Source organism: Anticarsia gemmatalis, chromosome 6 (assembly GCF_050436995.1).
Source record: "Anticarsia gemmatalis isolate Benzon Research Colony breed Stoneville strain chromosome 6, ilAntGemm2 primary, whole genome shotgun sequence".
NCBI lineage: Eukaryota > Metazoa > Arthropoda > Insecta > Lepidoptera > Erebidae > Anticarsia > Anticarsia gemmatalis.
The window spans coordinates 8,712,822-8,783,430 of NC_134750.1; the positions used below are offsets into that span (position 1 = coordinate 8,712,822).

The 70,609-nt window shown below is 34.8% G+C and overlaps 10 protein-coding genes across 10 annotated transcripts; 5 read left to right on the plus strand and 5 right to left on the minus strand.

Annotated features, from left to right (window-relative positions):
- Positions 1–951: 951 nt before the first annotated feature.
- Positions 952–2,753, minus strand: LOC142973895 (uncharacterized). Its single transcript, XM_076115925.1, has 2 exons — positions 1,627–2,753; positions 952–1,380 (listed from the first exon to the last, which is right to left on the minus strand). The coding sequence occupies exon 1, from the start codon at positions 2,489–2,491 to the stop codon at positions 1,676–1,678; it is 816 nt and encodes a 271-aa protein (XP_075972040.1). The 5' UTR covers positions 2,492–2,753; the 3' UTR covers positions 952–1,380; positions 1,627–1,675.
- A 665-nt stretch (positions 2,754–3,418) lies between these two features.
- LOC142973693 (dnaJ homolog subfamily C member 9) lies at positions 3,419–4,898 on the plus strand. Its single transcript, XM_076115652.1, has 5 exons — positions 3,419–3,631; positions 3,808–4,080; positions 4,196–4,323; positions 4,409–4,550; positions 4,683–4,898. Exons 1-5 carry the CDS (start codon positions 3,541–3,543, stop codon positions 4,853–4,855), a joined length of 807 nt encoding a protein of 268 aa, XP_075971767.1. The 5' UTR covers positions 3,419–3,540; the 3' UTR covers positions 4,856–4,898.
- On the minus strand, positions 4,853–7,879 carry LOC142973692 (26S proteasome non-ATPase regulatory subunit 5). The gene is made up of 7 exons (XM_076115651.1): positions 7,549–7,879; positions 7,323–7,467; positions 6,537–6,758; positions 6,120–6,372; positions 5,807–5,995; positions 5,350–5,670; positions 4,853–5,176 (listed from the first exon to the last, which is right to left on the minus strand). The coding sequence occupies exons 1-7, from the start codon at positions 7,731–7,733 to the stop codon at positions 4,977–4,979; spliced, it is 1,515 nt and encodes a 504-aa protein (XP_075971766.1). The 5' UTR covers positions 7,734–7,879; the 3' UTR covers positions 4,853–4,976.
- A 509-nt stretch (positions 7,880–8,388) lies between these two features.
- On the minus strand, positions 8,389–13,134 carry LOC142973695 (zinc finger protein 830). Its single transcript, XM_076115654.1, has 4 exons — positions 12,412–13,134; positions 10,392–10,495; positions 8,643–8,812; positions 8,389–8,573 (listed from the first exon to the last, which is right to left on the minus strand). Exons 1-4 carry the CDS (start codon positions 12,869–12,871, stop codon positions 8,426–8,428), a joined length of 882 nt encoding a protein of 293 aa, XP_075971769.1. The 5' UTR covers positions 12,872–13,134; the 3' UTR covers positions 8,389–8,425.
- Naxd (NAD(P)HX dehydratase) lies at positions 9,057–10,362 on the plus strand. The gene is made up of 2 exons (XM_076115653.1): positions 9,057–9,337; positions 9,416–10,362. The coding sequence occupies exons 1-2, from the start codon at positions 9,107–9,109 to the stop codon at positions 10,160–10,162; spliced, it is 978 nt and encodes a 325-aa protein (XP_075971768.1). The 5' UTR covers positions 9,057–9,106; the 3' UTR covers positions 10,163–10,362.
- Positions 13,135–13,937: 803 nt separating the features above from the next.
- LOC142973697 (uncharacterized) lies at positions 13,938–21,952 on the plus strand. Its single transcript, XM_076115655.1, has 15 exons — positions 13,938–14,069; positions 14,176–14,321; positions 14,564–14,768; positions 15,031–15,227; positions 15,565–15,820; positions 16,656–16,830; positions 16,918–17,057; positions 17,155–17,710; positions 17,802–18,001; positions 18,077–18,375; positions 18,461–20,453; positions 20,529–20,776; positions 20,887–20,983; positions 21,091–21,260; positions 21,365–21,952. The coding sequence occupies exons 2-15, from the start codon at positions 14,194–14,196 to the stop codon at positions 21,537–21,539; spliced, it is 4,839 nt and encodes a 1,612-aa protein (XP_075971770.1). The 5' UTR covers positions 13,938–14,069; positions 14,176–14,193; the 3' UTR covers positions 21,540–21,952.
- Positions 21,953–22,664: 712 nt separating this feature from the next.
- wuho (tRNA (guanine-N(7)-)-methyltransferase non-catalytic subunit wuho) lies at positions 22,665–23,987 on the minus strand. The gene has a single exon (XM_076115656.1). The coding sequence runs from the start codon at positions 23,819–23,821 to the stop codon at positions 22,691–22,693; it is 1,131 nt and encodes a 376-aa protein (XP_075971771.1). The 5' UTR covers positions 23,822–23,987; the 3' UTR covers positions 22,665–22,690.
- Positions 23,988–24,229: 242 nt separating this feature from the next.
- On the plus strand, positions 24,230–25,886 carry Srp19 (signal recognition particle 19). The gene is made up of 4 exons (XM_076115659.1): positions 24,230–24,442; positions 24,610–24,787; positions 25,359–25,498; positions 25,705–25,886. Exons 1-4 carry the CDS (start codon positions 24,387–24,389, stop codon positions 25,772–25,774), a joined length of 444 nt encoding a protein of 147 aa, XP_075971774.1. The 5' UTR covers positions 24,230–24,386; the 3' UTR covers positions 25,775–25,886.
- LOC142973699 (uncharacterized) lies at positions 25,785–28,120 on the minus strand. The gene is made up of 5 exons (XM_076115657.1): positions 28,002–28,120; positions 27,812–27,925; positions 27,380–27,472; positions 27,177–27,245; positions 25,785–27,080 (listed from the first exon to the last, which is right to left on the minus strand). Exons 1-5 carry the CDS (start codon positions 28,054–28,056, stop codon positions 25,876–25,878), a joined length of 1,536 nt encoding a protein of 511 aa, XP_075971772.1. The 5' UTR covers positions 28,057–28,120; the 3' UTR covers positions 25,785–25,875.
- A 20,190-nt stretch (positions 28,121–48,310) lies between these two features.
- LOC142973924 (uncharacterized) lies at positions 48,311–49,275 on the plus strand. The gene is made up of 2 exons (XM_076115962.1): positions 48,311–48,863; positions 49,025–49,275. The coding sequence occupies exons 1-2, from the start codon at positions 48,438–48,440 to the stop codon at positions 49,055–49,057; spliced, it is 459 nt and encodes a 152-aa protein (XP_075972077.1). The 5' UTR covers positions 48,311–48,437; the 3' UTR covers positions 49,058–49,275.
- The last annotated feature ends 21,334 nt before the right edge of the window (positions 49,276–70,609 follow it).

Sequence of the window (70,609 nt, forward strand, 5' to 3'; positions counted from 1 at the left end):
TTGCATACCTATGTTTATCGGCCGAGTAGCTACTAAATCCCAATCTTTAATATCGTTTAGATCTACTTACCTAGATGTTAATCATAATGGTAGTTTAGTGAAAACACATGTACACGTGACTATGTATATGTATATTAAATAAAATATTTCTTACAAATTTTTGGTTTACGTAAGGGCAAAATTTATTTAAGAAACACATGAATTTTCCTTTATTAGAGGTATTTTGTAAATTCTATAGAAAAAAATAGCAAGAGATAATTTATTGTAGGCGTGTATTATACTCATTCAGCACGCCCTACATATTTTATTGATAGTTTCCCGACGGGTTGATTAATCAGTCGTTTTAGGCCGCTGGGGACCTAATAACTGAAATTGCTTCCACTCATTGTTTCAAGCGTGTCCATCTATTGGAAACAAAGGGATACACAATTTAAGGATTGCAATTTTCCTTATCTACACAAAGCCTTTTGTATTAAGCCCATGCCCTCAGATTTCCTAATTAGAAGCTAATGTGGAAGAGAAAATTAAATTTCTGATGTAGCAAATCGCCTAAACGTTTCGTTTCTAGGTGTCTATCTATATTATAGACCTCTACCCACATTTACGTGATAGGTATTCAAAAGCACTTTTTAAATGAAACTCATAAAGATACGAGGTGTAAAGGAGTCAAACCTGTTTGGTTCATGCGATGCCCTCTAATTGACAAATTGGAATCTTATTAAAATAAAGTTCAAGTTCCTAACTGAACGGGCGCGGGCGCACGCAAACGTGTGTGATGTTAGTGCGGGAGCCTGCCGACCGGGTGCCGACGAGCGCCGAGTGAACACGATCGAGCCTCAAGCGGCGAAAATAAAAAGTCAAGCAGCATTCGAAGCGCGTGCCTGAATGTGTGTGGTCCACTACGGAGGTCCTCTTCGGCTTTTGATTTATTGAAATCTGATTTTCACACCCATTTTCGGTAATTGATTTGATTGGTAATGTGCGGATTTTGATATTTAGATTATTGTGATGTTTCATATTAGATTTGTTGCTTTTTATTTTGCAGAAAACAATTTTATGTAGGTGTATTTTAGATTTTGAGCCTTTGAGGCTCTTTTTGTATTTGAGGTAATTTGCATTTGGGTTCTAATATTTGGACTACATTTAAATATATATATGTATACATACTATAAATTTGATATGCTTACTGTGCGTGGCATTGCAGTCTCTGGGTGTACTAAAAATACATTCTGGTCTGATAGAGAAAGACGCACGAGCAAAGGATACGGGAGCCGATTGATTAAAGGAAAACTGCACCCCAACTTGGAGAACGGCAGACCGACGCAGAAGACTGCAGACTGCAGACGTCATCGACGACACCTGCTACAGCGGCACACGACACTAAAATACATTACATATTGTTTTTATGACTAATCCTCACAATAACTGCAACCGTTGCATGACGGGATGTTCATTTATATTAATTTTGGTATATGAATAAAAAACAAGCTGAAATTGCAAAATGTATTTAAACAATTTAACTGATAATCTACGTCCAAACCTGGAACAAATCCAAACAAGAAACAAATGTATAAAACACTTTAAATTTACTTCATACTTTTGCAAGGAAGGTAATCTAGTAAGTACCTTAGGCCCTGACTCGTTGCGATTTTTTGTAATGTAATTGTGGTCATCTTTAATCTGAGGAAACATAACAGTCCTTTGTAACGTCTCCATTTTCTATGGGAGATTTTATATCAAATTCATCCCCACAAATGTTCATGTCGCAATTAGAGTTTGCATTCAGTTCAGGGTATCTAGGGGTTAATTCAAAATTATTTACATCATACATGTTATCTGCACTGGATTTCCATTTATTTGCAATCATTTGTAACGGTTCCAAACATTGTAAACTTTGTTTAACTCTTAATAACTCAATATTGCACTGATTTTCTACTTCTAAAAGTTTCAATCTATAAGCTTTAGCTAACATTTGTTTTCGGATTGCATTCTTCTTTTCTATTTGTGCCATATTTAGAGTGTTTTGATATTTCTGCAGCTGCTTTTCGTATTCTATTAAATTTTCATCACAGTTGAGTTTACTGTCAACACAGTCAGTATAAATCCCTGTTGTGCCAAAAGAGAAATCCTCTAAAAACGTGTGTGATGTAGAAACATACTGACTGGTTGTGCATTTTGTAGGACATTCAACAGAAGGCTGGGGAGATTTAGTTTGTTTTTCTAATTTAGACTTTTCTTCGTTTAATTCAATTTTTAATGATTCAATAATGCTTCTACACTGAGCGATTCTCTCTTTCAATTTAGCTTCATTATCATCAATCATCTGGGGCGTGACTTCACTCTGCCCCATTTTGTTTGTTACATCTTCAACGTGTTGACTTTCATGGTTTCGGGAATCCTTTTCATTTTCTTCGTCATCTGATTTCATCTGATATTTCGCAGATTGTACGTGAACAAGATTATCACCTGAACCTAGTTTTACAGGATCCATATCACTATTAAATCGGTGTAGTGTTGATATAGAAGTTATTTGTAGTAAAGTAATACTATGTTTATATTATTAGGTATAATTCCAGGTAAAATTGCATAAACTTTGTCATAAAATTGAATTCAGAAACAAAAGAACTTGTTTGTCAATTTATTTCTACAGATTAAAACCTTTTATCTCTTATAATTTTTATGAAAATAGGTATCCACGTGTTAAAAAAATCCTTTTCACAGGTCAATAAAATAAAATACTACTAGATAGTAGATAGAGGCTTAGCCAAACATTACACGTGTAGTGATTCACACAGATACATTACGCGATGCGTTAGGCAATCGAAAGCTCCATGCGGGTAGTTTTACGTTCGACGTGTGCTTCTGACACGCGACTAGTATCCACCAATTAGTGCTTCCTACTTCTAAATACTTTGCAGCCAATATAGTAAAATAATCTATTATTCTAGCCTCATCAACACGTTAAAACCGTACGACACAAAGTGAAGATATGGACAGATATCGCCGCCACGTTATTTTCTGTTGTGTTTTCTGACTGTTCGGCTTCCCTTTCAGCGCTTTGGTATGTCACCTCTCAAGCGAACCTAATGTTACGCTTAAGATCAATTATTCAGCCGCTGAAAAATCGGCACCAAACTATTTTCAAAAATGTGCGCGATACGCTAAGGACGCGTTCTGTTTGATAAAGCCTAGTGCGATCTGCTTATTGCGTTGTAGCACCAAGCTAACTAAGTGTCTGATTTTGTGAATATCAATAAAAAGGAATAAGACTCCAATTTAGACGGTTATACATTGTACCTTTTTTTTCCAATGTATTAATTGAATCTCAAAAGCTCTAGGTTCAAAATACTTTCTCAACTACGACTAAATCATAGACAATAAAATAACATGTCATTATTGACAATTGACATTGACTTAATGTGCATTGACGTTTAGTTTGGCGCGCAGCAATTTGTCAAGTTTAGTTTAGTCTTGATCTTGCCGGTTTTATACCGTAGAGAATCGTTATAATATTTATTTGATATAAACAAATTTGGTAAGATGGGTCTCTTAGACCTGTGTGAAAAATATTTCGAAACTACAAACCTCTACGAAGTATTACAAATTACTGAAAAAGCCACCGACAAAGAAGGTAAGCACTAACACAAAATACTGAAATATATTAGACAGTATCTAATTGTATCCAGTCTATTATGTATTCTCTGTATTCTCGTTTTCAATTCGTACTATAGATCTGGTCTAAGTACACGTTAATACATAAGCAGCAGCACTGATTACCACCATGTCTTTGTTCTCTTTCACTTCTAGTTAAAAAGGCGTATCACAAACTATCTCTGAAAGTACATCCTGATAGAGTTGCAGAAGATGAGAAACTTGAAGCTACTGAGAAATTTAAAGTGCTAGGCAGCATTCATGCTATTCTAACTGATAAATCTAAGCGAGCCTTGTATGATGAAACCAAGAGTGTGGATGATGATGACTATAATGTGATTGTTGATCGCGACTGGAGTGTGTACTGGAGGTTGCTGTTTAAGAAAATCACAGATGAAGATATCAGGGCATATGAAAAAGAATATGTTGGTAAGTATAAAAACTTGTTGATGGTAAACTTATTGAAATACTTTACCTTTTATATATCAGTACCCAAAACTGGGGAATGTGGATTTAATACTGAATTTACCATTTAAATTAACAGGTTCTGATTTGGAGAGACAAGAGATTAAACAAGCCTATTTAACAGGCAAAGGGGATATGGACTACATTGTAGATCATGTACAATTTGCCAGATCTGATCAGGAGCCAAGGATCAAAGAAATTCTAAATGTAAGTATAATTTTCTAATGTTCTGCTAAAAATAAATAAAATTGTTGTATATGCAGGTATGTGTAACATTTAGCAATTTTTTCAGGAAATGATAAAAAGTGGTGAAATTCCGGCTTACAAAATATTCACTCATGAGCCAGCAAGAAAACGCCAAAGAAGACATGCCAAGGAAAATCGAGAGGCTCAAGAAGCAGAAGAAATGAAAAAGGATCTTGGAATGGGTTCAGGTACATATTATTAATCAAATTCCCATTGTTACTGACCTGATGAGCATAACAAACTTCACTGATGTGTGAATGTGTGGACATATCATCAATTACCTATGTTAACCTGATCATTTTAATTTCATTCATTTTCAGAGCCCAATAGCCTAGAACTCATGATAAGGCAAAAACAAGAAGACAGAGTTAAACAGCTGGATAACTTCATAGATAATTTGGCTGCTAAATATGGCGCTGGAAACAAGAAAACCACAAAACGGAAGGCAGCTCCTAAATCAGAAACTACTACCAAAAATAAAAGGCGAAAATGAATTGTAGTTAATTTATTACAAAATTCGAAAATATTATTTTGAAAACAAAAATAGATCTCACTATCAACATAAACAATTTGTAACCAACAGTTGATAAATGCGCCTTTTATTTCTTATCATTTTAATTTTCTCCCTCTTCCATTGCCACTTCCAGCACACTTTCAGAATAAAATGGACCCTGTTCAACATAAGTTTGAAGTCTTGCAGTAATATTAGTGTCATATGCAGGTGATCTTGCCAATCTTTTAATGATGTCATACTTTGCTTCACTGGTCTCCTTTGTGTACACAATAGAGCGGTCCAAAAGAAATTCAATAAAACCTGCAATAGCCACAAGACTGTTAGTACCTACCATTAAAGATTAAGAACACAATTTTTGCTTAGAAATAATACATTAGTGATGCAGTGGCAGTATAATGGAAAGTGTTGACTTGCATCATTAAACAAAATCCTTTACAAAGTCTTTATCAATCACCCATTTTATAAATACAAACCTGCAGTTCTAGCTACTAGCTCTTCGCCCCACTGGTGTTGACAAACAGCATCCAACAATATAAAAGCAGCTTGTCTTATGTCAGGAAATGGATTTTTACACATCTCAAGCAATGTTTCCATTGGTTTTGCATCCAAGGTTCTAAACCATTCTCTTGTCATCAATGTAACTCTATGGTCGATAGGACCCGATTTTGGAGCGGAAGGGTCTTTGTCAATGCTGATAAGCCCCGAAAAACAATTTAAGGCGCGAATTTTCGTATCGGAGTTACTATTTTTTATAATTTTTGCCACATTATCAACAGTCTGTATGTATTTACCACCTGAAATTGTGAGAAAAATTGCTGGTTATTAGAAAAAATTTCTAACCCAAGTCTCTAGCCAAAGAGCCTTGTCTCGAGCCTTAGCACAAGTCTCCACTCGAATCACTCATGTTGGTGAAAATATCAGTGTTCTTACCTAAAGCAGCTAGGCACAATTTGCCTTCAATTGTAGAACCAATGAATCCAAGTGTGTCAAGAGCAACTGGTAAAACAGTCTGATCGTGTGAATCAAAAGCTTCAAAAAGAGATTCAACCATAACTGTATGTTTCTCAAAAATCTCTTTGGGATAATTATGTGCCATGCTCCCAAAGAATTTCATATAGCCTGAAAAAAAAGTGTGTTTTTCACATTATTATTGCAACCAGACACAAAATGATTCTATTATAAAGGTCAAGACATAATTATGAAATAAATGTGATACCTACTGTATTTAAAATGTATAGTTTACCTGGAGTAATTAGTCCCTTCAGAGGATTATCCTTCAATGCTGTTACATACTCTGAAATTTTATTAAGTCCTCCACTTTTAACAAGATAATTGATACCTTGTGGTTTGGCAACTAATCTGGATAACAATTCCAAAATATTGACTTGATAAAGGATGTCATCTGTTTGTAGCTCTGCTATCATGAAGTCAATATAGTTATTATCCGCACATAATTTGAAATGTTCATTTGATTTGCATGAAACATTGACAATAACCTGCAAATGAAAAAACATAAGGTTAAACAGTGTGTTAGCATTTTACCTATATTTTGACTATGTGTACCCATAAATTTTCTGTCTCATAGGGACCTGTAGCTTCACCAAACTGCCTAAAATTTGCTGAATATAAATGAAGATAATCAGAAATATAATAATTATACCTCTAACACATTGCACTTGCTGCTGCTATTATACTCCAAGCATATTTTCATTTCATCAAGGACTTTAGGGTAAGCCTCATATGGTAGATTTGAAGTTATTGATATTGCTCTGTTAGCAACTCCTATGTCAGAGTCACTGACCATCTGTGCAGCTGCTACGAACACATCTATGTACTCAGGCACAGGCAGCAATGTAGGACTAGCACTTACAGCCTTGTGTACCTGAAGAAATTGTTACATAATTATTATAGGTATAATCATTTACGCATAGCTAAAAATGTATATGTTACTGTTAAAGCCTGAACTGTGGTAAATCCTAAGATTTTCCGGTACAACCTAAGATTTACCAACTCTCAATGGTAAAAGTCCGAACAAGCCAGAGTTTAAAAACTATGTTACGATATATAAAAAAATCCTCCTTCATAACTATGTTTATAACTATTTCACGGTATAATTATATACTGTGACATAGTTATAAAGGAGGAGTTTTGGACATAGCGACATGGGTAGGTTAGGTTAGAAGGCTAAGGTGGGAGTGAGCGAAGCGAAGCTCCCACCTTAGCCTTCGTGGTTTTTATTTTTTAACCACCAAGAAGGAGGAGCCCCGCGAAGCGGGGCTCCGGCGACATCTCGATATCATCAAGTGAATATAGGTAAAAGTTCGAAATAAAAGAATTGTTCGGACTTTTACCATTTCGAGTTGGTAAATCTTAGGTTATACCGGAAAATCTTAGGATTTACCACCGTTAGGGCTTTTACAGTAACATATATGTCTTTTATGCTCACCTCATCTATAGCAATTCTTCTGACACAACTTTTCTCATGGCGCAGCAAATACATGATGTGACTTGTGTAATTCTTCACAACATCTCCTGGTTCAAACTTATTGAAACAAACCTTCAGCACCTCACAAGTCAAGTCAACATGAGCTCTGGTAGTAAAAAGTATACATAAGTAATTATATAAAGAGTACCAACATAATCTAATATTTGATATCGTAAATTGAACGCACTTATCTGATACATTTAAGCATTGTACTATTTGTGAGATGCCGACGCCTCTTATAGTGGAAATAGCTTCATTAGCAGGCTTGAATGCAAGTAAATTTAGAATATCATTTAATGCAGCCGGTCGGTTTTCCTCTCTTTCGAGATTGTTAATAAACTCACGAAACTGATCTGAGTCACGGTTAGACATATCGCTGAATGAAAAACAAAACCTAAAACTGGTGAATGTGTAGTTTTTGTGTATATTATTCAGACTCAAATAATATGAAATATTTTCTAACAACAAACAACTATCAAAATTGTGTCCTATCACGTCTGTCACTGTCAATGTCAAATAAAAAAGAAATGAGCGATTAGTGGTGTACCCACAATACCCAAGTGTCATTAAAAATAAACATACTGTAGTCGATTTACTTTTAACCGTCTTGTCAACTTATTCAGTTGATATCTAGGCAAGAACTGGATTGGATACAATACGCCACCTCCACATACGTTTAGTAACATAACATTAACACCGATGAACACCTGAGAGTGTCTCCAGCTCTCCACAGCCCACGTCCACTTTCATCACTAGTTCAGTAGGTAGTAAAGACACGGAACCTAGCCTACTGATGAAAATAATCTATAGCTATATTTTTAAGAACGTTTTATGGTAAGGCCACGATTAAAAAAAATGGAGCGATGACCCTAATATCATTTCAAAACCGTGATAACCGCGGAGTTATGTTTTTTTTTATCGAATGTAAGAAATCCAGCAGGTAGGTACCAGCTGATTAATTGCGGCACATAGTATTTTACCTATGGAAGTTTTTACAGGCTTTGCAAGGAATGTAATACAAATAAAGTTATAAATTGTTTAAAAAATATAATATAGTGTAAATGTTAAGAGTATGACTTTTTCGCTCGCCAGTCTAAAAACTCATCAATATCATCTTCATTGTCTGACTCGCCTTCTTCGCCTTCACTCATTTGCTCAGTATCGTGCTTGGTCTTCTTTGTTTCTTCTTTTTTCAATTCAAAGTCGAGAACTCTGTAACCAAAACGAAATTATAAACAATACGTCAAGTTAAATTATACGATTACGCAAAAAAATACGAACTTGGACCAAATTCTTATTTGTTCGTCGATTTCATCAATCTGTCGTTCCGCAGTGGCTTCTTCTTGCTCACCAGCAATTATTTCAGCAGATGCAGTGGCCTCTTCTTTTATTTCTTTCTGGAACTTTTCCCATTCTTCTTCAACTGGGTCTTTATATTCAATGTTTCGTACCTGATAACAACACGTAAATAAAGAGGAATGGATATTACTGCTCCAGGCAGAACACACGGCATATCCTTATGCGCCTAAAGAAGTAAATGTAATTTATAGAAAACATAGGCATCATAAATTTTGTAGTTACTTATTTACACAGGTACATACCAAGTTTAAAAAAAACTCTCTGGACTGTTCTTTTTTTACTGGGGTTGCTATCACTAATTACTAAGCAATATTTGTCTTTGACACTTGATACTTTGAAAGTGACATTTGTAATCAATCACAATCAGAACTTTGACATTTATTCCGATGTTCTTGTTAACTTTACCGACATTATTAATTAAAAGTACTGCTAAAAATTGTTACAGATACGTTAGTTCATACAAAATGACAGGAAATCATATAATGAAAATCGTTAAAGACTGCATACCTCCTTTAGATAACAGTAGTCATAAAGGTCAAGCCGGCAGAATAGGTATTATTGGTGGATCATTAGAGTACACCGGCGCACCATACTTCTCGGGAATAAGTGCACTCAGAGTTAGTTATTAAATATAAAAACTTAGTAATATCCATTTACTTGATACGTATTTTATACTTGTTGTTTATACATTGCAGGTAGGAGCAGACTTAGTTCATATATTCTGTGCCAAAAGTGCAGCTACAGTTATAAAATCTTATAGTCCAGAGCTAATTGTTCACCCACTACTTGATTGGCCCAATGCCATTACAGAAATATCACAATGGTTTGAAAGACTCCATGCTATAGTCATAGGACCAGGACTGGGAAGACAAAAAGAAACATTTTCTGTGGTTACAGAATTAATTGAAATAATAAGGGAAAAGAGGATACCTCTAGTAATTGATGCTGATGGATTGTTTTTAATTACTGAAAAACCATATTTACTTAAGGATTTTATGTCTCCAGTAATATTGACCCCAAATAAAATGGAATTTGAAAGGCTGTTGAACAAAATAGGAACACCGCAAGGGAATATATCGGAATTGGGGAAATATATAACTATTCTTAAAAAGGGAGAAACTGATGAATTATTTAGCCCTGATGTTAATCTCAAGTGGGACTCCAATGCTTATGGTTCAGCTAGGAGGTGCGGTGGACAAGGAGATTTATTGGCAGGTTCCATTGCTACATTTATGCATTGGACATTAGCTAATCAAAATAGGATTGTACTTGACACAAATGGGGACAAATGTCTAGCAGCTGCATCAATATCCTGCTATGCAGCATGTCACTTGATAAGACTTTGTAATGAAAAAGCTTTCAAACAGAAAGGCAGAAGTATGCTGGCCTCTGATATGATTGAGCACATTCATGAATCTTTTGAAGAACTCTTTGGGCAGTAATGATGTTTTTTTTTTTTATATGGTATCCAAGTAGCTTTTAAGTTAATTTAATGGTGGTATTGTGTAATACATATGTCATAAAATGCATATTTTTTGGGGTTCCAGATAATTCAGTGACGTTAATAATACCTATTTATTACATATCCACAATATATTATGCTTATGCAGTAAGGTATATTGAAATAAACTGATCAACTTGCTTCCGTTTCATTTTTAAACCGTTACTTACCTTAGCGTCTAATATAGGATCATCAAAGAAACCCTCTGGTATGGGCTGTTCTGATGTTTGTGCCGCATTATCCCCCTCTGAAGTAGATGATGTAGGGAGAGTTTCTAAAAAAGATTTGATTTGATTAGGTTGTCTTTCTAATCTCATTCTTAAGTTATAATGTGTAATTGAAGTTTTCATTGGATTGGTTACAAGTACCAATATAATTTCAATTATAAATTTAATGTGAATGATGTGTCCCATTATTTGTCCATATCCAAGTATCATAAATTAAAGTGTTATTTAACACACAGATATTAAGAATTTGACTCAAACAACATAATATATTTGCATTTTGAGAAATATAATATTGCACAGAAACACACACAGTCATCCATTCATAACTCAGCAAAGCTAGTTCTATGGTAACTAATGTACAAGATTATATACATACAGGGTGTGGCGTAAATAATGGATAATCCTTTACCAGCGGATGGGCGACAACCCAACTGATCTAAATATCAAAATTTACCTCTGGCACAAGTATCATAGTTTTTGAGATTTTGGCCATTTTGTGTGTTTTTTAAAAAAGCGATTTACGCTCGTTCTTTTTGATGCTGTGATCACAATTTAAGGCTTTTTTTTAATCCGTTTTTTGCAAATAAATCCTGAATAGATGTGCTATTGAATCTACAATCTTGTTTTGTTATTACTACTTGTTTTTTATTTAAATTATGCATTCAAAGTAAAATTTTATAATCTTTTACAACTTTTGTGCAACTTTGAGCACTTGTGGTGAAAAAAAAATGTATGGTGGCTTTACTGCCCACGCCATAAATAATTTCTAAATTTTATTAGAATTCTAAATTGGTATAACATGCAGCAATAATACCGATTATTGTCAAAATATTACAAAGAACTTAAATTATTAACACTTTTGCCGGTCGACTAATTTTATTTTATCAGCGCGTTTAAGCTAAGTTTGCTTTCAAATATTCATGTTTATAGGGTTATTACACTATTAAAGATTATTTAGATGATAAAAAAGCTTGGAACTGTGCTGCTTCTACCAAGTCTATTTCAAAATAATGTATTACAATTTGATGAAAAATGATTTTTTTGTCAACAGAGTAGTTTTCTTTAGATTTCTAATTATCTTTATTATTTGAATAGTATTTATGTTTTGTATTTCTTTTTTTTTTTCAACACTGCACACAAGTGCTCAAAGTTGAACAAAAGTGTTGAGAAACTATAAAATTTAACTTTGAATGCATAGTTTAAATAAAAGACAAGTAGTAATAACAAAACAAGATATTAGGTTCAATAGCACATCAATTTAGGATTTAAATGCAAAAAATTTTGGCCATTATGTGTGTTTAAGAAAGCGATTTACGCTCGTACTTTTTGGTGCTGTGATCACAAATTAAGACTTTTTTTAAATCCGTGTTTTGCAATTAAATCCTAAATAGATGCGCTATTGAATCTAGAACGCGCTTAGCGTGAAAAAATTAAATTAGTCGACCGGCAAAAGTGTTAATAATTTAAGTTCTTTGTAATATTTTGACAATAATCGGTATTATTGCTGCATGTTATACCAATTTAGAATTCTAATAAAATTTAGAAATTATTTATGGAGTGGGCAGTAAAGCCACCATACATTTTTTTTTCACCACAAGTGCTCAAAGTTGCACAAATTTTGTGAAAGATTATAAAATTCAACTTTAAATGCATAATTTAAATAAAAAACAAGAAGTAATAACAAAACAAGATTGTAGATTCAATAGCACATCTATTCAGAATTTATTTGCAAAAAACGGATTTAAAAAAAGCCTTAAATTGTGATCACAGCATCAAAAAGAACGAGCTTAAATCGCTTTTTTAAAAAACACACAAAATGGCCAAAATCTCAAAAACTATGATACTTGTGCCAGAGGTAAATTTTGATATTTAGATCAGTTGGGTTGTCGCCCATCCGCTGGTAAAGGATTATCCATTATTTACGCCACACCCTGTATATGGATAAATTCTATAAATTACTTACCTTCTTTTCTAACAACTACTGAATTCAAAGGTGTTCTCTTGATTTCTTCACTGTGATATGAAATAATTTGTGGTGCATTATTTTTTGGAGCCTGTACTGCAGGTACTTCAAAGGCATTCTTCAATATTCCTTTGATCTTTTTTTCGGGAGGTGCATCTTTTGGAGGACTGGAACTTTTGTGTTTGATCTTACCAACAGTAAAGTTGTTAGTTAATTCTTTTAATTTTTTAGCCTTTTCAACATTCTCTTTATGCTGTTTACTGTTTACATGCACTTGCCATACATGCTCTGACCGCACTACTGAGTTACACAGAATGCACATAAGTTGACCACTGTTATTATATTTGGCTAGGGGATTGTCTATTTTGGTAGGTTTCACATTTTTCTTTTTTCGTTCGGCCATTAATCGGCGCATTTCTTCTTGGGCTTTTTGTTTTTCCATTTGCATTCGGAAAGACATCTTCGTGATAAAATTGTTGTTCTTAACTAAAAAACTAAATCAGATATCAGGTGTTCTTCTATGTATAATTTTAGTCTTTTAAATATATATCCCGTTTAGCGTGTCAGTGTTAGTAATTGATATTGTTTTATGAATTACATTAGAATCCTAACCTCTTTTAACATACCTAATTCTACACAACAAACATTAATTAGTAAAATAATAAAGATTGTATGATTATGAACGATCGTGTATCGTTGTGACCAAACGTCAGTCAGACAAGCTTAATTATTATGACAAATGACATTCCTGAAAGTTGAAAAACAGTGACATCGGTTTTAGTTAACCATAGACGAATAGTAACCAAAACCGCTAAGTACTCAGCGAAGCAGTTATTTAATTACCAAGCGGCATCTAATACTTATTAACCACATGAGTCCTGCAACGAGATAAAGTTCGCTCTTTCTTTTTTCTAAAGTTCTATTTTCACGAATGTTTTAATTATGAATAACTTAAGAATAACAATTAAAAAGGAAGACAATTGAAAGGAAGAACATACATTTCACAAGCATTTCTTTACTGCACTTTATGGTGCCAACTAATTTAAAGTAGGTACCTACCTAGTTAGTTAGTATTTTTTTGGTAAGTCTAGTGCGGATAAGATCACAAAGCTACGCGTCCACTGGAGTGATTATACGGTATCTATCTGAGCCACAGAAATTCATATAAAATAATAAAGCAACAATATCTTTACGGTCCCGATGTTGCGATTCTGACCTAATGAATGGGTAGCTTTATCATTACAGTTACAAATTATCCTACGTTTATTATAATAAAATCAAAACATAAGTGCTGATTGCGTTTTAGTTGATAAATCATTTTGCATTAGAACAATATTTAACTAGTTGTGAAAAGATCTCAGCACATACTATAATTATAAGTACGTAATTAACTGACTGAGAAGTACACGTTTTAATTAACTACTTAGGTACCTACTAGGTAACTTCTCGTAACGGACATATTTTGTGAAATTTAAATCGCGGCATAGACAACGTAAGTCTATAGACTATTGTCAATTTCGGGTTAGTTTCTGGTGCTTCAGTTGGTAGTCGCCAATTTTTTTCGGATTTTCAAAGCTTTAAACTTTGAATATCGTGTAATTTCTTGAAGTAAAATGTTTAACCGTTCATAAATTAAGTTTTCTTGCAACAACTTTACGGTACATTGTAATTTAATAGTTTATTTAGGTTTAAAACTAAGTTTTATACCATCACTTATTTGTGGCTCGTAGTGCTGTGTTTATCCCTCATGCTGTGATATTTCAGCGTTATTATAGTTCTACGATGGACATCGACGTTAGTAAGGAAAACATTCAACCACTGAGAGGTGGTAGAAACCTAGTGCAACTTGGTACAGCATTGCAAGCTCAGTCGGATGTGGAGGCTCAGAGGCAGCTGCAGATGCAGAAAGAGTAAACTTTTTTCGTTATTTACTTATTGTAGAATGCCCCGAAAACACAATATACGCATTAATTGAAGTAAACAACTGCTTCTTGGATGTCATTTAAAGAGTATCAAACACTGTAGCCTGCTTGTTTTTTTACCATTTTCTGCTGATGAAAAGAGCATTTTGTTGCTGTTAACTTAATTGTGAACAAATTGAGAACATTATTATTAAACTGAACATGTTGTAATATAGTTATTTGTATCACAGGGAACATGAAGCAGCTATCAGACACTATCAGGGCTCTGATCCTCTGGACCCATGGTTCAACTACATCCAGTGGGTTGAACAATCGTTTCCTAAACATGGACATGAGGGGCATATTGATAAGTTAATTAAAGACTGTTTACAGTTGTTTGAAAATGAAAAAAAATATTATCAAGATAGGAGATTTGTAAAATTATGGATAAAATATGTAAGTTCTGAATGTGTTTCTATTTTAATTCAATTAATTTTAGGCTATTATGCTTATTATGAGTTCATAACATTTTTGAGTTCTCTTTCAGTATATTTAGTATTTTTGTATAGGTACATGAATGTAATTGTACAGGTATATTTCAGAATACCACTCATTATTTAATGGATTTTGATGTGTAAAGACACAATTATTCTCATTGCATGATAAATAATTGAAGTAATATCATAAGTTTTTACTAATATTTGAATGTTATTTGTAGGTTGACTGTCTTTCTAACCCTTTGGAGATCTATCAAAGATTGTATAACACTGGTATTGGTGTAGAATGTTCTGAGTTCTACCGAGCTTGGGCTTGCTACTGTGAAGAGTCTGGAGACTACAAGAAAGCTAACCAGGTTTATGTGTTAGGTCTCCAGTCTAAAGCACAGCCTTTGGATGAATTAGAGCAGGCCCATATGTGAGTAATTAGCTTTTAATCTTCTTGAATTCATCTGATAAATTATTTATTCCATATTCTATTATTGTTATCTGTTTCTAGAAAAAATGTTATTTACTATAACTAAATTGTCTTTGAAACATTCCACATCATAAAACATTTCAGTAAATGTAGGGCATTGTGCTTCTAGACTATTCTGACATTTTGATGCTGGATATGTCATTTGCTTTTCCATGATCTATAAAGCATGATTCTACCATTTTTGTAAAATAAAACATATAAAGATAATGGAATATTAGTAATTTTCAATAATTTTTTTGAGGTTATCAACAAATTCATAATTATTTTACTATTTTAGGAATTTCCAACTATTTTTTGCTCAAAGAATGTTACATGATGATTCACCAACTAAGAGGAAGGCAGCTTCAGCACTTGCTGAAACTAGAATGGCCTTAACATCATTGAAATCATTTAAGAGAAGGAACATAGCCAATGTACCAATACAGAGAGTTGGTGATAGTGTGAGAAGTACAGTCCCTGGAGTGGTGAGGCAGCAGGCAGGCAACTATGACAACAGACTGCCTAACTCTAATGTCATGGTCAATGTGTATGAGGTAAGCACCTTTTTGGAATCAGAATATTTTTTTTTTATTGTAACAGCTGGTCAACATTCCTTATGGTTACCAAATTTTAATTTTACTCGGTGAGATAATTAGCTGTTCTGCAATTTACTGAGAGTTCCTTAGAAGATTGAAAATTGGGAACAGTGTGCATAGTTATCATCTGAATTAATAAGAAGTAAAGTAAACTTTATAGAAATTATTTGTTGTATGATTCTTGAAATACTTTAATAGAAAAAGGTCTATCATATTCTTATGAACATTGTAATTGATAAGTAACAACAACTGCCCTATTTTTAGCAGTAAACCTATTTTGTTACATTCACAAAGAAATAAACAGGGTGAAGTCTCTTTGTGATTCTATAAGTAGATGTATGATGTATTTTGAATGTGCTAAAAAGACTACTTGCTTAAAATGGTGATTTATGTCAATTTATGGACTTGTTCATGAAACTGGGTGTGCAATTGCATCATCCTTTCCTGTAGATGTCAAAACTGATTACTAAAGTACTATGTAAAGATGTTCTATTTATGGGAAACACTAGCTAGGGCTGTGGGTTCTTACATTGTTCTCACTATTCAACAAACATTGTTGTGGTTTTGCTGTATGTTTTACTGGCATAATTTCTATCCAAAACATTTCAAATGTGTATGTATTGGTCATAAGAATGCTGTATTAAAATTTTTATACTTGCTATCTTATCAGTTTCATCCTAGATATATGCTGAAAGTAATAACAATACAGCTGGATGGAACTTATTCTAGTTTATTTGGTTTATCTCATTAGGCTCATAGAGTAGATTTTGATCTCTCTTATTTTCTTGTTTAGGATGCTCCATCAACATCTCAAGCACCTATACCGGTGGCTGAAGACCCTGGCCCTGCCTCTTTAGTCCAGGCCTGCAGTAATGTAGAAAATCAAAAAGAAGTTGGTATTTGGACAAATCCAAAAACCAAAATGGTGCATACAAATGTTGTCCCACATCAACCTTTACCATTTACACGTAAGTGTCTATCTTTATAACATAACATAATAAAACAGTCTTTTGTTGGTTCTAATTGAAAAACTATTAATTTATTTTTTCTTGTAGCTTACGAAGATGAAGACGATGTTCTTAGACTACCACCAAATCATATGCCTTGTTGTTTGGATGACTTGTCATTCGCAGTGACTTTATGTGTACCTGATCCTCCGGACCCAACTAAAATACCTTGTTATAATAAAGTTCAGGTAAGTAAATTGATGAATTTATTTATTGTATAAACTGTTTGTAAAATATTTTTCTGCTTAGCTAACCATTATCAAAATTATAAATGATTCCTTGCAGGTCTATGTTAATGACCGCGAATACAGTTTAGAAGAAATAAGATCTAGAAAATACAATTTAGAAAAGAAAGTGAAGACTGAAAAAATCGAAGATGTTCAAGTACGACAAAATTATGAAAATATAAACGAGACACTCGCCCAGTGCAGTGCTTTAGAAACGTTAGCAAATTGTGCTTTGGACTCTGAACAGGATCATTTAGGACAATTGATGCCTTTAGCTATTCCCTCAATGCAAAGCATCACAAAAGTAAACAACATGCATTCGCCGGGGGAACCAAAAGTTTTAGTTAACTTGGATTCTAAGGAATTTAGTGAGCTTACTGCAAAGAAAAGTGATGACAATTACAAACCATCCTCAACTATGTCTGACAAAGAGAATCAAATGGTAAATGCTGCAAATAATAGTTATGGTAATGAAAATGCTGGTACAAACTATGGAAAGAACAACTTGATGGAGGAGTTTAACAGGAGTCTAATGGGGAACCTTCTTGGTGATTCTGTTACTGTTAATACTAAAGAAGCAAGATGGGAGCTTAGAAATCTCTTTAACGATAATGGTAATTAAGTTTCTTATTTTGTTTTTAACATTTATTCTTAACTTTATACTTTATTGTTGGTGGTTGATTCTTATCCAATTTTCATTTTCAGAGCCTTCAATAGTCCAGCCTGTTGTACAGCAATTTGAAGTTCCCAACTTTGACATTCATGAAGACAAGTCCATCACTATGGCCATAAATACGAAGAAGAAGCAAGAGATCACTGATATGAGAAGCTTGCCCCAGGAAAAGGAAAACGCAAGTGCAAATAAATTTGGCGCCCCTGTTGCAGTAACACACACCCAGCAAAATGTATGTTTTGTATTATGTTATCATATTTATTGTTATAATCTTTGCAATAAAATCTAACAATGTTACTTTGAGCAGGTGAACAAGACTGCCTACTATGAAGAGCCATCATGCACTCAAGTTTTCAATTTCAACATCAAAGATGCCAGTACACCCAACATGTCTCAGTTTAAAAAACCTTCATCCTGTATTGATCAAAGCAAGTTTCCATCTGTGCCAAAATTTAGTATGGACGAGAGTGTTATAGAACATCATGACACAGGACTTGGAAAAAGAGAAGATAGTTGCAGACAACATGCAACCGATCAACATGCTACTGTAGATAATCAAGGCACAGCACTGTCAGTTATAATGGAAGCCACAAGGGAGTATAATAGGTAAGTGGTAAAATTTATTACTGTTGTTGTTAATCCATGGATTTATCACAGGAATAGAAATGCAAAATATATTTTTACTTTTCAGTAAATCAGGCTCTAGTTCTTCTGGACAATCTACAAGAACCAATTTTACTGCTTATACTACAAATTATGACTCCATGTATAACAATAATGACCCAGCACAGCAGCCCACTACATCAAAAAGAAGTTCTTTACCTTCTCAACCAAGACTGCTTAACGGCCAATTTGCCAGAATGCATTCGCAAAAGCGCGACATGGAGAATAAGGCCGCCGCGCCGTCCACCTCAGTGCCTTATCTTTCTCACGACCATCAGTATCAGAAGCCTATTCCCCAAAGTTACAATGGGTATTCTCCACAGCGACAAATGCATCCTCATTACCAGCAGAACTATAGCTACCAGCAAAACTACTCTAATAATCAAATGATGAATCAACAACAGGCTCAGGGGTACGCTAGTCCTAGCTCCAATGCTTACCATAGTCCTCAACACCCAGGGATGCAGAGTCCACATGCCATGGGTACAAATGTTCCTCCAGGTTTCCAGAGCCCAACTTACAATAACCAAGTAGGTTACCACAGCCCTGGACACCCCATGATGAGTCCTCAACCAGGCTACACTGGACGTCAGGATTATCACTATCCCAGTCAGACTGACAGACAGCATATTTATGTAAATCAACAGCAACAGCAGCAGCAACAGACAGCAGTTTTTCAAAGCCCTCCACATCAAACACAGTATCAAAACCCTCAGTACTATCAAAGACCCAGTCCTGTAGCTTCACAAGCCAATCAAAGTTATAATCAACAACAAGGCTACCACAATGTGCACAACCAGTACAATAATACTAACATGGCCTATCAAAACCACTCCAGTAATCAAAGTTACAATGCTATGCAGAATCAATATCGGCAGCATCCTAAGCAAATGGTGGAAAATGCATCGGCTGGTTATCAAGCTTCAAGTAGTCAGTCATTTCAAATTTATCAAAGCCCTCAAGCTCCTCAGAATAATTACCGAAGCCCTGCACCGGCACCCAGTGCTAACATTCCACCAGAATCTAATGAAATGCATATGAGGCAAGAATCTCACGATGCTTCAGCAATGGAACAAAATACTTCGAATAAATCCAATGTTGCCTCTAAAAATACGCAAGCTCATAAAAGTCCTACATCTGCACTTAGAAATATTAGGCATGACCAGCCTAATGTGAAGATTGGTCAGAACTCACCAGATATTGGTTTCTCAAACCAGTACCTTAACTTTATTTCGAATAGAAACGAACCTAAAGACAATGCCAACACGCCGAAGTTTACTAACAGCCCCAGTATATCCCAAAAAATGCATAAAAACTTGTATGTATCTAGTCCTGAACAGGCCCAGATACCACCATCATCTGGTATGTCGGACTCTGATAGTAAAGACGGAATGACAGCTCAAACTATCACCCCAATCCAATCAGCGAAAGTATCGCATGCTGTTGAAAAACAGAAAGATATTTCGAAGAGGCAACTAGACTTTGAGCACAGAGTGGAATTTCAATCTGAGGACAGCAGAGACTCTGTTAGTAAAGAAAGTAGAATTTCGGCAGTTTATTCTAGGCATTCGGATCTACACTCTGATGGTTATGGTATGGATGTGGACAGTGAAAATTCTATGGAATGTGGAGCATTTAAATCTACTCATTCTATTTCATTGGTGGAAACCAGTGACATACCTAGACCAGCTGATATTTCCTTCCCAAAATTAATTGATCCGTTTAATAAGAAGCTTTTAGATTCTCTATTAGATTATGTCAAGTTCCCAAATAAAACTCATGCTGATGGTTATGTGGAAGTAAGATCAGTTCCTAAGCTGCAGCTGGCTACTGTTATTAGTGTGGGTAATACTAAACTGTCTATTGACAAGCAACTCGGTAAAGGGAACTATGGCGCCGTTTTTCTTTGCCTGGATCTTCATAACAACAAATCTGTAGCTGTGAAATATCAAAAGCCGAGTCGGCCTTGGGAATTCTATGTTTGTCAAGAAATCAAAGCAAGAATAAAAGATCCCTTCATGGTAAGAAATATCTTATTACATTGATGTAAATTCTGTTTCTATTTTTTCATTTTATTAAAGACGATTATTTTACAGCTTCCAGGCTACATGGACATAACAACAGCTTTCTTAGGAGATAACGCCAGTTTGTTTGTATCAGAGTACTCGAAGTATGGATCCCTTTTAGATGTCGCTAATAAAATCAGAGCGGCGACTTCCAAGTGTATAAACGAATTTATAGTCATCTTGCTAACCTCAGAAATGTTATCCATAATCCATTATCTGCATAAAGCGCAGATAATTCATGCTGATATTAAACCAGATAACTTCTTATTGATGAAAATGTGAGTATAGGATAAAAAGTGTAATGTTAATTTGTTATTTGATTCTAAAGTTAAAACTTTCATTACATGTCTATTGTGACCTAACAATATGTTTTGGTTTCTTTTTACAGTCCAACTCAGGAATGGAGAACGCCGTCTCTGCAACTAATTGATCTTGGATGTGCTATAGACATGTCACTGTTTCCAGAAGGCACTACATTTAGAGAGGTTAGTAAGGCAAAAGCTTACCTTATTTTAAAGAAACTAAAAGAAAGCTACGTGTGTCATATTATTATCTGTTACACTTGATTGGAATTTTATACTTTTTTTTACAGTTGATTGCAACAGAAGGATTCACTTGTACTGAGATGAGAGAAGGCAAACCCTGGACCTATCAAACTGATCTATACTGCTTGGCTGGTACAATTCACGTCATTTTGATGGGCAGTTACATGAAAGTAGCTAATCGTTTAGGACAATGGAATATAGATAAGAAACTTCCCAGGTAAGAAAAAATATTATACTTTTAAGATTGTCTTATTGCAACTGTTGCACACAATATATTATTGTTCCTAAACTTAATGTAATATTGATTTATTATATTTTCAGGTACATGAAGGTTAGTTTATGGGACAAGATATTTACAACACTTCTGAATGTTCCGGATTGTAACAATTTGCCTGATTTAATGGATCTTAAGAATGAAGTTGACAGTGTTTTAAATGAAATTGATAATCTCGGTTCTCAACTTCGCAACTTTGCTAATGTGCTTAAATCTAGGTAAATTACAAAAAAATGATCCAGATTGTATGTATTTATTGCATTTAGATATAAATGGCGATTGTAAAAACTAGATACCTAAATAATGTACTACTTTAGTGTTACAAATATATCAAAGTTCAATGAACTTCTTGAATCTTTCGCCAGGTCGATTGCTCTTCTCAAAAAGCAATAAGTATTAAAAATACCAGAATCTATAACTTAGTTATAACATGCCTTGTTGTGTTTAGTTAAATGTGATATTGTGATTTTTAGGTTTTGTTCGTGTAATGAAATTTGGCTTAGATTAACTTGTTAGCGTAACTAATGTTGAAATATTGCTTAGGTTTCATTTATTTTTGTACAACCCATAAGACTTGCACATTTCACATTTCTTGTTTGAATTGTAACAAAGATAATAAATAATTACCTGGTTAATTTTTGTTTCATTTCTGAATTGGTTTCTAATTACCAAAAGTAAGTTACCTATCTTTATAACTGGCAGTATGAACCTCATTAAATTTATTGGGCGAGAGTTGACATACTACCAACTAATTTTGGGCAGAGGTAATACTTGTAAAAGTATGTTTACTGCAAAACACAGATAATTTTTTATTGCATCGTGGTCTGCTCGGAACGTTCTTGGATTCAGAGGCTCGACGCCTACTATGACGCGCGAATGTCGTAGTCGTAACTATCGTAAAAAATTGTCAACAGCAACAGAAGCTCAAGAATAACTATAAGCACGACTCGGGAATCAAATCGAAAGTGGACAGAGATGTATGAAATACATCTGCATCTCGAATTTTTCAATTTTAGTCCCATGCAAAAAGGTGAGCCTACTACTTTTAAGAATAATCTGATAGAAAGATATCAGATAGCACTTAGGCCAGCCTGGGAATCAAACCCATTACCAAGTGGTCAGCAGTCTAACTAAAGCAATATTCGCCGCCAAGACCATGGAGACAATCTCTTTTATACATGAGTTTGAATTAAACCTCTATGCAGAGTTGTGACCTTTATGCTGAATCATTGTCCAAAAGGGCACCTGCAGGATTCTTTAAAAGAGAGCTAAGTCTAACTATAATTATATAGGTAGTTGGAAATAATTGCTAAGTGGGTCTTACAATTAAAATAAATAAAGACTGAGTACACTTTATAGAAAACATATTTATTTTATTTGGAAGTTTTTTCTAATCTCTGTTTTTTCCTTTCCTGATATTCTTGAACATTATCAAATTTCCGTTTGTACAACACTTTTATAGCTTCTAGCTGTGCTTCTTTGCTTTCAGAATCAATGGTTTTACTTTCAAACATTTTTACTTTACATTTGATCTTAACAGAAATTGTTGCATCACTTTCTGATATATTGTAAATATGAACATAGCAATCAGAATCATCATACACAAATAGGTTGCCATTGTAAAGTTTTATGGCACTTGGAAATCTTTCCAACTCCAATGTATGTTCTAATTTATGACTGAATTGATTGTCTTCATTATGTACTGAGTAAATTAGTACTGAATTGCAAGTATGAACAGTCACTGCTAAAATACTGGATGTTTTGTTTAAAGATGAAGCAGTAAAATGTACAATGGGCAATGTAGCAACTTCTATTCCACCCTCATCCATCATGTTAATGAAATTCTGTTTCAATTGGTCATCATTTAAATCAATAGAAGTGTCAACAGTATGTTCTAGTTTTCCTTCAGTGTAGTCCCAAATTTTCACAGTGCCATCACCAGAAGAACTTGTCAAATACCTATTGTTGTGTGGCAACAATTCTATGTGATTAACAAACTCTTTATGTCCTAGACAATATGTTTGAATGTTGTAAGTATTTGGATAACACGACACCTTTATCTTCTCATCTCTATCGCATGAAATAATATACTTGGAATCGTGTGTTTGCAACACATCAAGTAATAGACTTAAATGACCCAAGAGTTTATTCCCTGCATTTTCTGTTTTGATGTCATATATAAGAATGTCACCACTTTTATCTGCCACTAGGATTTGTGAACCATCGACTGTGAATCTTATTTTGCTAGCACTCCTTGGTACAGTGAATGCTTTTTGTAGCTCCAACTGCAATAAATCATAGACCATAAGTTGCTTAGACACTGATGTTATGAGTGCTAAATGCTTGGCGTCATCAGAAACTGCAATATCTGATATGAAGTCTTTTTCATTAGGTTTACTTGTTGCAGGAACATCAATAGTTTTGTGGTCGGAGTAGTTATAGTAGTCTACATGCAGTTCCTTTGCTGTTATAATACATTTATCAGTAGCAACCATAAGAGCCATTGTGCAGATTATTCAATACCCTGCAATAGATCAATAAGTCTTTTGTAAGAAATCAGACACTCTTCTTTCAATGTTTTAAAATAAATCTTCTACAAAATCACAACGAATGATTGCTTTGCTTTTAGGTTAGATTTTTTTTTATATCCTTCCATGTTTTGAAGAACCAATGAAGATCATGACAGATAGAATACAGCCTGTAATGTCAAACATGTGATCAATTTATTTTGATAGATTATTCAAGATTTTAGGAAATATTAAGATTAAAATGCCGTCTTATTACTAAAAATTACAAAATTAAAATTATTTGCTAATATTGCTATTCAAATATTCAAAAGTATAATGATAACACAGAGGAGACGTGGATGTTGGAATGGAACGCTGACGTCACTACTGTCAAGTCAAACCTGACATTACAGTCATCGTTAAATGTCAAACTCATCAATCGAAAGAATTGATAAATCCTAATATTTATTGTGGATTTCGCGATTTAGAAATTCACGTAGGCAGAGATTTGAATTAAGATATTCAAAATCGCGCCTGATACAAATTGTTTTCAAGTTAAGTCATGGCTGCTATGATAAGTTCTTGGAATCCCGAAAAGAAACATAGCGACGTGGAAAGGTATGTAACCTCAGACTGCTTGAAAACAACTTATTTATTATTGCTTCATTTGAGTTGAGGACTTATTAAAAGTTAATTATTATCTGATAATTTATTTTTACATTGATACTATTCTGTTATTGATGATAAGTAAAAAGTAAGTGACAGAGATAAACTTGATGTTTCAGATGGATTTGCATATACCCTGCGTATTTGAATAGCAAGAAGACCCTGGCCCAAGGACGTAAACTGCCTAAGGCTTGTTGTGTGGAGAACCCTACTCATCAGGAGATCAGGGATGTGCTAGTTGCAGCTGGCCTGAGGGTAGGAGTGGAGAACAAATTATACCCAAGGGAGCCTAGCAAGGTATAGTCATCGGCCGCTTCTATACTTATCTTTATTCTAGAATTATTATGCACTGTTAGAAACAGACATTTGTTGTGAGCAACTAAGCACTCAATAAATCAAAACTAAAGTAGCCATAGTTTCAAGCTCAGATACATTTTTGAAGATTATGATAATGTTCTGTAGTCATTCCAATTTAGCTTTTCGTCACATTGATTCACATTAAGGTTCTCTGTCTCTTTGATCAAAATCAAATCATTTTTTTAATTAGGTAAAATATTGACACTTATGATAGTCGTTACAATTACTGAATCTACCACTAGCTCGGAAAGGGGGTAGAGCCTCATGAGAAGAGCTAGCAAGAAACTCACGGCCACTCTTTTCAATTGCCAAAAGTTTTACAATGTGGTTGATACAATAATTGAGCGAGGCCTCACGCAAGGTGCTGCCAACAATCAATGATATAGAGTAAACCTCAAATAAGGAAAATGATCAAATCTCAGATGAAAGATAGCTGCTTTATTCTGTACAGAACACATACATAGTCCATTATTTTATCCTAAACTTATTATTCAATTTTGTAATGTTTCAGGAAATTCTATTCAGAGGTAGAATAAGAGTGCAATTAAAGAATGATGATGGTACTGCTGTGAAACCTGAGCTTCCCACAAGGGATGCTGTCATGAAGCACATTGGTGAACAAATACCTAAGCTGAAAACTAGACAGAACAGGTATTACATCCTGTTTTTCATGATTTTAATAACTAATTGTCTGTAACTGAAAGCAAAACATGGATAGTAGTGGACAGAAATGGGTTAAATATATTTTATGTATTCCAGGATATTCACTTGCTACTGTCCAGATATTTTACTCAATTTTATTTTACTGAAATCATTCCATCAATAAACAAATATTTACCGTTTTTTTATCTTTGCAGACCAGCTGATCAACAACCTCAAGCAGCTCAAACAAGCAGCAAAGCCAAGGGAAAGAAAGGACGCCGTTAAATAAATATAATGTAATTTGTTTATTACACAACTCTTTGTACAAAAAACTCTATTTCTATTATACAAATCCATAATCTTATTATTTTAAATAAATACCTATTCTAAGAATGGATGTGGATGGTTTTCCCTGTAATTTTGTTCTCACCATTTTTATCTCTTGTTACACTATACCCATCAAATATCATCACTACAGGAGATTTTTTGCCTGAGTGTTTTATATTGTTACCATTTCGAGAATTTCTTTCAATAACTATCACTGTTTCATTTCTTGAACGAATTTTTTCATCTTTTGTGGCAAGTGGGCTACTTTCGTGAGTGATTCGTTTATCACTGGAGCTATTGTGTGTGGTACCGAAAACGCTTTCTTTACGTATTTCTTCGGCCCGTATTGGCTCTGGTAGTCGATCCGCTGTGATTTCATCTTCGGATGTATGTCCTCGTAATTCACGAACAGGTTCTCGTAGAAGCTTTTCGCCCTCAATCGCGTCTCTTCCAGCCTCGAATTGATTTTGTCTATTGTTGTCATCGGTGTTTTCATTCTGCGAGAAGTTGTTTGTGGTTTTTCTATCTTTTGAATTTCTGGTACTATTTCGTATTCCATCTGTTCTTGAGTGTCTAATGCCACTTGCGTCATCTCGTGTAACACTGTTGGTATCTTTTTCATTACTTTCCGCACAGGATTCATTTTCTCCGCATCCGGTATTATGTTCATGATCTCCATGATCCCCGGCGATATTTCTCTCAAAGTATCTGTTATGTGTGGTGCCGCTTCTCTTACTGATTCCATTATTGTTTCGCCGAAAGCCAGAGGTATTTCTTGAAAGAAGTACGGGTATGATCTTATTCGATCTGAAACTGCGTTGGTCATGATCATTGCCAGGGGAGAGATCCTCGGCGTTCGACGATATTTCAAAAGAGAGTGGCGGGGAAGAAGTAGTTGTCTTTTTCGGCGATCTAAACTGGGTAACGTCAGGAATGGATTTATCTGAACGCTCCCAAGAGTTTTCAAATCTCTCTTCAGAGTAGAATCGATTGCGTTTGTACTTTTTAGTTGTGATTTCATGTGATTGGCTTTCGTCCGTATTGAGAAGATTATCAAACAGCATACTGAGACTTTTAAGAAGGGGAATGTATTTCTGCTTAAGGTGTTCATTTCCGCTTATTTCACGTTTTTTAGACTGATTTCTGCGTTTAAATCTTGAACCTGGCGTGTATTTAAGTTTTGCAGGCTTCAGTGGGCTTTTGATTTGAAACGTTTTCCTGTATTGCAGTGGAGATATTTTCTTATCTTCGGGGATTATTTTATCTGAAAAATAATAATAGAACCAAATTTGTTTGTTGTTTTAAATAAAAATGAGGCTGAGTGAATATCATATTATTATAGATATACATAAGTTGGTACCTGCTTTGAATCCTTTTGATTTTGAACTAGAAATCAGACGTTCAAATAAAGGGAAGCGCTTTGAAAGACCTGAAATCAGAATAGAAGAGTGATCGCGAGTCATTAAACTTTAGAAACTATTTAATCAATATCTTACATTATTATAGGTACTACACCAACGATATGATGTCGCTACGTGTTTACGTGTGCACGCATGCATTTACCTGTAAATTTTCGTGTAGAGTATTTGCGTGGTTGTTCTTCCTGTGACTCTCCGGAAGTTATTTCGCTCAATGATATCCGTTTCTTAACGAAGGCTGAAAATTATACAGTATTTAGTATACCTACCTACTTACTCGATTTAACAAATTCAGAAACAGCAAGAGAACTGATAATCTAATACCTACTAATAATAATATGTGCACATTGCAAAGGTGAAAGAACTTCATACAATAAAAATCACTTTAGAAAACTGGCCTGGCCGGGAATGGATCCCGAAACCTGGCGTACGTAATATTTAGGTACCAAAAGTGAAAACAGGTAGGTATCTATACTAAGTACACCTACATATTACTGGGTAAATTACTATGTAACGGCCAAACACAGAAAGTTAGAGTTGTTTAAGGGATAGGTAAATAGGTATTAAATGCACTCACCGGTATCATACGGTCTATTTTCAAATCTAGACCGCGGTGATTTCACAGCTACTGGTTTATCCCGCGATTCCGCTGCTATGAGCTCGTTCAACGATACCGACTTCGCTTCCCGATCTGTACACAAAACAATATTTTCAAAACCAATTCGTAACTATGAATAAAATCAATATAATCTTTATGTAACACTAACACTGTATTAATAAACAATTAATAATTATGTAGCAAAGCCATCGATAGATTTCCATTTTCTGACATTTTCGCTCAATGTGATGTAACTACTCCGCTCGACGGTAAACTGATGTCATATTTATAACCTTCGACAATAAATGCAGAGGCAGCATTTCAGTTACAAGATTAGCACGTTTCCATTATACATACGTTTGTTTAATATGAAATAATTATTTTATGATTATCGTTAATCAAATAATTGTGATAAAACTAAAATAAAGAGACACATTCTTGATGAGTGTTGTATATTTTTTTTAGAAATGTATTTATTTGATAGATTAGACAGTTGAGTCGAGATAAATTGAACCTGGTACTGTACTTAAGTGCTGAGCACGTGTCACCTTTTGGAATGAAAGCCCTAGACCCACTTAAATTTTACTTACTTTGCTTACAATCACAGAGTAAAGCCAATCCAATAGTAACGTTCTGATGAAACCAACTTGAGATATAGATCAATAAAGTTGTGCCTAAAGCAAAGGATCAACAGCTTGTTGGTTTAAGCAATATTACAAATGTTTAGGATTGCTCTAATATTATCGTAAAGGATGATAGTGAATACTATGAGTCACGATCAATGTCGCATGACGGTATGTATTTATTTCTTCCGCCTTATAACATTTCTCTTTCTGAGCACGTACAGATTTTAAGTTATGATGATTTACAACTTTAATTATGATATTTATACAAATATGACGATTTTATCTTTGACCAATTCAAATTGCACAAATATATTGAATCAACACGGTTAGGATAAAAAAAACTTTATGTAAGTAGGACTTACCTACAGGCTTTTTATTTTTTGCAATTAAAATTAAACTTAGGTCAGCGAGATTTAATTAAAGTCATTTTAAGTCAACGGCATTTTTGATAAAAACACTTATTTAAGAATTACGACATACCGATAAATATGATTTAGTATACCGTAGATCGGTGCCTACACAGGTGGCCTGCGCTTCCCTACTATCCAGTCAGTTTCATTGCTCCCAAGAGATGCGTGAGCCGATCGTTACGAATACCTTTCACATGTCACATTCATAAATAAAAATAGCATTAAATAATTCAATTATAATTTTAAACTTAAAAACATGCTATTCTTCATGGTCCCCGTATGTGAATAAAACAATAAGCACTTGCTAATCCCTTAGCGTTCCCTGATAAGGCAGAAAAAGAAATTACAATTAACTTTTCTTGATAGATTTTTTTAGTCACCCTTTATGTCGAAAGATTTATAATACTAGATACCTACATACCTACGTATTAAACTCACGTTTTTTAGTTTTAGAAATATTTTACTTGAAATTTGAGTGAAAGTTGTTGGACTTATTTGACGAAGAATTTTCGATGGACTATTTCGGGCCTTGTATAAGTCACGAGCTAAAGCCTGAAGTTCTTATATACAGCGTGATATTATACATACATCGAGAAGAGAAGTGAATTATAGTCAATTTCCCATGACGGCTTGTGTTTTATTTCTTCCGGTTTCTTATTAAGATTCTTTCAGGGCACGTACAAACGTTTTATGTTTCGATGAGTTACATCTCCAACACAATAGCTAGGTATCCGTAGCGTCTTGTTTGGGTAAACAAGATGCTTATATTGTTATTTATATTAGAATGTTTTGCCTCCAACAACATATATTAGATACGTATTTGCAGGAGATCTGTGTATCTTTGAGAAAAATGATTTTTCCTAATGTCAAAGTCACATATAAAATGAAGGATCTAACACGTACACACGGTAAAACCATGATGTGAACGAATCGAGGAGTGACGTGTTATGTGTTCCTATCATCTAAGACGATATATACCTACCTACATATTAACGTTCTTTGTTTTAAAAAGAGCTACAACTGTTATTTGCAGGTTTAGCGATAAATTATCACATAAAATTGTAGATAATGGCTCTTTTATATGAAATGTTTCGATAAATAATAAAATAAGGGCAGTAAAACAAAGGAGTCGCTGCAGGGTCGGGCTATCGTTAAAATATTACGATCGTCCAATATCGGAGGATGAAATCTTTAATCGTATAGATCCCAGTTTTACGTGGAAGTAAAGTGGGCTCTAGCGGCCGGAGAAAATAGTTAGATAAGTCCGACAACTTATAGACGAATAAATCATATTCCGTAATATCATAAAACTAATCGAGCTTATAATACGTTCAACGATCACATAATTTGCCACTTCACATCTTATTCATTAGGTAAGTAACTAGGCACTTACTTTTATTGCGTTTAATAATGAGTATCGGTACAAATTACCTAAGTATATTTAAGATCATAGTCATTTGTAACATTATCCTTACGCATAAGAATCACTTGCTAAGGGATGATGAGTTTACTATTAAATAAAAATATATTATTACAGTGTAAAATCAAAATATAATGGCATCGGTTTACAAAGTGTTATATTTTATCCGCATGTGTGAAGTTATCTTAGTCCAGTCAATGCCAACTCGCAAGAAATTTCAGACTCTATTGACTGCATAAAACGCGAACCCTTAATATTTTTATGCTACAATAATATTTTTGTTTCAAATGTTAAATCGCAAAATATATGTGAAGATGGCCTTAGCAATAGAGTACGCTAATATCCTACAAGTTTAACAACAAAAATCCTTGAGCTTTATAGTTTACTAGCTGACCCGCGCAACTTCGCTTGCGTTACATAAGCGTTAAAAATTTTCCCCGTTTTCGTAACATTTTTCATTGGTACTCTACTCCTATTGGTAGTAGCGTGATGATATATAGCCTATAACCTTCCTCGATAAACGGACTATCTAACACTGAAAGAATTTTTCAAATCGGACCAGTAGTTCTTGAGATTAGCGCGTTCAAACAAACAAACAAACAAACAAACAAACTCTTCAGCTTTATAATATTAGTATAGATGAGTCCAAAAACCTAATTTATAATACAGATGGGGTTTATGATCTAAATTTATATACCTAGTTAATGGGTTCTGAACTAGTCTAAAGTGTAGAACATTTATTTTGTGTTAGGAACACATGATACGTTTTCGGGGCAATCATTTTCTTATTTTTATATACCTACCTAAGTATGGTTGATTCTTAGTACTTGGTAGAGCGGCTTCTTATTATAGCCTATCCTCTCCACAATATAGAGTTTTCTCATTACAATAGCTAGTTATGGGAAAGCTTTGCCAAAAGAAATTTACTTTTAGAATTTATTATTGGTCTGATTTAGATTTTCTATTATTGCTGCAGACATTTCTAAAGCTGCAATCTTCATTACCAAGTTGCCAGTGTATGTAACTATTGGTAACTTGTATCGATAATCGTTTTATTTAGTGGTTGATAAAAAGGTCGTTTTATTTGTACGCAAATCCGAAGGCCCGGCTCGAACGCTAGTGGTCGGTTACTTCCTCAATTTACAACCGCCCATAGTCCGGAGTTAGTATCGCTGTCGTCACGCTTCGTATACTGTGCATTTATATTTCAACCAATATACATTACTTACTATTTGCTAGACCGAACAATTCTATTCTTTTTGTTTGTTCTTCGAGTACGAGCAGTAATTTTTGTGTGTTTTATCAAAGTTTGTTTTTTAAAGCGATAGTTTTGTGGGTTAGGCACACGTTTCAATTTCATTTTAAGAAAAAATATATTTTGGAAATAAAGACTAATCAACATTTTTTTAAGTGCTCTAATTATACTAACCTACATACTATAATTTTTTTTTAAGTAAGGAAAAAATCGTGTCGCTTTTGGTTAAAAGAAAGGGAAACTTTTTCTCTTTTATATCCTAAAAACAATTTCCACACACTTATATTAAACGTTGTCTCATCTCATTCACTGTTTCCGTGTTTTGTCTGAAATTCCGTTATGATGGCAGGCTGCCGAAATCCTCAATTTGAACAAAGTATATCGAGTGCAGCGTGTATCTAAACAGGCTGAAGCTCCCGAGTCTTACCACTGTACGATAAACGGATTTGGGAGGGATGCCATTATTCCGCCGTAATAGAGTGATACTTCTTTAGGACCATTCAGGAAACTGATGACACTATTTGGTTTTGCCATAAAAAGTTATGATATCATATTTGCGGTACCGAAATATTACGAACAAATAATACCATAGATGCTGGCTTGTCGCCTTTTATAATAATTTGTTATATTTTGTTTGCTTCCAAATATATATTATGTATTGTTGAGAGGCATTGACAAGAATGTCTCATGTTAACATGTTCTTATGTCTTATTTGGGCAAGGTGTTATCGTTCGCGTACCAAAACAAAATACAAAACTTTGTAGCATCTATTTTTATCGTCGTAATTTCAGCAATATACAATATTATATTGGTACAGACAATGAAATCCGCCTTCATTATTAAGATATTTTAGCTGTCTCTACCTTACAATGCTACGTTACGAGATATCCTTGTATTCTGTTACAACCGACTTACCGGAGTCTTATTCATAGCGGCAATAGGTATCGCCCTCCTAGTCAGTTTAAAACAAAGCAATGGAACCGGCAATAGGGAGCTGGCATATTGCCTCAGTTCCAAGTTTTACTGCCGCTATCTCAGGGTTTATGCCTTATAAAATCTGGTGGCGCGACCACGCAGAATCGCCGCCAGCTAAAAGTATGACTGGCGAATAGATATTATCGCAATTGGTGGCAGTATTGTTCGATGGCGAACGGCACCGCTCCGGGACTTTATTTTCGGTACACTCTACAAGCTATTGAGAGTTTACGACTTCACTTGTTTCTAGGTATTATGAAAACTTCGGGTGTTGAATTTCAGTGCTAACTTTCCAGTAATCAGCGGTTAACTTTGTATGGAGTTCTACGTAATAGCTATATCGGGTTAAATAGAAGTGCTAGCTTCTTGAGTACGATAATTGATCTATTGATTGGTGTTTTCATTATGTAACTGAAATAATTAATTATCTACCTTTGACACATTGCATAATCTTGGTAGGTATGACGCAGAATATACCATTTTTTGTACGTCGCAGTAAACGCCAAGTCTCATAAATTCTGCAAGTATGTATATTGCAAGGAACTCTTGTGCCTAGTATATAATACGGTTATAAGAAGTTTTTGTACACAAAACTATTTACAAAAATCTCGGTTCTCACGGTATATAAGGTTGTTTATACGTACACGTCCCTACTTGCAAACATCCGCAGGAGATGACTTGGGCGAGTCCACATTTTATATCCCGTCCCACCCCACTTTACGTTCGTCTCTCGGGGAGTCCAGTCCGGTACCAATGCGGCGGGCAATTTTATTTGCACGCAAATTCGAAGGCTCGTAACATGGCCGGAACTGATGGGTCCCAGTAACGAACTCCACACTCGTATGGTTCGACTTATGACTTTCATTTCCTTCTACGTTCCATGTGTTACTATGTATATAATGTATACTAGTTTTCTCAGAATGCCTATCCATTGCACAATTTAATGTCACATGTATTTTTCTAACAATGTGTTTAAGAAATATAAACTAACATTTTAAAATATTTTGCGTTTATTTCGCACGTTTGATTGCGGAGAGTACTCGTATAATGATTAAAACATATATCGATGGTCACCATTGTCAACTCTGACACGAAGTAGTACGAGTACCTACTTCCTATTAAAAAGGGAGATGGTTTTTGTCTATTGTTTTTCTGAAGTGATAAAACACAGGCACCACAAGGTCAAAGGTATATTTTGTATTGAGTACATATAGCCACCGAAATGTGACTATTGAATCCGCAGAATGTACGCCCAAGTGTAATAAGGAGAGGCGATAGGATTCATAGATAGGTGAACAAAGACGTGAGACCACAATAGGAGCTGCTCTCTCTGTATTGTCTACATTTTTGGTTTAAAGCACACAGCCTTTGTATACCTGATATACAATTTCTGTTTACGAAATTATATGCGTGGTTACCTTGTAATTTCATTTGAGTGTGTGAATTTGATAGAAATTTGGAATGTTACATTGTTTGGTGTAGGTACAATTAATCAGTACAGATTGTGATCGATATAATAATTGTGTTTGTGTTTCTCCAGAAGTTATTTGTGTTGTTAGCCACATTTGTTGGAAATTACTATCATCTATCATTGTTTTATGTAGGGACGACCAAATTATTTTATGTTCAATATAAACGTGTTAAACCATGTAGGTCAATATTTGAAATTACTGTTTGAAATGTATTTCACATTAACTGCACTGTATAATACATAATATGTCCTTTAATAATTGAATTTCGTAAATAATTTCAAAATCAAAAAGCAATATCATATTAGAATGAATTTTCTACAAGTATTTTGCGAAATATCTTGTAAAAATAGTACTTTATGTAAAGGAAAGTAGTAGGTTCTTACTGTTTAAAATAATAACACGAGAAGCATAACTCAAAAGATTACATTTTTACCAGAAGAACTGCCGTAGCAAAATATAAGTGCCGTAAAAAGCGGATAAATTCAAACTTTTACTACACTTGCCGACTTTAAAATATTCTTTAACATTTTCTGGAATAGATACCTTAATTTTCCTGAGATATTACGAGAGTGGACGAAAACCATAAATGCCGAAAAGGTTAAAGAAAGAATTTGGGTGGAAGCGAGGGAACATACTCGCGTGAGAGACGTTATGAAATGGTCAGTACAATGTCTGTGCCGCTATAAAAACACATGAAAATTGATTTTCGCACATTAATGCGTCAGTTAGTGTATAGGTAGCACGTAGAGCATCCGCGCTTTCAGCCTTATCTCTGAGTTTATGGGTTCTAACATCCGTTCGCGAGGCAGGAATCGACCGTTACAACCTAGTTAGAGCAAATATTCAGCTCGTATTTAAATATTCGCACAGAGTACAATCTCGGCTTTATCTTTAACTGGGTATGTACCTTCCGTTACCTGTGTTTTATCTTTAGTGCCTTCTGCTCCGTTATTGTTCTTTGTTCATTATGAGTGTTGTTTATATTTTATAGAACTATAAAATTTCTCTTTGGCAGTGTAATGTTGTTCATTTGTTTATAGTCGGCTGAATTACATGAATGGGTCATTGATGAAGTGACTGGCGAACGAGATAAGTTTATGAAACTTATTTTTCTATATAAGAATCCACGTGCGAGCAAAATACTGGAAGAATGAAGGGCTTCAGAATTCGTGTAGTACAAGGCCGACATAATTTACCACATATTTATATGTGTAGATCGGGCGTGTGCTTCGTACGTAGGCTTTCGATATCGGTACATAGGTGCTTAATATTTCATGTGCGAGTCGGGCCGGAATGCGAACGGAACAATTTGCCAATAATCCTATCCCGGGGCAATAACTGAGGTGGCGCCCAGCAGAAATGGGTGTTATTGCCCATGAATGATTTCTGCGCAACTCATAAGACCGCCTTGAATTCTCTCTGTATTGAAATTGCGTATTCTTCTCTTGTTTTATTCACTTTACTCCGTCTGTCTTTCGATAAAGTATGTTTTTACTCATTTTTTATCTTGTTCTCACATAATTCGTACCAACATGTTATGAGAATCCACGGCGTATTGAACTTGGACTAAGTTGGTAAATATTAGATAAGTATTTCTGTGTATGGATGACACTTATGACGTACATTAATTATTATGCCATTGAATTTATAAATATTAAATATAACATCTCCGCTTTTCTTCACAATTTTCGTTTCATTTACGTTGACTTTAATGATTTTGTAAACAAACTGTGATCTCGTTGCCGCTAAATGAATAGATTTTTCGTGTGCAATTTCGGTCCAGGTTAATAAATCAATTTGTCGAGTACAAACGTTCTCACCGAGCAAGTCCTGTGGAGGACAATATGCTCGCTCCATTGTGGCTGCAAATTCAATTTATATTCAGATCTGTACAGAAATAGAATTGAAACTTAGATTGCGGCTAGATACTGGCAGGTTTATAATAGCGAGCCACTGCTGGATACAACTATATTATTTAAACAAGACGTAACTTTTAACTTTAGGGCCCTAGCATCAACCTCCAACAAACTTCCAGTTAACCAACGATCCCCTGGATTAAGTATTTAGAAGCGTGGAGGTGAATAACTGATTATGTTCCCACTTTATCTATTACACTGCTTCATAGAGTTCATAGTGTCGGCTTCCTGTTGTTGGTCAGTTAGATATTTTAATCAAGCATTTCTATTTCATATTAGCAAATTGCAAAATACTCCTTACGAATAAAACCTGCGTAAGTGAGGACATGGCACAATTTCATTTCATGACAAAATTTCATGTTATGATTACAAAACGAATCTTTCATATTTGTTTGGTACATAACGACACATCTACCTCGATTTGGCGTACATCCCCTATTAGATAGCAATAAATTATGAGATAAATGATAACGCTTATCATTAATACAAAGATTTATTCGAGATAACTCCTCGTTGGGGACATGGAGAACGCTCGTAATGTATGTTTTATGTACATTTATGTATATTATGGATGAATTATGATTGTACCCAGTGAGATACGTTCGCACACATCCAATTACAGACAGATTGTGAAATGGTAGAATTGACGAGACATGTGAACATACGCTGCGGCATAAATATAAGCAGATATTTTATGAGAAAGTGGATTTATATTTACTTATTTTATTTCATAATTATATGAAACGAATAATATTTATTGAAATGACATTGTAACTTTGTAGAGACCGTAGACTAGCGAAAATTAATTAATTATGTTAATATTAGGTTTTAATAAACATTATTTTATGAAAAGCCTTAAAATAACCATATGTTATACACATAAATAATTACCAATTTATCAAATAGAATACTTAATTGGTAGTAGCCCAGAAATAAAGAAAAGTCAACGATATGATCAATTCAATTGAACAAGAGACAATTCACTCGGAAGCCATGTTACAAATTCTTTTGATACTGATATTATTTGGTAGCGTTATGCCCGGAACATTAGATAAATTAAGAATGGACAGTGTCGTTATAGGGAGAATTGTACGATGTAGGAGGGTAGCTACGTTCATACTCGTAAGTGGCCACTAAACTTTATTGTAGTGTTTACGACCAACGAAAATACTTTTATAGACATTTTTCGACGCAGATACAAAGAGGTGCGGTTTCCTCTATGTTATAAATATGTACTAAGTTTAAAACTGCGGTAAAATGAAGAGTTATTTCTAGAAAATAGAGAATGTAGGGTCATGTTTATATAAACATTGTTCTTGGACTGAGTGCATGGAGCACAGAAACAATGTTTGTTTAAAGCCCACTTATAAACGTAATCATAAATCACTCGTTTTTATTTAAATGTTGGTTGTGATATCTTTTATACCTACTCTGTCCATTAATAAACTCATTTCTTTACGAATGCTTTTTCGAAAATTAACTAAATAGCTTCTTTGAAATTACAAACTTAGAAACATTGCCTTTGTAAGGAGATTAAAAGCTTAAATTACATAATTACTTCAACCTTTAACAAAATTCTCGTTAACATTGCTTTTTGGTACTTGTTTTACTTAGGCACAGCGGTCATTATCTCAGAAAAGGTCACGGTTTGTTGATAATACGTATGTCAACTTTCATTCAATCGGTTAAGCGAATGAATAATTGTAATCTGTGTTTATCTACAAAGGCTCAAAAGGATCGAGTCGAGTTCGAAGTAGAAAAACGAATCTATTGGTTAAAGCATGAGAGATAAAGATAGAGGGCCTAGATTTTCCGCTGACGCAGTGGCGGGGCGTCCCGCGAAGCCACCGTTTTGTATATTATCTCGTGCTACAAATCACACCGGATGTCCCGCCGAGGGGAAATGAAAATTGAGATACCGGCGAGGCATTGTTCCGTGAAAATATATCTTCTTGATATTCTCAGGGCGCGGGACAGCCGACGACGCACGGATATTGCGATAATGTTACGTCATCGCGAGATAAAAGCGCTTTTGATATCGCGCCGGATAAATTTTCACTTTCTCACAACAACGTCCCACACCTCTTTTTGATTTGCTACTAGAGATTCTTTCAAATAAATTTATTGTTTGTCTTGTCATCCGACCAATTCAGATGATTAACTGCTTTAAAGCTTTATGTGTCGTTTGCGTTCCGTCTTACTCGGTAAGCTCGGGTTCACGGAATGGCCTTTGACAAAAGTAGTAGGATTTAAGCGACTTGTAATGTTATATCGTGGATCTTACTTCTACGATAAAACATTTTATTCTTATCTTAAGATTTAGACGCTCAAAAGTACGAGCCAGGCGTTAAATTGATTCAATCTATATTTATTTAAGTGGCATTTCATCAATCACAAACATTTGTATTAGAGTGGAATCTATACAAGTTGGCAGATCAATTCGTGATAGATCGATTGACCTAGTTGAACTCAGCTAATTGATGAAATTTCGGAACATTGGTAGATTGGCGTGGTTTGCTAATTACACTCTATGAATAGCTTCAAGCTATTGGGCATATTTTATACTTCAGAGTTTTATTGGTCATTATAACATGGCTCTACTCAAATACAAGCATGAAGCGGTAAAGTTCTATGTAAGACGTAAGGACTTACTTTCCCTCTATTATTTGTTAACACGAACCACGAATCCATTAAGTAAACATAAGGTAACTATATTTTTCCTTCGAATAGTCTATAATACTTGAATCGCACTTAAACTTTTAAATTCAAATAGAAGAAAAGCATTCAATTCAATTTAAGTAACCTTACGGTAAGGAGCAGTGATAGCCGAGTGGTATAAGTTGACACCTCCCACGCAAGTGGTCGCAGGTTCGAACCCGAGGCAACACACCAATGACTTTTCGAAGTTATGTGTGTATTAGAAATAATTATCACATGCTCCAACGGTGAAGGAAAACATCGTGAGGAAACCTTGCATGCCTAAAATTTGTTTAATACATTTATTGAGGGCATGCAAAGTCCCCAACCCGCACTTGGCCAGCGTGGTGGACTCAAGGCCTAACCCCTCCCTTATTACAGGAGGAGACCCTTGCCCAGCAGTGGGACATTAATGGGTTAAATTTATTTATTTTATACGGTATGAGAATATTACCAACTCAATTTTTTTAAACATTTTCTGTATTTTACACTGCCTATAACAACCATCTAAAAAGGTATAGTTATCAAGCCAAGTTTAAATTAGTTTAAGTTGGTCAGTTGAGTTTATTTCTTTACCAAACGCATTTATTCATAGATCTTGATAGTGCAATATAGTTCAAACATACCATGTTTGGGTAAAAGTTCGCGTAAGTTAGTTGGTTCGCATAGAGGTGCGGTCATACCAAGCCGCACTAAAACCTCTCTTCATGTATTAGGTATTGTAGACTGTGTAACGCCGGTAATGGTAACGGAGTATTGCACTTCCAGAGAAATGCACTCGTTGCAGAATACCTTCATATTATTTGAGTATTTTGCTGAAGACATAATGCTCGAGATAATGCTTTGGACGAATCGTCATTACAAGTCGAAAATAACTTTTAAGTTCATACATAAGTGATATTTTGGAACCCATCCAGAATTTTTAGATTTTTTAAGGTCACAGTTTCGACAAGACCACTCAAACAATTTAGAATCGTAAAAAGAAAGGAAAGTCGTGGAGGTGCGGCAATAATTTATCATTGCGTACAAAAGCGTGATGATAAGAGGGCTCGTTCTCACTAAGCGTAGGACAAAGGAATGCCACGGGTCGCGCCGCGCACCGCCGCCGCTCCGCACCGACGAGCAAAAAGCCTAAGGATTACAAGGTTTTGCTAAATATTTACCTAACACTTGCTCCCGAGTTAACGCTACACTAAGATAAGAGCCAGCTAAAACCCCTAAAAGAAACACTTTAAGAGCTTTAAACTATGTACCCGAGCATTTTATTTCAACGGATTTAAACTGGAATTAATCAAGTATCTTTGTAATTTCGTGAGGTGTAAGTAATATGAGTGCTTTTGGGATTAACTCCGAGTTTTCAATTCTGTTGTCAATTTAGCAAACTTTGTTTGAGAATTGTTCATCCTGTTTCCAATGACAATGATTATTCGCAAAATAAAGTTGGTATCTTTAATTCAAAATCAATGAAGCGATACTTATACGAGTACAAAATTTACCTCCGAAATAGCGTTATCTCGCATCCACAGGGAACTACAAAGACCGACTTCGTTTGAATTTAGAACAAATTTTAAACTAACTTCGTTCGGAAATCGCGCGGTGGCACTCGCATGGTCGCGTTCACATTCTGGTGAATGCAAAGAGTGAGCGGCGCCCCTAATTCTACATTTTTTCTACGACAAAGTTAATTGGAATACGGGCGTATTTAGCGCTCACTCTGTGATTCTGTTTGTATGCACCGCCTGGCACTCGCGCGGAAAATGATCCGCGTTTGACTCGCATAAGCGTTAATGATATTCTGCACGAATGACTCCTCTCGCAAATGTTTTAATGGAGCTAAACTTTAAATATGAATTCACTCGCCCGATAAGAGACTTTTTTACCTGTGCATTTCTTAGGTTGTCCAATAAGTTTGGCTCAATCTGCTAGGATCGGTATAGTAGAGAGGTATGTCACAACGTAGGAGCGTGATTTCGGAAAATAATATTTGTGTACACATTTACGTCATGTGAAAACTCCCGAATAGTTTTCTTTTATGCGTATACCGAAAATTATTTAACCATGGATGCATTAGGTACTTTGTGCTGAGAGCTGAGAGAAATCCGGCTAGGCGTATCTAACAGTAGACTCGAAAGCGGCTAATTTGCAGAGCGGTGTGAAATGGACCGAGTCATTCTCGCACAAAGCGCTACTAATGCGCGCCCGTCCGTTGCACCGGCCCGCAATTATATTTGCATACGACCACCTCTTGTCGGCACACAATGATACCGACAACTGGACAAAAGGTAAAGTCAATGGTGTTTACTTTAGAGCTCTAAATCGGATGACGGAATGAGTGAGAGCAATCAAAGCTTCACGCTGGACACCACTTGGCTGCGTTTGATACGATTTTACTCGATTTGATGTGAATGTCGTTATGGCTGATGGGCTCGTCTCCGCTGTGTCGCTGCAACTTCGAATCGTGAGCGTTTAATTGATGGATGGTTTAACCAAGTATATGAAATTAATCCTTATTATTTATACTAATACTAATGTTATTGGTATTACTGTTTTCCCGAAGAATTCTGCTTTCCGATCCTTGAAAAATGTGCACAGATTAATAGGCTAAAATTCTACCATTTAGCTCTAATTTCTGCCTAATTTCGGCATACTACTGAAACCGTCCTGGCGACATAGGATTAAAAAAATACTCAGAAAAATACATAGCATTGTAGGAGAGCATAGGTAAAAATCATACGGTTGTTAAAAACAAAGTTTCAATGAAGTTAGTCAAGATTATTCGAAGCAGAACGAGATAGGAAATGTTCTAGGTATAAAGTCTGGATAATGTAGACGGCCGTTGTTCCGGCTCTCCGTATTAGCATAACACCTTCACCACGTGTGGCTTAGAGGATTATTCTCTACATAAAACACGTATATCTCAGTCAAATTGTGATGTACGTCATATTCGTAGCCGTGGGTAAGGGTTATGGCGTAATTAACACGTTTTGTAAGCGGATTAGCGATCGATATTATGTGTTGTTAGTATAAAGTGCGAGGTAAAAGCTGCTGTCGATGTTTCTGCATAATCCGTCCGATTCCATTAACGTTATTAATCTATCTTTTGCATAAAATATTTTTTTGTTTGCCTAAATAAGGTAAAAGTGGGTCGATTATATTACCAGTTTACGAGTAAAGTAGGATCAAAGTGTGAAAAGATAGAATTTTAAGAATTCTAACACGTGTTTTTGTATAAATCGTTCCAATCCGCTCGAAGCCTGACGAGTGTAAAGAATTGGTAATTAGTTATAAATCATCTGATGACAAATGAAATCTCACGAGTGTTGTTAATTGCGTAAAGTAAATCGATGTAAAATGGCGGAACATAATCCTCAAAGAAGTGTTCCCAATAGAGCCACGACGCTTTACATTAAGAAGTTATGACGCAAAAAGGAATGCGTAATAAAACATAAACGAAATCACAACATATATTTATACTTCATAGGCGATAAATGTAGAGCGACGAAATTGGTAAAATTATTTATAACGCGATTATGTTAAATATTTAATTGGATACTGGCGTAGTGAGATAACTGCGTTTATGAATGTTTGTGGGACATGGAACAACAAAACACGCTGTAATGATTTCTGTTGTAACTCGTAGTACGGGGGAGACGAGACCGATGTAAAATAATACATCTGCTTCTAGGGCATTACGTGCCTTGACTCCGGAGCGACGTCTCGACTGCTTGCTATATGTCTCTGTTAAGGCCGGGACAATGTCACTCCTTGTACTAGTGAATGCAAATTATTTAGTAATGCCTCACCCATATTTTATAAGACGCTACGCTGTCTCTCGAAGAGCTTGTTGGCTTTACCTAGAAAATACTATTGCTTTAACGGCGAGTAAGGTATCTTAGCATCGTATTATTATAATATAAATCATAATACGATGAGAGTAATTATAGTAGAGCTGTTTTATTAAATCGCTGAGTTTGTTTCCGATTTAATAATGGCTGCAAGTCAATAGGTATAAATTTTATTGTAATTCCGCGTAAGTCATTATTGATAACAGATCCGTGGCGTAGCGCGGACCTCGCTCGGATGATACTAATAAATATGCTAATGTTGGCGTCCCTGAAGGATTTTCTCGGATTTTCATCTTCTCTGTACCGATGACGCGGACGAAAATAATACTGTTCCTCGTATCTTGAAATATGGGTCTACCTGTAAAGGTTTTGTAAACGGCGAGGAAGAGACTACCCGAGTTTGCATTGCAAGTAGCTGTTCAAGTTTTGAGCTCCCGGGGCATTATCTTTAACAGTTCAAAACACTGGAGCATTGCCGTCCGCGAACTTATTACGACCATTTCCTCTTTGAAAAATTACCGGCGTTTATTTTAATCGCTATCTCCTTACTCATTTTATTAAAATGTATAAGTATTTCTGGTACTTCACCTACCACGCAGAAATAGTACGAAGTTACCAACAATTGATCATTTAATGCCTATAGTTTCGTTAAACAACGTTTCACGTTTCAATAAAGTCCTTGGCTCATTTGCTGCTGAGCTGCAATCGTTAAGATAAGTATTTTGCATACTCAACCAATTCGTGAAGTATCTATAATAATAATAAAAATGCAGCACCATAAAAATGTTATGGCGGGAGCGTTTTAAGGATTTTTGATTTGATGTTAAAAATACCTACTGCAGAGGTTTCTTTTCCATATTCAATGTTGAAAATTTCCGTTTACGATGTATGAAAAAGGGGATTTAGGTGCCCTCGTACGAAAGAAGTACCTATTAGATTATACAGTCTACATATGCTAGACGAGACGAGTGTTACTGCGATCGCAATTTAATGAGATTTTTAGGGTGTACTCACAATGGTAATGTATTCGTCGTTACGATGATTCACACGTGTGCTATCACGCAGTTACCTTGTAATTGTGTGTTAAAAGTAGATAATGTGTTCAATTCAGATTTAGAATTACGTTATTTCTTTTTCAGAATGTTATAGACTGGCTAGAAGGAGTAATGTTGACAATTATAAGGTAAAGAACCAAAGAGCATTGACATAGTTTTCTATTGCTAATAGTGAATTGAATACATGTATTAGCATTTTGTAGTATCTTAACCACACGCTCTTTATTGATTCTCACGACTCTAGTTACCTGTGTACATTTATATAAATACAATTTTTATCGCATGAATACCACAATGCAAGTGTAGTAAAATTTTTGATAGTTTTACTTGTAAAGTTTGACAGTAGTTAATTTTTTTTTCCGAAACATTCATAGTACGATTTTTGTTGTAACATGACGTTAACTGACAATTTTAGCAAGTGTCGCAAGGCCCGCGGATGTGTCGTTATACTTAGAAAATTAATATTTTTCTCGTCGAGAACACTTCAAACATGAGAATGGCATATTTAACGTTTAGCGGAATTTAATATGTCATAAAACGATATTTATATGCCGTTTACGCGCCGCCGCTGGCGGAGATTTCAGCGCTTCGGGCTCTGCCTCTGTACCTTAGCGCACTAACGGGTTAATCTCATTTATACTATATTTTCGGATAAAGAAGCTTTCTTATGTAACACTTGGAAGAAAATGGAATATTATAACCGGCGATTAAGTAACGTGAAATTACGTGCGCGAGTTATTTGTATTTCATTCTGAGCGTATAAAATGTGTATTACTTTGCAGAGATTTGAAAACTCTATCGTGTTAGAACTTAAGGAAATAAATATCTACCTTAAGGAAATACTACTGCAAGAGAATGAATCATTTTATAAGTGAAAGTAAATATAAACGTTTTCAATATCATGGAAAGCATTGGTATAACATTTAAGAAAAATCTGTGCTCTATAACGAAAGTGTTTGTTATAAAAATAAATATTTACTTAAACGGCGTTGTTCGGTGGTGCTTTTATAGGCGATTTTAGCGGATTGTGTACAACAAGACTTTGGCATTTGCAATAAAACAGAGTTATTACGAGTCTGTGGCTCGTTTCATATTGTATTTAATTCTCCGACTTCGACAATTGAATTATTCAACGAATCAACAAAACTTTTGTATTTATGTAGAAACCATTCAAATTCACTCTGTTTGCACTTAATCTTCTTTGGTAATATTTCAATCAGGCATTCCGTATAGATTACATAATTGTATATTTTATTTAATATTCTGTTTGGTTTTCGCAATTGCATAATTTTCCTTTACGCATTAAAATGCTGTACTGAATATGTACGAGTTTTTTATTTGTGAATGGGACCCAAAGCTGAGTACTTATAATGTTTATTTTTGCCTAATCATTCCGAAATGACATCATAAAAAAAGGCAAGGATCATCAGAATCATCAGTGTACTCCCTTAGATTTCGCTCTAGACCCTGGATCTACATAGGTGAATCCGTATACTGCTCGGCTTATATTTCTGATCAAGAAATATAAATTTATATAATGGGAGACCGTACAGTCTGGCAGATTCATATCACTGTCGACTTCCCGCTATCGTAAATTTTTGTATGAAACACTTATAAGCTCCCCTAGTGTATTTCGCAAGAACTTATTTCTTCTAGTATTTAAATTCTCAAACGCTCACTTGTCGATATAGTACCGACTATAGAAAATCGCGCTACGAAATATATAAGTAGTTACATTATTAAACAACTAAAACAATGCACGACTAGAACTGCAGGCACTAAGTAATAACCTAATAAATCATAGTACAATGAGCAAATAGCTAATCAAATAATAATTATAAATCACACCGAACCGCCTACATAAATGAATTGGATAATGTTTAGCGACCGCATGATCTGAATGATTAATAAGGTAATCCACAAATGTATTTGTATAATGCGCCTACGGTTATACATAATAATGTAATGATGTTTTATCTACATTCCTGTAAATACTTATGTTGTTGCAAAATCCAGCAATAGCAGTTTTCACTTCAGGCAATGTTTGTGATAGAATGTCAAACATATTTGAATGTTGTTTACGACTGCAAACTGTTTACTTCCTATTCCATACTCAAAAAATTGTGCGCTGTAAAAAGCTTTTTAAAATCAAACCAGCTTGTGATATGTTTATGAGCGCGGACGTGCTACTCGGAGTCCAGCGAGCATAGTCAACAATAAATCACGATTCGACCGAGCGAACACAAAATTTTGTAAACTTAATCCGAAGTAAGGCGAAGTGATGCCGATGAATTGTGTTGAACTCTCAAAGTTTCCGACAACTCCGTCGAAGAATGCCCGGGCGCTGCCGCACCTACTGCAAAAGAGCAGTCGACTGTAAAATAACTTAAACATAACAGGTATGTTTTATTTACTGGCAGCGAAGACACTCTTTTTCTTATTCAGATGACACGAAGTGTTGTTAACTTTGCCTAACTAGATGTTCAGCCCGACGGCGACGGCGACTGACTGTGTAAACTATACCTTCGGAACGAACTTCGATGACAATTGCACGTATTAGTCGACGGCAACGACGCTCAGTTTGCTCCCATTTCCAATGTATGAAAGCAAAATCCACGAATGTATGAGAAAGTAATAATGAGAGTCACAATATTTTTATTGTACAGTACGTGTAACAAATGTAGCAGACATACTGTTACAATTTATTCTTCTATGAAGCAATATCTCGAGGAAGGTTATCATACATATTCTTATGAAATACGAAAACTGGAAAATATGACTCAAGAATAATGGCCGTCTATCGTTTTAAGAGGATAATATTGAGTTACGTGCCTGAATCGCTGCACTTCACTGTAAAGAAATTCGCCGCTCATAGTTTTCATATTGCGAATCTGATCACGTCACTACCATCGAGGTTCATTCGATTCCCATTTATAACGCTATAAAGGATCGTATTTTTATCAAAACGTCACGTCATACTGTTGCAATACTTGTTTTACTGATAGATATATAAACATAACATAAATAAGTTAATAAACGTTCGAATGAAGTAGGAAGTGTTTACTTCAAAGTAAAATCTTTTTTTAACGGATACGGCAGTTTAAGGAGTAGAATTTTGTGTGCACGTCACAATCATTCCCTTCGAGGGGTTAGTGTTCATTGGGTGGAAATAACAAAGACGATAAAACTGTTCGCTTGGAAAAAGGATATTGAATGAGGTCAGACGCAGATATATTCGTATTCAAGGCAAATGTCGAGGCGTGTTGGGGACAGCCGTTTGCGCACTGTTTTTACAGTCTCGACGATATGTCCTGTCGTTACTTCACTGATATTGCTTCAACATCTCTTCGGTGATTTTCATGTTTTTCCTTTTGTCTACGGATGTGTAGTTATTGATTCACAAGACGGCTGTTTTAAGTCTTAACGACATTGTTCTAAATTGTGCTAATTAGTTGCCTAATTCAAATGCTATTTCTTGATTTGGTTAGTTGTTTTTAATTTCGATTGAAATTCGAAGTACCTTATTTCATGATAGTGTAAAAACGTATGCTCAATACTCACCAGTGGGTTACAGAAACACCAAAAAAAGGTTAAAAAGTATCTACGTGAGCTGTGTGGACAGTGACGTTGAGTTATTTCTGTTCTACGTCGAAGCGAAAGAGTTACAAAGTTCCAAGTCTTCATGCTCATCCCCTCGGGACACGGCCGATAATCGAGCGTCACCGATCTTTACATTCTTTATCCACTAACTTTACTTATTTAAGTAGGTCTATCCGCTTTTGCAAGCAGTTGTTACCGCCATCTATTTATGGAATACGTTATAGGGACGCAACAAAAAACTGGCATTATGCATTTATATTATTTGGACATTTAGAAAGTAGAAAACAATTACCATATTGTCTTAGCAAAGTTTTCTGTCAGTGTCACAAAAATGGTGACTCTAAAACTGTAAGTCAGTTAGGTACTCAGATTTTCGCAAATAAAACTAATTTGAATATTATATGTATTTATTCTAAGTTTTTTCGTACACCTGAATAGCTATTCATGTGTTACAGATTATAGGTACTATTCATATCTTGACATCGTCGAGGCGGCTTTACATTCTCGTAAGGAAGCTCACCCGCCGATTGAATAGACCGTCTTTTATCTAAGTAGCTGCTTTTAAGTATCCAACCTTTATGTTCGATTCTTTGTGTCCCGTCTATTTAAAATGATAACTAGAACGAGTCTATTCAGAAAAGCTATTTTCAATTGAAGACTTCGCTTGAAAAAGGGTAGGTACTCACTAATGGCTGGTGCCTCGGTGACACAGCTTATTAAATTCTGCTGCATTGGATCGCAACGAATACAGAATGAAAATAAATGAGCCGACTACGTAATAAAAAAGTAGCCACTAAGCACGTCGAGTTTTCCTTTGAACAATTATGTATGATAACATGCTCTCTATAATAAAGCTATGTACTGCTCGTATTAATTAACACTCAATACTAACATAAAACGATTTAAAAACAAATTTAAAGAATGTTTACAGTATTTCACAGGTAGTTTTGACAGTTAATTAGCTATGAATTCAACTTCTGATATTTCTTGGAAAATTAACTCCATTAGCATTAGCCATTAACGTGGCGATCCTATTTAATTCTAACTAATTTAACTTAAACAAATTAGCTCTTATTATACTTTATAGATAACGTCGGTCATTTGGGCTCTTTTCTGGTAATGAAGGTGCGTTAATAGCATCCCCGCACAAATAAATAACTTTGGGCACATATAAAATTGAAGGATCCGACGTTTCCTAATTATTCCGTCCGCAGTGTTGTTAGTGTAACTATATTTTAGGGATGTTTCATTTTTAGTACAGCTACCTTAACTTTGGCTGGCAGGTAGCTTGTTTTAAGATTATTAAACTTTCACCATAAAGTTGAAGTTGCAAAATGAAAACTTCCAAAAGTTCCCTTGTAAAAGCCACGTTCACGTGCGGCCGGTGTTCCATGCTGTACTTGGAGTACAAACGTCTGTTAGAACACCTATATTGGCGGCACGGTACGGAGAGTTTTTGGTGTAAACAGTGCGCTTTGAAGCGCTGGCGCTACGCCGCTCACGTGTGCCATGTTCTGCCGATAAATTACAACGAAATCCTGGAAGACAACGATTTGAATTCGGAGGACTCCAGCTATTATTCAGAGCGGCAGACCGACTTTTGTTTCTGCGGGAAGTTTATCGCCGACGCTCCGATGATAGGGTGCGACGGACCCAACTGTACTCTGCAGTGGTATCACTTCCTCTGCGTCGGAATATCCGCCCCGCCTGATGGCGACTGGTTGTGTCCCACGTGTGATAAAATGCAACAAATAAATAAGGTGATATTTGAATTATGGTATTTATTTTTGCCCTAAATACATAAATGAAATAATTAATCTCCTGCAATCTCAAAAAAGGGAATATTTTGTTATGCTCACTGCTCAGACCATTTGGCCTTATTGTAGAAATAGGTATTCAATGCATATATTTTTTCTTACAGAATACGGTTGTGAAAACTGGGATTGAGAACTGAACCAGCAAGATATCAAACTGCCAGTCAATTATTCATCATTATGAAGATGTTTTAAATCAATTAGTTACCTTCTAAAAGAAATATTTTTATCGGGCAAAGTTGAAAGTTAACTACTAGTAACTGATGATGACAAAAAATATGATTTAGATAATTTATAACTATTAAATATTTATTGCTAAGCTTTTGTATAGTGTAAATATAATAATGGAAACCTGAGTAAAAATGCACCAAATTAAACCTGTATAATCAGGTAATTAAGGGTACGTTTTTTGGGAAGAAAATATTTATGTATAAATAATAATAAAATATTCTAAAAAACCTAAAATATTTGTTAAAATAATTTTATAAATAATATAATAAATGTATCAAAAACCATTTGAATTTTATTAGAAACCTATTATTTATTTTATGAAACAAGAAACACTCACCCTTATTATAAGTTCTTAGTGTTTAAACTGAAAAGCAGTTTGTAGGGATCATCAACGGGGTTCTCTAGTCTCTAGCTTACCCGATTGGGAAATGTGTGTGTGTGATATTGTTGGACAAATAGTTCCAGCAACTAGTAAACAAATGAATGCTTTTGCTTAAGATATAAACAAAAAGTTAAGTAATATAATCTGAAAAATAAACATGGTGGTTTAATTACCCTGATCAGAGGTAATGAAAAGGGTATCAATGTCAACTACGTTCATGTATACCGTAATAGCTAAAGGAAAAAAAAGAGTGTATTGGAAAATGGTTGGAATGGATAAAATAGCAGTTGTAGACAACAGTGAGTAGCAAAAGCCGGGATACGAAGATAGGCAGCTTTCATCGTAATGAAGGCTGTATTTCATGGGTTAATGGGATGTTAACGAGCAAACGTTAAGGCCCAATATGAGCACAAAGCAACCCCGTGTATGAAACTACGTGCTATTTTGATGCCTTATTTAATAGGTGCTGGCATTCCCGCCGTGATTTTCCAATTAGATTGCACGGTTTTGTTGAGCGCTGAAGTAATTTTAATTCTGTGTCGCAATTTTTGAAGTACTTTATTGAAATCTTTTATGTAACGGTAATATTTTTGCTAAGTATACTTTTTATATACCTATTAAAATAATGTGACTTTTATTATCGATTCTTGGCAAAAATAAAACCTACAGATCAGTTAATTACCATAAAACATTCAAACACTTTTGGAGATATCTATTTAATTTTATAAATGGTTAGAGTTGTAGCAAGAAGAAATGTATTGTCTTACAATATCATAACAAAATCAGCTGAAAATTTTCAGAGCTGTCATTGGTTTTCAAAAACAAGTTATTAATCATTTATTTCAAAGTTTTCTTCAGATGACTGTTCGGGTTTAATTTTGCACAATCTATATGTTTCAAAATATGTATGTACTATGTATGATTGATTGTACGTGTGTTATAATTGACTTACAGATGTATTATTACATATGTTTATATGAAGGACAAAGCCAGTTAGCGCCATAGAAAGATGAAATCTCCTTGAGGAAGTAAAGTATCATGTTGCATTTTCATTATGAAGGTGATATCAGACAAGGGAGCCTATTGTGTGGCCCTCCCAAATTACTCCTTAACTATTAATATATCGTTTTCATATCTTATAAGATACGCGCTACTCTGCGTCTTAGTAATACCTGTTATATTTATCACATTCATATTCTTTTTATGTGATGAAAAGTTGTGTGCTGTTTAATTTATCCAAGGAGTCGTAGTTGATTTATTATTTTCTACAAGTCTATATGGATTGTATGACATTTTAAAAATATTTTTATTCAATAGAAAAGTAGCTTAAAACTAATTACATCTTAAACGTTTATGTTTAACGGCGAGATACGCTCTGAAATTTATTATTACTAAGCCCACATTACCTACAAAACCATTTTAAATTTTTAATTATGTTTGTATCTATATTTCTTAGTTAAGGTATGTCTTATAATTTTAACTAAAGTCTAATCGATTTTTTTGAATGCGAATTCCTATAACTCAAAGTTCTGCGATAAAAAATGTTGATTACTTTCAGATGAATAGCTAAGTGCATCAAGCTACGAATACCTTCGTTTAACTTCACTGTGCTACGATATCCTCGGTGCGCTATACTTGAAGCTTATCTGATATTGGAAACAAACGTAAAGATAACGAAGTTTAAATGATACCCATTTCCTTTTTTTCCTGGGTTTATTAAACTACATGCATACTGTGTACCTAAATTGTAAATATTGTATATACATACTTGAATGCTTTCAGGCGTCTTTAACCTTTCGTACTTATTTACCTTCAAAGTTTATACAACCAGAAACAATACTTAATATTAAGTTTGCTATCTGAACTTGTTTAATAGCTTCCTTTGAAAAATGAGAAAGAACTATTTAACGGCAAACGCCCAAGTTATAACAACTACGACAGTTTCAAAGTTTCTTATTAAAATTCAGAAACGGGAGCCATTTAGCTAATTATACATAATTATGTCTTTGAGGAAAACTTTTGGCCATTGACATGTAAGAAAATGTTTGAGACTTATTTGTGCTTTAATTAAATAAAGTTGTGAAACTTATAAATTAAATATGAGACGGCGTGGTAGCAAAATTTTCGATAGGCTGTGTATTTATTACTAACAAAACGTTGGTCTCGCTACTGCTTTTTATAGCCGCTTCGGCCGTACATTTTTTTCTGTAAAATAAGTTAAGGCAAATATTCTATAAAAATATGAACGGAAAATGAGTCGGGTAGAATGTATTTAAATCACTCAGATTTATTTCTATTGTTTCCTCAACAAGCAATACAAGTTATAGATTGGTTTTCACTGCTTCTGGCGGTATCCATGTATCGTGATTCACGGCAGCTCGGTTGATTGGTCCGATATTGAAGTTTCGGGAATCGCACGAGGAAGAATAATTATAATACTGTACTATATGAATATATCCTTAGCTAATAGCTACAACAGAATATCGCTTATTTGTGTTTGAGTAAAAACATATCCTACAGTAGGTAAGTTGTTTACTCTAATGACGTTTATCTATAAATAATAAAAATGGCAATATTTGCGTATTCATTGCTTACTTACATAAAGTGTTATTTTTTCTGCAGATTATTTAGGTACTACTGACTACTTTGTATTTTATGCATATGTATGTATTCATAAAAGCTTCGCAGCCACGGCTTCGCGCGCTACAATCAGTTTAACTCAATCCGTTATGAAAATATTTTAGATTTTTTCCCATTTTCTACACATCGAGACACACATGGCGTAACTGTTGGAATTTTACATTGTAACACGTTGTGTATTTAATATTCCCGGAAATCTGTTCAATATTTATGCCCTCTTGATTTGATTTAGAACGCCTGATTATTAAATTCACATAATTTATGTGTAAAATATAAATTTATTGATCTCAACGATGTCTTATTAATGTCGAACTCAATTCACGACACCGCGACGACTATTAAATTTGTGCTGATAGTCGATTACACGATCACGTACATAGTACAGCGTTTATAAAATGAGGTTAGACGGATTACCTCCTGAATACTTAACAAGTATTTGCCATATCTGAAGTATGGGGATCATATAGCAAAGTTGGTCGTTCCTCAGACCGTCGAGTTCACGCCTACAGGGGATTGGAAGATTTCGATATAACTTATACCAATCACGATATCAAGCGACGTTTACTAACTTGTGTTCAGCTTATGTAAATGTTATAGCACTAATAGGTTTCGGCTTTGGTCTGTGTCATTAATTACCCAAATGTTACCTTACATCGTTTATAATTTTTTTAAGAGTTTAAAACTGTTTTCAGTTTTACCTTATTGCATATTGATGCTATATATTTAATCATAGCTAAACTCTTTTGTCGTATATAATGTGTATCTATTCTCGTGTACCAAATATATTATGACGTTTAACTTTATTAAAAGAAAATTTTATGACAAGGGCTATAACCGAGTATTATCTTTTGATTTAACGGCTAGATGAAATTGGATCGATGGCTGGTGTCACATTATTCGGCACTAAAGTGTACGTGGATTCAATACCGATGTAGGTGAATCTCTTGCATTTACCGCTTAAAGCTCTCCGACTATGTTGCACTGATACGACAACGACAAAGTGCAAGGTGAAAGGAGAATATTGGATGGAAAACCGATATACAGTATACTAGCGAACTTACCAATCGAAGCTTTAAATGTCAGCCGACTTTAAAATACTGGCCTTGAGTTCCCGCTAATGTTATTATATCTTCTATACTTAGATCGTTCGACAGTCCTCTGGCTGGCCCAGTCCCATTTTAGCTTGGCATTCGTCTGAGTTGTATCAGCCATTTGTGTTTTATAGAACTATAAAATGTGTATTTTAGCCGGTTTCAAACGCATGGCGATTATAGAAAATCGTTGATACTGTATGTTTTTGCATGAAACATTCACTGACTTACGATCGTTTTTAATTTAAATTCTTCATATTATAATATTCATCATCGCGATAATCCGAATCCGAAGCAGTGGGTTTCATGTTCCGCTCATTATCATTCGCAAGGATCACTGACCGCTTTGATCCCATGTAACGAAGCAAACCAAACAAACTTCGCTCTCAATTATATTCATACGCCGATAATTACGCCCATGTTTACGTGTATGGTAAACACTTCCGCATTGTTTCCTATTATAATATAGATTAAGGATGGAAAATGACCTAGTTTACCCTCCACTGTAGATAAATTATTTAAAGTTTGAACGCTTACGTTACGTTTTTGTACTTCAGACAATATTAATTGACACAGTTGTGGCCCTTAATTATATTTTCAGAGAGATGTTTTTGTTACTAACTTACTCGTAACACAGTAAAAGTAAGTACTAACGGAAGTCTTTTTAAGAATTAAATATCAATTAGTAGCCCGTACAAGAATCAACTTATAATAATATCACAAATTACAATGTCAACAAGTCTGTGACAACGATGGTAAACGACATTTTAAATAACGTATTAGAACATAAGATGTACGATAGACTTGTGAGGTTATTACCGAATTTTCATGTTAAAGCTTTTCGTATAATTTTAGTATGCTAATCTCGTCAGGTGGTGCCCCAACAACTAATCAAGCCCGGGGGAGACAAGCCGCCGCCCTTATCGCCTGATATACGCCTGATATGAGCCAAGTACGGGTTTTAGCACATTTTTAGATACTGATGTACGACGTCTGCTTTCTTATAGCAATATTTTAACACTGCTTAATTTTGAAACGTAAATTGTATGCCAGGTCGTTCCCAACAAAAAACTCAAGATTAATTATATTAACAATTATTAACTTAACATATTAAAATACTTATATTTCCCAGGAGGCGGTACTTCATCCACATTTAACTAGTTACCTATATTAAGACCCTTGTAATAAAGCCGTAATTCCAAACTTCGGGCTGCTATTGAGAACTTCCGGGCAGAAAAATCCATAATATTTTGCGTGTTCTGGGAATCGAATTCTAAATTAAAGAGGAAGTTACCCATAATGAGTATTAATTATTAAGGAGATACTTTCAAACGGTGTGCTTTCAGAAATAATTTGTTGATGACAGTCGATCTTTGTTACCGGGAATTGGGTATTGATCGTTTTGCTTGAAAACACAATCAGAAGAAAATGTTTTGAGATCGTAAAATATTTGTGGCTGACAAATATTTCGTTTGGACGTTTTAAAATACAGCTTTAAGCAGTCCAGTGGGTCCAGAGTAATCTACGGACGGACGGACATAAATATCTATGTTTTCACGTCATTTGCTTTTGGGTCTAAAGTGGTATTTCTGTCGCGTTGTGCTAAATGGCTTGGATATCCTCCAAATATGCCATCTAGATAAGCTATGAGACCTTTTACTGTTATTATCGGGTCTCCTATTAGCAAAAGTTTTGTATATTGTTTAAGTTGATATAAGTTATGGGGTCTGATATTGAACGAGAGACAAAACTAAATTGAATGTCCCCGTCAAATGTGTTTAGCCAAATTGAGCAGAAATGTGATTTCTCCGAGAACATTGGTGATAAATTATTGTTTAAGTTATAAACAAGGATCGAATTGCAGCCAAAGTTGTAGTGTGACTAAGGCGCTTAGTGTAAGCCTGTGTTTCAGTCTTTGTTTATGGGCTTATGCTAAGTTAGTGTTTGAAGCCATAATTTCCATGCTCCTGTTACATATTGTGTTATGAAAATCTGAAATTATTTGCTTTGTTTTAGATGTATGGAAAGTAAATAACTTTTGTTATCAAGTTAAGCTTATTTACCTTTGTGCCATTATAATCAAAGCATATAAAAGGATAAACACTATCTATTCTTACCGTTTAATTAACAAAATCACCAAGCTTTCGCAACACACACAACACAATTTCACCCACGTATAAAGGCAGGACTTTCGGAAGAAAAATAACAAAAGGTTTGATAACAGGAAAGTAAGTAAACAAAGAAAGAAATCCTCCCTTCCTATTAGATTTACTTCCTTTAAAGACGTATAACTTTCTGGCTTGCGATTATACCTGCAGACCTCTTACATCAAGTGCTTAGTTTAATTAAAAGTTGAGTAGCGACCTACTTAAAGCTTGTTCGAGTATATTCACGTATAAATTGACTTCCGCAGTTCCAAAATAGTTGATAACTACGCGATAGGATCATAGACGGAGGGTTGAAAGTGCGATTTAGAAACTGCAGTGCGGTTTGATAACGATGTAGTGAGCTCGTGACATGCCGATAAACTCGCGTATATGGAATTTGTGTCGATGAAAACAAAGGGGTTGTTGTAGTATATAGTGAGTTTTAACTATGCAAATTTATATGTATAAAACTTTTATGATACTCATATAATGGATTGCAAATAATGATAAGAGCTACAAAACATGTATCATTGGATAAACAAGTCTTAATGAACCCAACCACCTCTTGTTCGTTTCTCAAAATACCGGATGTTCCAATCAGAGAAAATTCACGGTTGGCGCGCAGACAAGTCAAACGTAGGTAGTGTTGTGGTTATTCACATTTATACGTGTAATATGAGTAGGTAGGCGAGTAGCGACGCGTATCACGCCGCTCACAACGTATCGAGGCGGACGGTGAAGTATCGCTGCTAAGAAAACTCAGATCCAATTTAGAAGCCGAATCCGATGACTGTCCCGCGGGACACGCAGCTTTATTCATGGAACGAATTTTAACGGGAAAAGGGAAAATTCGATTCTATCGCGAATATATTAACATTACAACAGTACATATACACATATAAATGCGGAAAATTTGCATAAAGTCCTCGCTCCAAATATTGTGTCGTAGCTTGATAAATACGTATTATAATAGCCGTGTATGACGAAAATTTATATTCAATTTGTGTACAGATTTTACAATATATGTATAAAAATTGTTTAAAAAGCTGGACTAGATGTTTTCAAAACTAGTTTTAAAAAAATATCAAGATAGTTTGAATGTTAATATACATACGGCGATATTAGCAAAACCAGAAAACCACGCAACACCTCATATTACCGCGATAAGTCATTAAAATATCAGTCAAGAATGAAACAACAATACTTTTCTACTGTATAAACATGAGTGATTCAATGTTTACACGGTGACTAGGCAGCCACAGCGGTAGTGTAGGATGAGTCCCGCTGACAGGCTTCTTACTGCCTTAAGCGGCTTTCATAGTTGTTCGCGTGACAACTGCGCCGGAGGCTTAATATACTCCCAGAAGTTACGTGTCTCTTGTACGATATAAGTAACTATAAGTTTATTTTATGTTTGACCTGAATGTTGGACAATAATTCAGAAGAAAGCGAAACTCTATTATACCTCTGTCATCTGTTATAAACATGAAAATCTTGCTAAAATTGGATTTAAAATGATTTTTTGACGTTTTACGGATATAAAATCAAAATCATTTATTAATTTCGGTTAAATGCTGACACCATACGTTCCCAAAGATAGGGTTTATAAATTTACTCCCAGTACTAAAGGTTGGGTCATTGACATGGTGATTGGTGTCTGGCTGTCCTTTTTATCAGCAAGTAGGTAAAGTCCGTAATAGAGCACGGCATCATATAATTATGAATTATAGGTACTCATCCAGCATGTCATAAAACTCAAAGTTATTTTGACATTATTTAACAATTTTGTCTATAAAACGACAATAAACCAATATTTAAGTACATCGATGCATTTATTAATGTATACCATTGTAGATAGTCATTTTAAATTACTATTTATTACATGCTATATTATGTAGAAATTGTACATCGAGTATATTCTAATTTCAATGAATGAATAAACCATGTTTTCGAAATCGTGATTTTCGATTTAATTATGATGCTTTGTCAAAGGCTTAAAACAAATTAATGAATGGGCATACATATTTGGAGAATTATGATTATCGAACAAATTATTAGTATATTTAGAATTGCATTCAATTCTCTATAAACATTCTTTCCGAGAGCAGCATCTAAATATGCAAGCTAATAATGTGCCAGTGAAATCAACATGGCCATTATAAATATTATATTCAACTTTTTTCGATTTCCGTTCAAGCCGAGAGGAAAATGAACCGCAAAGCGAGGGCTATTCCGTCCAATGATGCGAAAGTGACTGATAAGTTGCGAATTTTCACAAAGAAATTTGTCGCCGAGTTTTACATTCTTCAAAGTATTTTATTCATTTTGCTTTGCGAATTTTTAAAAAGTCCAGCGTTGTGTGGCTCTAAACTTTCACGATTTATATTTGATATGTGCATATTTTTTGGCAGCCATCAATACCATTGGCAAATACTACGATGAAATATATCCAGTGTATTGACATTATCCCGTATTGGCTAGTAAATCTACACATGAAGTAACCCGGTCAAAGTTCAGCGAGCTCATCGCTCCACACTATGTAAGTTCGTCTAAATGTTGTGTAAGTTTAATTAGAATTCCTACATGGAAGCGAAGCGCCTGCGCGACTCTATCTGACAAATGAGACTATCCAGCAACTAACACTCCCACTGTTTAATGGGAAAATAATGCTCCATTTTTAATAACACGAAAATATTTCCAACAAATGATTGTCACACGGGCCCCGACCGTCGAACAACTTTGGAATTCGGATGGATGCTTTATTTTGAACAATAGATTCATCATTTTCATTTTGTTGAGTTTGTCGAAATGAATTCCGGACGCTATGAATTAAATCTATGTATAATAATTTGAACAATATAAAGTACCTGATAAGGAGCGAGCTTTAATAATGTTTAATGCACAAAAGTAGGACAAAGGGATTCTAGAGATCTATTCACTTAATTCATTCTTATTATTAAAGTCTAAATGATGAATGCAAACGGTACAATTACTAGGGTCACACCCGAAACAAAATTCAACTATTAAATAAGTACTAGACAGACTGGTATAAACAAAGCAGTTTGGTGGCACTTAAAAGTGAATGCATAAAACGAACTAAACAACAGGCTTCAAAGTCCATACTGTGAGTGAGTTGCATGTCCGGGCACATCGCTCCCCTCTGAAATATAAAAGCATCTTTTCTTATGCAACGCGATGCAACTCACAAGACGAATACACATTTTTACTGCAGTAGCAATTCTGGTGTCACACGCAGATAAACCTCTTTTTATATTCCTCATTCAGCATATGATAAACCGGGAACTTTTTATGACAAAGACGGGGAACTTGTGACGGCGTAATGGCACGGCTTAAAACTTGTATCTATGTAATATGTTTGAAAGGGATGGAAGGGGATGCTGAAGCTTTTTGACATGTATTTTGTGGCCGTTGTTAATAATGATTGACTTTCTTAAGAAGGCAAAGAGACGTTGTTGCGAAGATTAATATATAATTATTTCATAAGAAAATATTCAAATATGAACGAAACAAGTCTTCTTATATTTGTAGGTCAATCACTACGTAGGTACACAATAGTTTTATATTGATAAAAAATAGTCTTTAAAACTTGTTTAAAATTGTAATAAAATAAATATGATATTTTAAAAAAGAAGTGGATGAATAGATTTGACCTTTAGAACAATTCTTAATAGCTATAGAAATTTTCTTGAAATACACGCGGCACACAATACACCGAAGTTTCGCAATACCAAGAAGGATATTGTAGCTGAACCAAATTAAATTTTATAGCATTTACTTTTGACTTCACTAGAACAGATTTTCGGAAGCCAAATAGTGGTATTTATATTTATATTCACGGTAATTTAACTTTAACTCTCCAGACTATTTATTTAAATCAAGAGTAAGTGTTTATTGTACATAGTTTTTAAGTCGTTACGATGTTATCTTGAGCTTAAATATCTTTATTGCTTGAAGATTTCGTCCCAGCCGTCCCTTACCTAAGAAGTGTAGTTCCAACTTAATAATTATGTTTCTGGTCGGGCAGTAACTTTAAACAGCAACTCGGACACTGCGGCCAAATATTTATGACTCTACGTAGTTTAACTTCCATTTTTGCCTTAAAGGGTTTTTATAGGACATACAGGGAATTTTTATTGGGGGACAGAGAGACCTCAAAATATGGTTGTTTTTATCGTTTCCTTGGCAATATATACAGATGCGGGTGGAAAAAGTTTCATGTTAAGTTTCGTCGATTGCGGCGTTTAATTCTGTTTGTTTCTCGCTTGTATTCGACGTGTGGTAGCGTGCGATGTAGTTGGAAAAAAGGAGAATGCCGACACAAGTTGCAGAAACGGGGATTATCCCCGATATTGCACCGAAGGAGGGAATAAAACGTTCGTTCGAGAAACGTCCGCACACCGCGAAGGTGGATAACGTGCCTTACAGGATGTTACGGCGAACAGCTGCCTCCCGCACCGATAGATTGCAATAAAACAACTACAGCATTTGAAACAGGGACTTAGGTAATGATAAATGTACCGCATCCTTCAAACAGATATTAATGTATTGGAAATTTAGAAAAATAGCTCGTCTAGATTTTAGAACTAATTTATGTACTTACTTCATCAAAATATGTAGGTATATCCAACAATGACAATAAATATACAGAAACATAATAATTAATTAATATTGAAACTCTTCACATTTACTCAAAGTAATTAATGTGATTGTCAAGAACTAGTACTATCCAAAAGTGCATTCAACACAGATTTGAACAGGCGAGCTAATTTCCTCATCTGCGCTCAAATTGTTTCACCAAGTTTATACAAAACAATACTGCTTGAGTGGAGAGTTATTGTTTACACAAAGCTGCAAAAACGGATATCTGGAATTAGTTCTGTCTAGGCGACACGGAGCGTGCCACGTTCAACACATAATTTCGCGTAACCGCATTCGTCGGCGGAAAGCACAACTCACTAGCTTCGTAGACATGTTACTTTGCAAGCTGTAATTACAGATACACATATTGTTTCCTGCAGCATCGAGGAGTGAAAGAAAACAAGGAATGTTTTGTGGGGACTGTGTTTACACGCTAAGCTCAAGCGCTACAGTAGATGCTCTTTGTATTCTATTGTTTTGCAAAGGGTACGCGTTCCGTTTGACTAACGTTAAAAGGCTAATTTGAGTTAGGAATTTACTTAGGTCACCGACTCTCGGTCGGACTCAAGTGAAAATTTCGTTATAAAATTCGACACCAAGTCAAAAATTTGCTTTTTAATATTGCTGAATCGCAGTCATAGTAATAGATATTTATTTAACGTTCTAAGAATACAGTAGAAAAGTAGAAAAAAAAAACTTATAAGAAATGCAACTAAGCCAAAAGTTGCATAATACTTTTATATAGTCCATAATTCGTGTTGCATTTGGTTAAACTAAGCTGACTAGTAACGAACGAGTAGGGACCTATGCACATGTGCTTGTAACGTGGAGAGGAACACATTTGTAGACGACTTGTGGTTCCAAACTTAACGGGTTTCCCTTATAGTTTACCAAACAGCTAATCATACCATAATAATTAAGAGATTAGATAAAATATGTAATAACTGCAATAGACATACTGTAATCTATGTTGAACTCGAATGAATACCAAAATATTATCAAGGCACTTTGCAATTTGATATTTTAACACATCAGCCTGTGTCAGTCTGTATTATACTTACCCACAGTTAAGAGTACTTAAAATCTTTTTGTAATAAATAATCTTTATTATAATATTTACAGTTAAGTATAAATATTCAAATACTTATGATAACACAACCTTAAACCCGATATCCATTCATAGTCCTTCAACGTAGAACATTGACATAAATCTAAAACCAAGCTATTGTGCCGTCCTGAATGTGGCGTATTTCCGATATACCAATTTTGAACATAAATTGCACGTGTGTTAAAATATTTAACAATATTTTTTGTAACGACCTGCCAAGTTTCAATATTGCATGCCATGAATCACGACTTTCAATGTGAAAAAAAACATTAGGGCACTTGCATGCTACTCGGCATCATGTTGGCGTATAAATTTTACATTTTCCCTAAGAGCTTTAAGAGAGCAATCAGGTTGTAAAACTAAAATCTAGATATAAATTTTATGAGAGAAAAATAATACTCTTGTGTATCGACGTGTTGCTCATGATGTGTTTCGAACAATTTTCAGTTTTACTTGTTCTGCTGCAAAATATTCTATATTATGTTATAAACTAGACAGCCAGTAATTAATGTATGAATGTAAGCTAGGATATAATTTAAACAATGATATAGATTAGTGAACAATGCATCGACTGCCAATGATGTTACCGATAATGTATGATCAAACATTGTTATAATGTAATTTTGATATAATTTTGGAGTATAAACTTTTAAGCGATCTTTTATTTAAGTTTTGTAAACTTTTTTAGAACCATAGTGTTTTATTGAATTGCGGTGGTATGTATTCAGCGACTACCTAGCTTAACTTGCAATGATTTATATATAATACGAGTATAGTTGATTTTCCTGTACCATAATTATGTATTTCACCGACCTATTGTCAACCTGTATCGGGTATGTACAATTTTTTTGTTTGGAGTACCTGTATAATAAATCTGATAAAATTCGTGGGATTATTGCGATATACACCCCCGTCTGTTTACGTTTTATATCAATTACGTCTAGTGTCTAGACATAATACTATATTAATAAACGTCAACACAAATATAGAGCTCTTTTACGAGCCGCGTAATAAGATAATAGTATGATAATAAAGTATGAAATAATTGTAAATACACATAAACATTAAAACTGTATAAGCCATGCTTTTCTCAAGACGGTAATTCAAATATAAAATCTCACTATCTCAAAAGGCTTCACTTTAAAAAGATAATAAATACACTTAGAAAGAATATTTAAGACGGGAAACGTTTGAAATGCAAACACTTTACGTTGTCTTTGTGAATAGGTGAGTACAATATTTGCTAGTGTGCGCCCTTTAGCGTGCATTTTATGTCAGATCCAGGCTCCGGTTGGCCGTCACTTTGCATACGAGGGGCGGCGGCGAATGCGGGATAAAACCCCGTATAACTTTATCTCACAATCCCTTCTTGCGTCGCTGATTTTTAAATTCAAGTACAGACTACGTGTATTATGTAAATTGATTCGTGAATGTTCATTGTATTTTTGACTTATAGCATCCAGGGATTTTTTGACGCGGGTAATTTAAAACGTAATTTATTCCTTGGCAGTGTCCATGAATTTATTATTTCCCGCTTAAATGGATAGTCTTTAAAACAATTCGGTGCTTTTGGTTATAATTTATTGATACTGAGAAGCTCGAAGTTGAATCACAAAGTAGGTGACAAATTAATACATAATATTATAAAATAAATGGGTTTTCGAAAAATTTTAACTGATGAGATTTTTTTACAGAATAAAAATATGTAAAACTGAAACAGAATTTGTAAGCATCGTGTTTTAGTTTCAGGATTTTCAGGATAAATATGATTGTAGAGACGTGGATCATAGAATGCATGTGTGTATCTTTTCTTAAATACTTACTACACATAACGTATACTGATAACATATATGCTGCGGTTACAAGACCAAAATTATAAATACTTATTCATGAAAGTAAAAAGTATCGATTACAATACTTTGTCAAACTCTATTACCTCGAAGTGTTTAGCACTCGGCCTTCGGACAAAGAGGAAATATTTTAAGCGTGGTTGAGGCAAGTGGCCACTTTACTATCTGACTTAACGCGTGTGTTCGCGGAGGTTCCTAAGTGCTCGCAATAAATTGTTCACCGTGAGGAGCACTACTTCAGGTGCTTTTTCATTAGTCAAGTTTCCCTGACAGCTAACGGCGGCAACCAGTTATCTCGTATACAAACAATTGTCTGAATATATTATCTACAATAAAATTTTACTTTTTAGAAAAGGACTAGCGTTATGTAGTTGGTGTGTATGTGCTACTGGTAAAAACTGTGTCGCGCAATGTTTTACGATAGTTCTATCCCTTTTTTGCGACCCATAAACACCAGTTTTACCCTTAAACGTGGATAACGAGGAAGTAGTATCTAAGCGTTATAATTACGAGGATGCTACATTAATTATGCACTATTTTATACGAATTACCGCAATAATTACAGATATAAAAATCTTCAGTAATATCTCGCTATTTCACAAAATTTTGGAGTCATTATCAGAGCCGAAGCGACAAGGTTCATGTTTGGAAGAATGTACTCCTATAGAACTGTACGAAACAGTCGCGAATTCCGAAAAAATAGTTTTACGTAACTACTCGTATACGTGTCTACCTCTCATTGTGGTTTAGGAACGACAGGCTCTTGTCAGAGAAAGATTTTGACAAGTGGCCTAACCTTTCCGACATCCCCATTAGTTGCAGAGGTTTGACCTCCACAATAACCCAGTTACCCCAATTACGCCAGTCCCTCAACATTCCCGGAAAAAGCTGAAATGATAATGAATAGGGATGAATGACTAATTCTCAGAATAGAATAGATTAAATATAATTTGTCTTAAAATAATAACGATCAGATTCTATTTTAGTTGTAAAGGTTATATTATTATGCCTATTTAAAGAAAGAAAATTTTTAAATTCAATACAGTATTTTTATTACTTTCCATTTGATATTTGATACTGAGTGGTACTTGAGTTAATAATTTATTTTACATTGCTAAAATTTATTATATTTAACAGAAATCATTCAAGACAAGAAGAATCTTCTATTCACAGGTACATATCTCCGGTAGTTGCAAGTTGGTACAACGTCACTTCATATTTTACGAACCGACCGTGACGTCCTTTGAACGAACGAAATATGTATATTAATGCATAATTTTGAGGCCGATTTGTGTAAGCCAGAGGTCATTGTGGGATAAACAAAATATGAAGCGACGTGATTTTTAACCCAACCGCTCGCCAGAGACTTCCCTTTGAGTGAGCAAATGCAATCACTGTTCATATTCTCTACAAGGAAAAATAACTTAAGGTATGAATATTGTAAGAGGAACGCGTTATGAGAGATGCTGATACTCGGGCGGGATGCCTATTGAATTCCTTCATTATAATAGATGCCTTATTCAAATGATCGATGATGGTGGCGGAGGCGAGTTTACCTACATTTTATGTTAATACGTCAGGGTGTTCTGAGGAGATGTTAGAAAATAAAATGTATTTGAATATTTTTTCAATATGTTACCAATGTTTCGTGCCCGGAACCCTCGCGCGTCCAAAATTTATTAAAATAAATGTTAACATGAGATAAGAAAGGAATAACATAGAAAGTTATGAATTAAGGGATCGAGGAAGGTTCTATCAAAACTACAAAATGTGAGTTATAAAAGTAATATTTCATATTTGATTTCGAATACGCTTAACGATATTTCCAGGAAATAACTTTTAAAAGTGTGTCACATGTGTAAGCACAGGTAATTTTTGTAACAGGTAATCACAGAACGCATGTTAATAAAAAAAGTAATCGCAATATTATCCTTTGATTTCCGCCAACATGATTCGTATTCGCCAGATGGAATCAGAAGGAAATATCAAGCAAATGAGGGTGAATACGCTGTTGATGTTTTAAAAGGCTTTCGTTTCTAGCTTGTTCCATTTCTCAATCAACTCGGAGGTTAAAGAACCACGTTAAAATTTCCGTCGCCGAAAATAAATCAATGGATTTTGAACCTTACATTTATTGAGAAGAGATTGGATTGAGAGTTGAAATTCCGTTTCCAGCAAAACGGTATTGTTTGCCATATATTTTTGTCGTTTGACAGATGTACAATATTTGTCAACGCTCGCGAACGGTTGTTGAAAGCGAACGTCAATGGCTCCGCAACGCAAAATGAATCTTAATTCGGTTGCGCCGTTTCTGAAAACCGTGCAACTCAATCAAAACTGATTTATTTAATGTTACTATACAAGAATCAGAAGTAAGCAGTGATAGCCGAGTGGTTTAAGTTGGCACCTCCCACGCAAGTGGTCGCAGGTTCGAATCCGAGGCAACACACCAATGACTTTTCGAAGTTATGTGTGTATTAGAAATAATTATCACTTGCTCTAACGGTGAAGGAAAACATCGTGAGGAAACCTTGCATGCCTAAAATTTGTTTAATACATTTATTGAGGGCATGCAAAGTCCCCAACCCGCATTTGGCCAGCGTGGTGGACTCAAGGCCTAACCCCTCCCCCTCGTTTGGGAGGAGACCCTTGCCCTGCAGTGGGACAGACATGGGTTATTAAAAAAAAAAAAAAAAAAAAAAATACAAGAATAAAAATCATATCGTTAGTTACACTTTTGGTATTGTACATTATCCAGATGAAATTACTTATAGCTAATAATAGCACATAATCACGTTTTTCGAACGTCGGATTAAAGAAGGCGTACTTATTCTTAGAAAAGCTATTACTATATTATGGCGCAGAAAGATTGAAAGAGAGATGTATTTTATGTAAAATAGATAGGCAGGCATATAATATAATAGAGCAAACTGGATGACATGAACAGGTTTGATCAAAGCGATATTAATTATAGTGGTTTTGACAGAGCGTAATAGTTGAGCAACGAGCAAAGATGTATCTGCGTTCATTCTAATTTTATGTACAATATTGTTCTGTGTATATTCAGTGGAGTTTATTTATGAAATTAGTTGCGAGGGTCACCGTAATGTGTTTGGGTATTTATAGTTGAAATCGGTTAGTGCGGAAATTTAATCAGTAAGTTTGTCGAGGCATTATCGTGGCCTGTCGGTCGGTGGTCACTGGGACATAAGATTGCATGTACACTATCCCCTTGTATCAACATGCAATTTGGGGTTGGTTCGGTAGTAATTTGTTCAATGTTGCTTGGCCACACTAAAGTTTTTAACTGAATTTTTCGTATGCGTGTTATTTTGCATGCGATAGTAATGTAGATAACATAGAATTGTGCTCTTGATGAACAGTTCGTTTTTGATCTTACCCTAACATTTTTATTATAATTGTTTAGTTTACATATTTGTTGTACATTGGCTACTATAAAGACCACTGAATATGCAGATATTCTACTCCGTTTACTGTAATTTATCAGCGTACATTTGAGGCCCGTGGCAAAAAGGGGTTTCTGATCTATGGCAAAGCGAAATTCTCCCTCGTATCTTTACCGAAATCTTTTTGTAAGTAAATGTGTACCTATGTGATAGCTTTTACTGACCAATCTTTTTGGAAAGCATTGGGATCGATACTGCTGAGATCAACTTTTATATAAATTAACTTTTTAAAACCGTGATCGTTAAGGTACATAGGGGTTACGTCACATGCCTGTCTGAAGCAAAGAAAGTTTCTTTAGTTTTTAAGTTAGCTATTTAGTCAAGTATGTACGATCCCTTAGCGGGCCGCGTAATTAATTACAGGCAGTTTCCGCCGACTCATGCGCAATAGGCTGACTGTCCGAACCTTTAGCCACTCTCTATTATTGACCATTATCAGATTAATTCACCACCAATTCTTATTTACCTAGGATTCGTTTTGTGAACTTTGGTTTAGAGAATTAGGTTACTACGATTTCGTAATGAGAATTTGGTCTACCTCTCATAAATTAAATTATAATAAAATAAAAAGAGTTGTTAATACAATCTTAGTGTAACAAATATTACAAATAATGTTATCTTATCTATTTTTGTAAAAACAAAGGAAAAGTCGTTGTTTGTTGTATCTGTGATTTCAAAGCTTCAATTCCCACTGCAGGGACCTCATTTAAGTATAACAAAAAGGAGCAATATAACGAATGTCTTCGTTTATTTAAACATAAAGTATATCTTCCGGTTTATTATGCGGGACTAAGTGAAATCTGTCTAGAAAATAATAACAGATCAGTTTAATCTGGCGGGTGGAGTCGCGATGCGGCTGCGGGACGGCAGCGGGGCGGGAGCGGGGCGAGTGCGGGACGGCAGGGCCCCGAGCCATCTCAGCCTTACATTAAGACGTGATCAATTATCCACGTGCGTTTTTCCTCTCTACCATTCACCTACCATGATTGCTAAGAATTTTAATAAAATTTGCTTACAAGCTAAAAACCATTTCGTCATCGTCAGCCGTTACCTATGAGTTATGACTTCATCATCAATTTTTCATATTAATGAGGAATTAAGCTTGCACGAAAATTGATAAAAAATCCTTGTTTATATTTTATTGTGATAACTTACTCATTAAGTTACACAAACTGCCTGCCTGAGCCTTAATTCCCAGAATGCGAAAATGGGTTATGGCTGGGTAATTGATCGAAATCTGGAAATGATTCGCCAGCTAACGAGGTAAAAGTTTCGCTTTTTAAAACTTGAAAATTATCATAACAAGCAATAAACATAATCATTATCGCAACACCGACGCAACAATTACCACAAAGGTAACCAACCATGAAAATAAAATGCAATTTTCTTTGAAAAATAATCTAAATTAACGAAAGAGCCTAAAATAAATATAACGGGAATGGGAAAGGAAATGCCACGGAAAACGTGATATTAAAGATTCGAATTTAGATACAAACATAATGTCCGGTGCGGCAAGCTTTCATGTTTTCATTGTTGTGAAAGACTATTAAGGATAAAAGAAAAGTAGTCGAACTTTACTGTTATTTTATAGCACATTGACAGTAGAAGTTTTTATGACAGTTTTTAGTAGAACGCCGTAAAATCTTATGTAACTGTAATATACGCTAACAGAAAATTGAACTAAAATATTGCTGTTACGAGCGCTTTCAATAACCTATTCGATATTTAATTTCCCAATTCGAATTAGCACTTACGAGATAAAAAAATAATTTATTACTTCGCAGTTCTTTTATGATTTAAGACTTGATACGTTTTGGCAAAATTGTGTGAGTGTACCCCAGGGTGTACATTTTATGGTTAGGTTTTATTTTTTTATTGTGAATCAGGGTATACGTAGCAGGTTTTCATTTAATACAAAAAATATGCCTCCATAATTGCTAATAAACAACAAGATACGTTTTAGAAAAAAACAATAGCTAGTTTGAAATGAATGTAAAAATGGATTCCTCTCCTTAATATAGACTTATCTCATATATGTATAGGTAGTTGGCAAATGAATGCGTCCATTAAAAACTAAAGTACTAGTAGGTTTCGTTACTAAGAGCTTCCAAAGAAATTTAATTTAGGCGTTACGACGGCTATTCTAAATATAGTGTTAAATATAAAGTCTCAGCGGCCATGTCGGTCAACGTGTGGGTTTGATCTTTGACAACACCGCCTTTTGGAGATCACCCACGCACTGGTTAGCAAATTTGCGGCACTTGATTAGTTTTCATGGCTTCACAGCTTAAGTAACAGGTAAAAGGTCGCATTGCTAAGGTATATTCTACTCCCATTTTCTAGTACCAGACTAATTAAACGTAATACCTATTGTACATACATATGTACATAATGTCACGTCTGTTATATCCGAAAGTGTACTATATAAAATAACTAAAGTGTATTATATTATGTAATGAATTACTTTTAGAAAGCTTGAATAGCCAAAAATGTTTTTGAAACTTGGGTCAACTCTAATATTAAGGCACTTCTTATTCTAGAGCCGCGCATTTCAAAGGCCCTTCAATAATAAAATAAAGAACCCTTAAATACCCACTTTATTAATCAAAAACAACAAAATTAAGTACGTATTTACGGTCAGAGTTCGCGGGAATCAATTTTGTAGGCGCGCCGTGTTTTGTTTTGCCCGTTGGCGGTATTTCAACATGGTTTTCTTTTCCCTTCTTCTTAGGAATATTTTTTCATGAAATCATGTTTTATTATTTCTTGACCGTGAACTTCACAAAGAAAACCTTAGTAAGTCTAGGTTCAGGGCTTCTAGAGCTAAGTTTGCTGGTAGACAATACGCTAATGTATGTGTTCAAATCTGGTAATTCTACTACAGTTTTAGTTTAGCTATCTTATGCGGTCAATAAACAAAAAAGAGACGGTAAGTATAACCAGCTTGAAAGTTTATAGAACTAATTAAATTATATATACTTATACCCATACTAAATTTATTGCGTCGTGAAGGTTACAGCCAGGAAACCCTATTCGATAACTACTATTATCTGGTAATACACCTAAACAATCACCAACAAATTATAGGTTTTATCTTAACCTAAAACGAAAACAAATAAAATTTTACGCTAAGTTAAAATCACCCACCTTCAACGATCCTTGCCTAACCAAGCAATTTCCGTAAAATCATTCCAATTTTAGCGTTTTTCTATTCCATTTTCCTAATAGAGGGGTAAAGTAGCGTGTCTAACAGCAATGTCGAAGCGAAATTGTCAAATTAAATTTATTCACTAACAATAGGTCGTCTAGTTAATTCAAATTCTACAGTTGAAACTTTATTAGGTACGGAGCGGTTTACCTCGTTCGTTCTCAGTTCTCAGTATGAAACATTCTGTGTTCAAATATTTTAACAGTTGGAATAACTTCGCCTTTTCTTAGACTCCTCTCTATATTATATTTGAAGTATATTTAGTTTGGTCGCTTTAATAGCGGTTTGTCGACCGTCGATCTCAGGGACTTAACAATTGTTAACTAAATAGAAGTGACTTTGTTGTGAAGCGGCGAGTTATCTCTAAAAGTTGTTTAGCAGATGCAGTTGGCCTGTATGGTTTTCAAATTCAGTACAGGATATATAAATGTCGTAAGTATAGGAAAACGATTCGGATGCTCGGGGCACTAGTACTAGTACAGAAAGGAAATAATACTGCAGAACAAAGTCTAGATAAATTTAAATATTTGTATTTTCCGGTCATGCAACTATTATTTTCCAATAGTCGCTTGGATCGGAGTGATTTTAGTACGAATATCGTATCGAAGCATTTGAAGTTTGTCTGTGTTCCACAAACAAGTGCTGATAAGCCATTTGCCTATAAAGCCTGTAAGGCATTTTGATATAATATATGTGGGCACGTGTTGATTATAACGTGATTCAAAATTGTAATGATATCATTTTGTTCCAATAAACTTATAACTTAGCCAGGATTTGCATGTTAATATAATTTGATGTAGATTAATCTACCCAGTATATGACTGTAATAATATAATTGATCCTTATTTCAGAGGGCCACTAGACTCCAGTACTCAATTAACTTTCCAAATCTGCACGCATACTTATTGT

Bases quoted from the DNA above. Each gene is read 5' to 3' on its own strand.
- LOC142973895 (XM_076115925.1), bottom strand. From the start codon at position 2,491: ATGGATCCTGTAAAACTAGGTTCAGGTGATAATCTTGTTCACGTACAA.
- LOC142973693 (XM_076115652.1), top strand. From the start codon at position 3,541: ATGGGTCTCTTAGACCTGTGTGAAAAATATTTCGAAACTACAAACCTC. The intron at 3,632-3,807 runs GTAAGCACTAAC...TTTCACTTCTAG, and splicing joins AAAAGCCACCGACAAAGAAG to TTAAAAAGGCGTATCACAAA. The intron at 4,324-4,408 runs GTAAGTATAATT...CAATTTTTTCAG, and splicing joins GGATCAAAGAAATTCTAAAT to GAAATGATAAAAAGTGGTGA.
- LOC142973692 (XM_076115651.1), bottom strand. From the start codon at position 7,733: ATGTCTAACCGTGACTCAGATCAGTTTCGTGAGTTTATTAACAATCTC. The intron at 6,759-7,322 runs GTGAGCATAAAA...CAATTTCTTCAG, and splicing joins GAAGAATTGCTATAGATGAG to GTACACAAGGCTGTAAGTGC. The intron at 5,177-5,349 runs GTTTGTATTTAT...TGGCTATTGCAG, and splicing joins GCTAGTAGCTAGAACTGCAG to GTTTTATTGAATTTCTTTTG.
- Naxd (XM_076115653.1), top strand. From the start codon at position 9,107: ATGTTCTTGTTAACTTTACCGACATTATTAATTAAAAGTACTGCTAAA. The intron at 9,338-9,415 runs GTTAGTTATTAA...TATACATTGCAG, and splicing joins CGGGAATAAGTGCACTCAGA to GTAGGAGCAGACTTAGTTCA.
- LOC142973695 (XM_076115654.1), bottom strand. From the start codon at position 12,871: ATGTCTTTCCGAATGCAAATGGAAAAACAAAAAGCCCAAGAAGAAATG. The intron at 8,813-10,391 runs GTAAGTAACGGT...TGTTGTTATCAG, and splicing joins ATCCTATATTAGACGCTAAG to GTACGAAACATTGAATATAA. The intron at 8,574-8,642 runs GTTCGTATTTTT...TTTTGGTTACAG, and splicing joins CAAATAAGAATTTGGTCCAA to AGTTCTCGACTTTGAATTGA.
- LOC142973697 (XM_076115655.1), top strand. From the start codon at position 14,194: ATGGACATCGACGTTAGTAAGGAAAACATTCAACCACTGAGAGGTGGT. The intron at 15,821-16,655 runs GTAAGCACCTTT...TTTCTTGTTTAG, and splicing joins TCATGGTCAATGTGTATGAG to GATGCTCCATCAACATCTCA. The intron at 20,454-20,528 runs GTAAGAAATATC...ATTATTTTACAG, and splicing joins GAATAAAAGATCCCTTCATG to CTTCCAGGCTACATGGACAT.
- wuho (XM_076115656.1), bottom strand. From the start codon at position 23,821: ATGGCTCTTATGGTTGCTACTGATAAATGTATTATAACAGCAAAGGAA.
- Srp19 (XM_076115659.1), top strand. From the start codon at position 24,387: ATGGCTGCTATGATAAGTTCTTGGAATCCCGAAAAGAAACATAGCGAC. The intron at 24,788-25,358 runs GTATAGTCATCG...GTAATGTTTCAG, and splicing joins ACCCAAGGGAGCCTAGCAAG to GAAATTCTATTCAGAGGTAG. The intron at 25,499-25,704 runs GTATTACATCCT...TTATCTTTGCAG, and splicing joins CTGAAAACTAGACAGAACAG to ACCAGCTGATCAACAACCTC.
- LOC142973699 (XM_076115657.1), bottom strand. From the start codon at position 28,056: ATGGAAATCTATCGATGGCTTTGCTACATAATTATTAATTGTTTATTA. The intron at 27,926-28,001 runs GTTAGTGTTACA...TTTTGTGTACAG, and splicing joins TAATTGTTTATTAATACAGT to ATCGGGAAGCGAAGTCGGTA. The intron at 27,473-27,811 runs GTGAGTGCATTT...TATAATTTTCAG, and splicing joins AAATAGACCGTATGATACCG to CCTTCGTTAAGAAACGGATA.
- LOC142973924 (XM_076115962.1), top strand. From the start codon at position 48,438: ATGAAAACTTCCAAAAGTTCCCTTGTAAAAGCCACGTTCACGTGCGGC. The intron at 48,864-49,024 runs GTGATATTTGAA...TTTTTCTTACAG, and splicing joins AAATGCAACAAATAAATAAG to AATACGGTTGTGAAAACTGG.